At 45.2% G+C, this 71,872-nt stretch overlaps 1 long non-coding RNA gene across 1 annotated transcript; it reads left to right on the plus strand.

The window, feature by feature from the left end:
• The first annotated feature begins 21,189 nt into the window (after positions 1-21,189).
• On the plus strand, positions 21,190-23,967 carry LOC136303454 (uncharacterized). The gene is made up of 3 exons (XR_010724229.1): positions 21,190-21,526; positions 22,303-22,389; positions 22,485-23,967. It is a non-coding gene; the product is annotated as an uncharacterized lncRNA (long non-coding RNA).
• Positions 23,968-71,872: the final 47,905 nt, after the last annotated feature.

Raw genomic sequence — 71,872 nt, forward strand, 5'->3', positions numbered from 1 at the left:
GAAGATGCAGTGAGGTAGACCACTGGAAGGAAAAGGCCAGGCTAAATATTCCTTGCAATAAATAGGCCTCTTTCCCTTGACTTCAAAGGGAAAAAAAAAAAAAAAAGCCTAATTAAATACAATTGAGGGGAAGAGGAAAAAATGAGATCCTTTGATTTGAACACACTTTGGAGCAGAGCATGGAGAGATAGGAGAATGATCTCTGTGAGATGAATAAGTTGCCTCTCCTGCTGCATTTGTTTTGGGGTGGGTGAATCATTTCTTGAGGATTTTTTTTTTAAAAGTTGGATTTGACTTGGTTGATATTCCTTTCAGCATCTAGTTTTTCTATTTTGGCTTGTATTTTTCATACAAGAACCATGTTTTTAGAGCAGATAGCTGGTCCTGCAGTATAGGCAGATCTCATAAGGGCAGGAGGATAAGGAAATACACCAGAAAGGACAATATTGAAGATTTTATCAAGTTTGACCTCCTGGCAGTTGAAGCAAGTTGTCCCTCAAGGTCTTGTGGGAGCTGTTTCAAGTGAAGAGAGCACGAGTCACAAACACAGTGAAGATCTCTGACTAATTCTAACTGGGGTAAAGAATTAGCCCCTTCACCATCACGCCTGGATTTTTACCTGGGGAGAATGTGTATGGAAAAAGATTGTGGCTGTTGTGAAGGGATAATGTCCAAGGCAGCCGAAAATCTGCATTGGCTGATGTGTTGTGTGTCCTCCCTCCTCCCAGTGTTTTCAGTCAGTGTGTCAGAGCCTTTCCTGGCATGTGAGCCATTCCTTGAAGTGTTGAAATGGTTCCTTGGGACTCCCTCACTCTTGGCAAAAAAAGTAGGAGGAGGAAGGACAAATCTCGCTCCCTCCACTTCCAAGGAGTGTATATTGTGTGTTGTATACTCCATTGGGGTGTTTGCCACCTTTCCTGAGGGTGAACTTGTAGGATTTGTTGCAAACTTATTCACAAGAAATGTTGTGTGTACCTATTAGAGTTTTACAGTGAGTTAGGGATTTGGCAAAGGTGAATTGTTGAAGTTGAAAATAATTTTGGGGTGTAACAGATCAACCTCTGCATAACACAGATAAAAATACTTGCAAGAACCTTTCCCTTTTTCATTTATCATTATGCACACTGCTTCACTGGAAAAGGCCTCACAGGATGTGTTTGGAGAGGAGCCTGCTTTTCCATTAAACAACAAGGAATATTTTACTTTTGAAAGAAAGAGACAAAAACATGCCATTTTTTTTAATGGCATGTTCTTAGTTATCAGATTAACAACATTTCTGGAGGGGTATTCAAGCAAGTGTTAAGTGTAAAACATACAAATAAATGTACTCTTACTTTCAGCAATCCTTTAAGAACTAGAGACTTATCTTAAAGCAGGATCACTTTCCTTCTGGGTGGATCACCTTTAGGTATTCCTCCAAACAAGCTGCAGCTGTCCCATATGACACTGGCAGGGGCAGCTGTGGGCCGTGGTGCTTCCCCAGGAGTTTTTGGCGGCTGACTCTTGCTTAGGTAATTTAGTAATTGTGCTGCCACCTTCGGGATCCCCAAAAGGTCTGTCTCCCACGTGCCTGCATGTTGCAAGACTATATTTCTTTCCCATATGTTCCTCTTTTCTGTGCATGATTGGTCTTTGTACAGATAAAGGAGGGGTTTTAGCACTTGTTAATGAATTAATTAAATGGTGGATGTACTGATGTAATCTATACAAAATGATTCTGTTAGATACTTTGGAGACTTCTGTTTTGCTTGTGTGATCTTTACTATTTGAGGGAAACTTTCAAACTCCTGATGGGCCTTGAGTGATTTTTACTTCTTGGACAGACCGTGCTTCTCTTGTCTTTCTACGTGTTGTCCCCTTAATTTTAGCCCCTAGAGGGCTAAACTTTCCAGTTTCATTAAATAAATCATAAATATTTCAGTTTATAAATAATATAGATGTTCATTGTATATTTTTATATAATTTAATTTTGTCCCCTACAGGGTTAAAATTTGGAGGGTGAGTGCTACTCTTCAGGAAAACCTGGTGATGGAACAAATGAGGTGCAGCTGGCATCAATCAAGGTTGCAGTTAGACAGAGTGGAAACACTGCAGTTGGACCAAGTGCCTTCATCAGAGCAGCAAGTTCCAGAGCTCCTTCACTGTGGCACCTTCAGGCTTGGTGGAAGGAGAACCTGAAACAGTGAGTGTAAAGCAACGACACCTGAGCTTGCAGAGTCTGTGGCTGAGTAAAATCTGGTCTAAGTTCTGTTGTTTTACAGAAGAAAAATGTTGTAGCTGATCTGTCAAACACGGTAGACTCAAAGTGAGGGCCTGGAAGTGACTCTGTAAGAAGAAATGGCTTATAAAAGAGGGTAAAAAAGTGTGAGCTGGCTGCTGAAGATTGATAGCAGAGATTTTTTTTTGTCTTGGTTGTCGCACTAGTGATTCCACGTGGTATGTTTGGATGCTTTTCAGTTTAGATTGCTATACAAGTATGAAGTTTGTCTTGCCCTCTCTTTGTTGGGCAGCTTTATGGCCATGATACTCAGTAAATGATGAGCTTTCTTTAGGTTGATTTATACTGTTGGCTGGGGATTATTTGTGGGGTTTTTTTCTGCTTGAGGTCTCAACCATTAACAAACAAACGTGTGCTGGACTTCAGCTTTGTGCATAAACCTCCAAAGTGGAAAAAGGCCTTTGATATTTCCTGCATTTCTGTTATAAAGTAGCTATAAGTGGTACAGTTTTGGGGGTGGGTGACTCACTTCTTGAGGATTTTATTTTTAGAAGTTGGATTTGACTTGGTTGACATTCCTTTCAGCATCTAGATTTTCTATTTGGGCATGTATTTTCCACGTTGACTTTAATGATCATAGTGTCAAAAAGTCAATATGCTGTTGTAGAAGTGAGAAGTTTGCCTGAGTGCTTGATTCCAGGGAGGAGAAATAGAAGAAAATAAGTAAATACTGTTGCAGTTTGTCTATTTAAAAGCTCTATTTAATATATTTTTTACCGTGTTGCTTGCTGAGTTTAATCAGAGTCCGAATAGATTTCAAAGCTTCTCTCCAGTTTTAGGAAGCTTGGAGATGGCAATTTCAAGATTATCTCATCTTGTTGGCGTGGTTTCTTTCTAGGAAGTCTAAATGGTACATCAGAATCTGCTTTGTTTTTCCAGAAGCATCAGTACTTCATGGTATTGTAGAAAAGTTCAAGTCATTACCGTGCCAGCCTGTCACAGTTAATTTTTTGGCAAAATGAATCCATAACAAGAAATGGTTTCAATCGATTTCTTCTGCAGATTCTGCAGTAGCTGTGCAGATCTGTTGATTAGCTCAGCCTGTTGGAAGAGTGGGGTCTGCCCCATTTGTTGTCCTTGGGGACAGTCATGGCTGGGTTATTTCTGTGGGCCTGTCAGCTCACAAGGAAATGCCCTTCAGCTCTTACCCTGACTTAGATCAGCATGAGGAACATCATGACATAATAGTTATTTTTTTAAAAATGTTTTTAATGTATTTGTCAACTTGTACTGCTGCTGCATAAATTCGTTAAGAGTCTTTATGGAATGCTGAGCACGGTTGTGGTCAGTGAGTTTTGCAGATGTGGACTGGTGGAATTGCAGTTTGCCCTGCAGTGTGTTTTAATCTCCTTTGTGAGTGTTTCCCCACCCCTCACCTGGCTGTAAGATGTATAAGTGCCTTAGTGAGCAGTTATTTACCTGTGGCAAGTCTGTTGAACCTAAACTCAGGAAATTGTACACCTCCTGGCCCTATTTACCTTGATCTTATTCCATAAAATCTTCATGCTGATAATCTGTGCAGCTCAGAGGCACTGAAAGATGATCTGCAAAGAGAGGGAATACTTGCTCTGAACTCTATGGAGGCCCTCAGGAGTCATTCTGATTGATGTCTAGGGATTTCACAAGGATTTGACCTGCTTGATCTTGAGCTTGTAATTAATTGTCAGAGCTACTATCAGCTTTCGAAATGGGTTTCTACTAACTGGCCCAAAATAGCGATGTTGGGCTTTGAAACTGTTGCCGTTTATGTGTGAAATCAATTGCACCAAGAGCATGTTGTTTTCATGAGTAACAAAAAGGATCCTGTTCTGTAATGTCATCCCATTTGTTAGAAAATGTAAGCACCTCTCATTTCACAAGGCTTTTTTTTTTTTGTACACGGCAAGGATGCATTAAATTTAGTCACGTGCAGAAAGAAATCTGCAACTGGATACTCATTGTAAAGGCACTAGATATGTGTGATTTCTCTGTATTTTAACACTTATTTGAATACAATAGATGAAGCTGGTCAGATGATGAAAGGGCTCTTGGGCTATTGAAAGTCCTCTTGCCCCCTCATCTCTCCTACTGTCAGTGTATGCCTGCTAGTTAATAATAGCTTGACACTGGTATAGTTTCAAGCTATTTTTTGCCCATTTCTCTCTTGGTTGCAATAAAAAGAACAGGTTCTATTAGGGGAGCCTTTCTTCCTGCAAGTAAATGGATGTTTAGTGAAGAGAAAATGCATGGCAGTGGTGGAAACTTAGCAGAGCTTCCTGTTCCTGCTGCACTGCTCATCATGCCATTTATCCATGGGGAAGGAGGGCAGTATCTCTCTTTAGGATATCATGCCCTGACTCGGGGAGATTTACCTGGTGATCCCACCCCAGAATGGTCCATAGGAAGCCTGGCAGGCTGCCAATTTCTTGCCTAGACCGAGAAATCTAAGGGACTAAAACCAGGAGAATATGTTCTGCCTGTGTTACATGATAGACATGAGCAATGTGTTATCACAAAGATGTGACAGGGACCTCGTTAGGCCCAGCAGATGTTTTAGTCCTGGCTAAAATCATAATCTGAATGTGAGAGCTGGAAACATGCTGGAAGTGTAGTGCACATACTCAGAGGACGGAAGGTAATTTGACAGCTCACTTCAACCCTCTTCAATAATGTTGACTCTTCTGGCATCTGTTTGTTGAGAATGTGGCTTCTCATGTGGAAAACCGAGACTTCTTGCAGTAAAAATAAGGATTTCTTTTCCTGATTTGGTTTTCTTTTTTTTCTGGCTTAGGTTAGAAGAGAGAAATATTTGAATGTAGCATTGATGTGTTTAATTTCTAAGCTTTATTTGGAGACTTTGAAAAGGTGAAAATATGTAAGCAGTATTGAGGGAAGAAAGTGTTCTTGTTTGATGCATTAAACTGTTTTCTTTCTGAGAATCTGTGTTTTTAGAGATACCAGGCAGTACTTTTTCCTTTAGCAGTACCAGAGTCCTGCTGTCTGTCTCAAGAGAAGCCAAAAAAGGTCAGGTAAGAACTGTTTAGGTAAGATAGGTGGCATTTCTGTCAGTTCTCACTAGCTGGTGAAGCAGATGAGGAGCTGCACAAAACTGAAAACAAACAAGTAATGTTGCTCTGTCCCTGTCCCCCAAGTCCAAAAAATCCTCTCAATGCCCTTAAGCGGCCGTCTTTGTGAAGGGAATCTTTTCTCTTGAGTGGAAGTTTAGAAAGTGTTTTGTTGTACTGGTTATGTTAATTCAGGCGATCTTTGTTTCACAAGACAGGAATTGAGAGGGCTGTCCTGCTCTGCATAATTACCTGTCACAGCAAAGAGAATATATTAAGCTGGGAAACTGAGATTGGTGTAAAATTCTGTCTTATCTGCAAGGTATATCAGCAGTGTGTTTGATAGAGCTTGATTGTATCCAAGATTCCGGGGGGCTCCTGGTGTCAGGTGAGAATCCTTCTTTATGGAAAGCACTTGGTCTTTTCCTGTTGATATTGGTGAGCCAAAAATACTATTTTTTGCTGCTTCTTGTAGCAAACCAAGTGTGAAATGTGAGATGTAACAGCGCTGCCTAAGCCTCTCTGGCAGCCTCATGCAGTAGCCTGCTTTTAATATTGGTTGGTAAGATGACAGCACTTTGCTGCCGGTCTGTGAGGTATCCATGTAAGGTGGGTTATCTTTGCTCAGGTGCCTGGAGACTTGTTCTTACAAGAGATACAAACAATGCATTCGAGAATTTGGCACATCTGGGACATTTTATCTTGCTCTTGGAGAAAAAGGTCAAATGCTCCACAGCCTGTTTCTCTTAAATAGCAGAAAATCCCAGCCTGGATTGAAGATTTGACCCCCATTAAAATACATCGCTTCATGTCTAACCTAGCTATGGGGTTTTAGCTGTGTACATAAATACATAACTGCAGATGAATATTTAAGTACTCCTAGTGTAAATAGAAATACGCAGATGCACATGCTAGGCATACTCATGCATGCCTACAGCTGCAGAGAAAATGTACAGCAGGCAAAGGACTTTCTGATACAATGAAATGAATGTCTTTATTAAGATGTTAGTTCCTCATTAAAAATGCTGAGAAGTAGAACTTGTATGAAAGACTGAAGCTGGGATTTCAAATTAATGTGTATGATAGTCAATATGAACTCAATTCTGAAACGTAAGAGTGTCTATGGAGATCTGTTGAACTGTATTCATATATATCACTGTTTTTTCTTGTCCCAAGTTTTTTTTTTTTTTAATTTGGGGTTGCCATTGCAGTTTTGGGAAGGTTAATATTTAGTGCAATTCAGAAGTCCTAAAGAAAACAATTGTTTAATACAAGACATTTCTCCCATTGTTTTAAGAGGAAAAAATGATCTCGTGTCAATGGTATGGACTCTTATCCTCCTGCTTAAGTATTCAATTCTTTTGATTCTTCTAAATTTTCAGCATCACGTGCATATGAAATTGGTCTCTTAAGTGATAGGTATTTTTTGAAGGTTTGCTCAGTTGTGCTTTCAGATTTTTCATTCACCTTCTGGTGGCTTGGCTGGGTCTGCATACACAAGTGCATGAACTGAACTATCATTAGCAAGTTCAGTTTTTCCTTTTCTACTCTTTGTGGCCTCTAAGTTTTTCTTGTCTGCTGTCTTTGCAAACCAGTTTTTCTGCAGGGTCACTTTAAATCACCCGGTGTGACAAATGTGTGCATGAGGGAATGTGTCTTGCTGGTTGTGGCCATCAAAATAGGTTTCACATGATAGAAATTTGATAGTGTATTTACAGTTCTCAAATCTTGCTTTTGTCGGTGTCCTTGAGTTCAGTTTTTTAACAGTCTCAATGAGTTACTGACTAGCTGGCATTCAAAAAATTTGACTTTATCCTCAGGGGCCACTGTAGGCTTTGTTCTGATAAATACTTGTCCAAACATCCCCATTATTTTTTCTTCAAGACAGAAAATGTGACACAGGGTGCTCTGCCTGTTATCTCCCACCTAGACTTGCTTGGTTGTTTTTTTTTTTTTTTTTCCCTTTGAGAGAAACTTTGATCTTTTTATTCATTGACCTGGTAAATCATCAATGTATTCAGGTCCTTTTATTAGTGTGGATTTTTTTTAAAGTTTAAAATAAAAATCAGGGAAATATTCTAATTGTATGATTTCTATGGTTGGTTCTACTCCAGAAGAAAGCTTAATTGTTGAAATATTTCTGAGTTCCTGTGTTCTGATTTTTTGAGTAGTCAGTGCTAAGTCTTGAGCAGAAGCTTGCAGAAGAGCTGCAGGATTGAAGGAGAGCAGAAGTGACACAAAGCAAAGCTCTTTTGGGAGATCTTATGGAGGTTAAGCAAGTGCAGCAGGATTTGAGCAATGCTGCTTAGTCCACTTGTTCATGTGTGGATGCCAGGGTGGAGGAGACTGGAATTGGGAGCCGAGATCGCTTAGAGGTGTGTCTGTGAGGGAAGCCAACTGCAATCTGCTGGTTTCTGGTGACTTTAGAGGTACCTGTCCAGTGTTAGTCCTGTCTCGTACTGGAGCAAACTATTGATCACCTGGCCAAAAACATTTTGCTGCTTTAAAGAACTTCCCCAAACTTTAGGGAATAGTGGGACTGTCATTAAGAAAGAGATGTAATTCCAAGCACTTTTTCTTGGTTTTAAATGCTGACGTCATGGGGTTTTTTCCCTAAGAGTAGGAGAGCTTCATGTAAGTCTTGAAACTGCTGGTGGTTGATAGGCTTCTATTTATTTAATCAGGGCAGTGCATGTTACAGAACTGACAGCAAAGGGATCAGGACTAGAAATATTTTTTACTAGACATCAACATGCTGCTGTGCTGTTGGGAGAAAGTGGAGATTGCTTTGCCAGCACCATCTGGGAGCCTCTGCTTGGCTGTATGGTAGGCAGACCTTTTGTGAATCAGAGAATTGCCTTTGGAATAAAGCCTCTTGGTGGCAGGTTTTTTTAATCTGCTGCACTGACAGAACTGCTCCATCTTGTCCTCTTAATGCAAGCGTGTGTGCCAAATCTGCCTGAAGGGATCTGTATCCAGGAGAGAAGGAAATGGTGGTGCCTCTGAAAGGTGCTTGCCTTCTTTTGCAAGACAAAATAAACTTTTGGTGGCTTTGTGGGGCTGCAGCCGGCACTCTTGGGTTATATATTCTTCTTATATGAATGTAGCACACACTTCAAATTTATTGTTAGAGGAAAGAATAGAAATGTTGGCTACAACTTACAGAGGCAAACAGCATATGCTGTGTGTATAATTGTCATTCTGCCCAAAAGATGTGTTGAAAATGTGCACTTTTTTTGTGTGGCGGGCAAAAAAAAAACCCCAACCAAACATTTGTTAATCTTTGTGCTTTATGGGAACAGGTTACTCAGTTGTCCTTAATAGTTGTGATGGAATGACCGAGCAGATTGTGGGTAAAGATACTTTTGGGTTGAGGTGGTTACACAATTAAATGAATAAAAGGTGATAGTTCTGCATTGCCAATACGTCAAAAGCTTAGAGCTTTGGTAGCAGAATTTTAATTAAATCCATAAGACAGTCTCGGCTGAATTAAGAAAGCCAAAATTATGCATCACCACTACTTCTGTCCATGTAAGTATTATAATAAATGTAAAAAGAAAGTCATCACTATCATTCAGAATGCTAGGAATAGAAATTTGACAATAACCTGGCTGGCGTAAGCATTTATAGTTCTAAAAGAGTGGAAATAAATTTAAATCCTCTTCCAGGTTTAATGACCAGGCAAATATAGGGTAAAGTAAAACTTTGAAAGTTGTTATAAGTTGAGTTTTGTTGCGTCTTTTTAGTTCTTGAAAATCTTTCAAAGAAAGTCAAATCTCAGAGCTCTGAGACCACCTGTAGCTACAAAGCCTTGAATCCTGTTTGCTGACTCCCAAATTCAAATCTCAAATTTGTGTGGACTGCCTGAAGCCACGAATGACACAGTGAGAGCATTCAGGCTCAAATACTGTCTGCTTTTCTCTAGCTCTAGGGGCAGATTAGGCAGCACTTCAAGTCATTTCTCTGGTTTCAGTCCTTCCACTCTTCTAAAATTCACTCTCCATCCAAGTTGGCCACTTTGTTAATGACTATATTGGAGTTCAGGCTGTCTTGTGGCAGTAATGAATGGTAGTATCTTCAGAGCATGGGCAATATGTTTTTTTCCTAATCTTTTAAGTGTTTCAGAAAACATGTTGATTGAAATAAGCTCGTTGCCATCAGTGAGACAAGAGAGAGAGTGGTATGCTTGCAAAAGAAAACAGTGCTCAAATTTTGTACTGTTCAGTAGGTTTTCTCGGCAATTCCCTTCTTCCAAGTGGCCAAGGATCAGAAGAGAGGTCCTGACCTTGTGCAGTTTTGCAATTCATAGATGTCCAGCATGATTTAGGATTTTGGAATTAAATGACTTGAGTTTGCTAAGTTGTAATTGAGCTGTTGGATTTCGTTCACAAAACATAGTCTGGTCAAACAACTGACCCGTATTTTGGTTGGTTATTTGATGTTCTGAAAAATAACCTGCCTTGTGAAATGCAAAATTGAGGTCAAGCCTTTCATGTGCCTCATTCAAAGGAGCTTTTAGCTCAAAATCTCTTGAATTGAGCCATGTCTTGGTACTGTGGGGAGTTTGTCTAGAGCTAAGGATTATGGTTTATTGTCTTTGAAATCTATTTTTCTGTTAAATTCTCAATGAATATTCTCATCTGAAAGTAGATGTAGTGGTGGTATTTACTGTAAATTTCTACTTCTTGCTCAAAAGGTCTGTCTGAACTTCTCTATCTGGTATTGACAAAGTTTGCCTTTTTGTCTGAAAAGATCCTTCATAGCATTTGATTAGGTATTGTCCCTGCCCCATCCCAATATAAGCTTGCAAAAAAAGGAGGTCAGAGAGTGCTCTTAGGGATGTGTTTCTCCTCCCTTGTAGTACTACCGTGAGAACAGTTTTTCATGTTTTGCTTCATTGCAGGGAGGTACTCTTTTGGGTAGGTTGTACAATGTGTAAAACCTTTCACTTCCAGGTATAATAACTATGGTAAGGAAAGAGCAGTGAAAGGCAGCCCTGTTCAGTTCATGTCCCGGTCAGCACTGACAGTTGTGCTTCATGCAGATTCTCACTGGGCTGATGGGCTTTGGTACCAAAGCACTGGGTCTCTCATCCTTACGCTATTGATGGTGTGACTGAACTACTCCCTGCTCTGGCTGTGCAGTTTGCTTTCTTGACAAATATCCCCTGCTCAGGAAAATGGGTACTTCTGGGGGACCTGCTGCTGACAAAATAACTTCAGTTTCTTATCCTTTTGAAGTAAGGTTTCTTGAGAACCTCAAGGAAACAGTCTGTTTAACTTTTTCTCTTTGTAGACAGTAATGTTTAGTGGAGAGAAGTATTTCAGCCAGATGCCCAAGTGGTAGTAGTAGTTTAGGCTGTAAATTCATAAAAGTCACACCAAACCATGTGCTCTGTGTTGGTAACATCAATACCCTTGCTGGTTTCTAAAAAGTATTTGTATTTCTGCATAAAGAAAGAGCTTCTATGAAAGTTGACTCAGCTGCTTTAGAAATCTTGTTTTGCTTCCTTTGGATTCACTGTATGTTTTAGAAGCTCTTAGGAAGGGACATGGTACAATCTGGTCACGCTCATAAATAATTTGTAAATATACTTCAGGCGTAGAAGCTGGAGAATCACTTCCCTCTTTGGAGAGTGCATCTGATTTTGTATCAGGAGGTGGAAATAATCTGATGAGTGTGTTACTTGTGTGAAAAGGAAGTGTGCTGCCCTGTAGTGGAAAGATTGCTGTTTAAACATCTGAAGACCAGCCTTTCAAATGTTTGGAAAGTAAGATAAAGCAATTTTACAGAGATTTATGCACCTTGAGAAAAAGTAGATGTTGAAAAAGCACCATTAATATTCTATTACCTAGTAATCAGCAGTCATGAGGTAGAAAACCAATTTGTGATGCATTTTGTGGTCACAGTTTTTGCAAATGAGCCTTTAGTAGCAGAGCTGGATATAAACCATTTCTGTCAGTGTCTTGGAATTGAGATTTGTGAAGTTTTATCTGTGGTGGGTTTTGTTACTGTTTTCTTACTTCCTCTGGCAACTTTTGTAAATTTGTGATACTCTAAAAGAAAGCACAGTTATCCCTATGTTTTCAAATGGACCAAGAGGCTTTTCGTTCATCTTTGAAAGGGTTACAGTAAAATGAATTTGATTGAATCTTTCAGGGGTTTTTTTGTATGCACAATTCAGCAAAAAAAAGGCTTGGTAATGAATTGCTATTTCTGATCCACAGGCTGTTTTTCTCCAGTCAGACGGTGGTTCAATACCTGCTTTAGATGTTTACAGATCAGTATATTAATGACACTCAGCTGTGCATTTATTCTCACTGGAGCAGTGCCCATTCCTACAGAAATGCCCAGGAGAAACACCCAGCACAGAGCAAGCAAGAGCAAATGTCAGTGGTCAGAAAGGGGGAACGCTTGAGAAACTGCTTAAAGCTTTCTCTCCGGTCCCTTAAAGTGTGGGAGTGCCTTCCTGTCCTTTCCCAAATTCCTTGGTGTTTCAGGCATTATTGAAATCACTGATTTGGGTTTCGTGGTGAGTGATGGATTTAAGCCTCCTGCAAACTAAACCTAAATGTCAGTCTGGGATAAGGCAGAGAACAAAGCAAGTGAATTGTGGGGACAGCCTCAAATTGCTGATGTCCGCCAACAGAACTAGTCAGAGGGAAAATGTTAATTACTTAAAAAATTTAGTAATTCTAAAAGCATAAAGGAGAAGCTGTTTTCAGAAAGGATTAAGCCGGTCTTTGAGATGGGACAATTACTAGGATGCTCAACAAAACCAGCATTTGAAAGAATTGTTTGACGTAGCAATGGCACTTAGGGTAGAATGCAGTTTTCTCTCATTCTGACAGTATACTGGATGTAGGAGGAACAGTGAAATTAAGTGTGGAAAAATTTAAGTTAGTCACCTTAGCAAAAACAGTTTTCTGCACCCAAACAGAGGAATTTGTAATTCTGCATGGAATCCATGAGGGACTTTGATCCCAGTACTTCCCCTTCTTAAAATGGGCGCAGATATCAGGTAATATGGGCGTTTTAAACACTGGCTGGGTAAATCATCACACTCTACACAGAGCAGCTCCTGTGCATCAGCTGCCTCATGGGAAGGGTCCCTGAGCAGCCACTGGCCTTTGTTCCTCACAGTTTGTGCTGTGGAGCTGCTGATGTGCAGATACACTTGTCTGGTTTTCTGTGAAATTCTTACAGATGTGGATCCTAGTGAGTTTGGATTACAAAAATAACTCGTTCCTTAAGCCATGTTGCAACTGATTTTAAACCTAACTGCTACCCTACATTGACATGTTTGTAAGGCAGCTGTATAGAGTACACTGAACAAGCAGAAAGGACATCCAACTCCAGAATTGCTGTTGTTATGCCCAATGGCATCCATGTTCACGTGCATAAACATAGTGTACAGCAGGTAATTTTCCATCTTGCTTTCCTATGGTCTGTAAAAATATTACAGTTTCTGGTTGGGACTGAGACATTTGAAAGCATCCACGTGGTTAGTGGAAATGAACGGCAGCTTTAATGATTAAGCCACTCGGATACTTGCTGGCTGGCACACTTACTAACATTTTATAACCAGTTTTAGTCCACTCCTCTTTATGGGAGTTGGGAGGGAGAGTAAAATTCAGGTGTATATTTTTTAAGGAGAAATAACTGATCAATAGGGCAGTTCAGTCAGGAACTTGAGAGAATTGCTCACCTACAGTTAAATTAGTTCAATGGGATGCGTAAAGCTTCATATGCAGTGAATGTCTTCTACCAACACCAAACCAGGAGTGTTTCAGCTGGAGTATGAAACAGCTCAGTTACAATTATGTGCTGGTAAATTAGTGTCTCATCTTCAAAAACAGAGCTTTTGTTATTTATTTATTGGTAATACTTGGATGCTGTGTCATCCTGAAGTTGTGACACAGTTTGGAAATCGATCCTTAGTGGACCTAGAGGTGGAACAGACTGCATGAGTTGTAGGACATGGCTGTGATTGAACTGAAGGGGGAGCAGTTTTTAGTGTAGCCTAATGACACCTGCAGTTGTTGGGTTTGGTGAAAATACACAGGTATAAATAAGCCCTTTTCTTAAGTAACTGCAAATTGCATAAATCTATATCTCCGAGTCTGCTGTATTATCCTACCACAAGTGATTTGAGGCTTGAAATAACAAGTATTTGTGAAATGGATTTAGAAAAGTTGCCTTATCACCGAATTTATATTTTTTTCTCAAAGCCTTTGACCTTTGGCATTGATATTTTATCACAGGGGAAGGTGTTTCCAGTAGGCAGTGCTGGTGTGGCTGTGCATGCGGGTGTGTGCACACAGCCTGGTGTGGACCCTTGTTTGTTTTGCAGGTGTCCTGTTAGCTTGGCTGTTTCCTTCTCCTTCAGCTGTAGGACAGAATTTTCTCGTTGGCTTGTTCCCTCCTTAAACTGTCTTTCTCCCTCCTCTGAGGTGCTGCTGTGCTGCAGTCTCCTTGTGAGGTTTAACAGGCTGCAATTAGCCCAGACACAGAAGTCGGGGTTGTCTGGGGCAGCATGATTCCAGTGATGAAAAGGCGTAATAATAATTCCCCCTCAGTCCACTTGCACTTAGTGCTGTTTGATCCTGCGACTCAATCAGGAGTGGACAACATAGCTGTATTTTCCTGCTCACTTTGCCTGATTAGTGACTGATCTGATTTCCCCCAGGTTTGTAATTAATTTTCCCACAGAAGTATGCTTAGGTTTATGGCTTAAATAATAAGTGATGGTGACTTGTGCTACTGTCTACATGTTTTAATCCTTTTCCACGTCTAGATGGACTAAACAAATGCATAGTTGTTGCATCTGCCCTGCTGTAATGATTACTGTGGTGAAGACTCTTTTTTTTAATTTTTGTAAGCTGCTGTTTTATTTTGCAAGAAGTTATTGAATTACACCTCCAGAAGGCTACTAAAGTAAGAGGTTTATGGCTTTTATTGTCCTTCTGTTCTATGAACAGTTAATGGACAAGTAGGTAGAAAGTACTGAAAATTTGGGTTCTACTGTAAAAATGGCATCAAACCCAGTCTTTCCTGGATACAATTATTGAGGTGTATAGTCCTATGTAAAAAAATCCCAAGCATTAAAACCTGAAGCAAAATCCCCCAAGTCACAAGTAGATATTGAAGATAGAAGTGAAGGCAATTAATATTTGGGAGAGGCAGTGAATGCAGCACGATGAGCGTGACAAAATGTCCTGGGAGTTGGGTGCGTGTAAGAGCCAAAACTGTGCTATTGATTTATACTCTGAGTTTTCTGGGTGAACTTGGAAAGAAAGGCAGTATTGTTGTTGGGAAATGTAAATTGCTGTATTTCATCTCTCTCTAAGGGAAAACTTGTCTCTTCAGGAATTTCCCATCCAGTATTTACAGCTGCTTCTATCACTTCTGACTAAAGTTACTTTTCCAATTGTCTTCTTAGTCAATCTTTTTTAGAAGGTTGACTTTTTGCTAGAGTAGTTCAAGATGAAATGCTGTTTTGTGTGGTCAAAGATAGTTATGCTTGTTCTAGAAATTGTTTCATTTCCAAGGAAAACTTGTTGTAGGAGAATTTGAGTGAAATGGCTATTTAAAGCTACTTGTCACAAGAGGAATTAGCTAGAGATTAACCTGTTGGAGCAGGACTTTTTTTTCTCTCAACTTCCATTTAGACTTCAATTTTATTATCCCTTGTTTTGGCATGAGTTCGTTTTCTTGTGTGCTTGCAGATAATAGTGACATCTGACTTCTCTCAAGACGCTTAACCTGCTGTGTTAGAAGGAAAGAGAAATCTCTCCTGTTTCCATCAATATTGTATGGCTGATGAAGAAAAAGCAGTGGATATGCTCTATTAGGGGGATGTATTTTTGTTATGCTGTTTCGCTGTTGGACTCATGTCTGTGTTGCAGTGTAGTTGTGAAAGAGATATATATTTATCCTTAAAATAAATAACTTTTAATATGCTGAAGTAAAAGTGAATTCTCATGCTAGGTCGTATCTATTTATCAGGGATAATTTGATTGGTAGAAATGCTGAACACTGATTATGTGGCTCCTCTAACTGCCAGTGGGTTTCTGTACCTTGTCCTATAAAGAAGGTAAAGCTGAGGATGCCCTGGTATATTTGAAATGCTACTGAAACTTAACAGGCTTCAGTCACAGCTTTTAGGAGTTGAAGGGAGGTACTTCTTTCCTAAAATGCCCTGTTCCATTTTACAAGTGGCATAAAGCATGAATGAGGCCAGGTCTGATAAAAAACCACCGTACTTAAAACTCTAGCAAGACCAAGTTCCTTTGCAAGTGAAGTTCTTGGTATGTGGTACCAAGACCTGCATTTACATGCTTAGAAAAAATCCTTTTTTTAAATTTATTTTTCTGTGTTTAGAAACTACCCTTGTTTTGCCACCCTAGTCAACATAGAACGGTGTTTTGTGGGCTAGGTGATTTTGCTATTAAAATCTCATGTTATTGTTTTCAATGTGTTGTATTGAACAAAATAAAGCATCTGGCTTTCAGCAGTAATTTAAATAACAAATAGTTTATATACAAAGAACATTTCTTAAAATGCCTCCCTGAAAGTAGATGTCCCTAAATATTCAGGGAGACCTTACATCCTTTGTGATTAAGTAGTGCTGAAATTATTTCAAAACCTAAATTTTTGAAATGCTGCTGTAATTAATGATTAATAGGGAGCTTAAATCCAGCTAAGTATCTGCCTGAGAAGTGCCAGTGCTGCGTGGTTTTCTGTGTTTGCCTCTCCTAGCAATGCTTTTTGTGTTCATGTCGAAACTGGAGGTAAACAGTTTACAGATAAAATGGAGCCTCCTCCATAAAACTGCGGCACTGGGGAGATGTCAGGATACATCCAGTTTGGAAACAAGCCCTTGACTGTTAACAAGAACAAACAAAGCGTGTGACTCATGCCGTGCAGCTGGCGAGGGGGCTCAGAGACTGTGCAGTGATTCTCCCAGCCTGATAGCTCTGGCAGCTGGGCTGCAGCACATTTTTGGTGTGGATTTCCTGCAGGGCCATGTTTATGTTGGAGGCGGTGCACAAGCTGCTGTGTGGGCATCAAATTATTCTATTGGTTTGAGGATCAATGAGGTTAAATTAGCTCAGTCGTTTACTGCACGTTTTGTTGAGGTTCAAGCTGTCCAGGCTGTTGCAGTTAATAGGAGCAGCCCAGAATGCTGCCGGTTAAATGTGAGTTACTCACCAGGGATCCAGAGTTCATTATTGGAAGGAATAGGACAACTTTACTCCTGAAAAAGTTCAGCTTGTTGGGAATACTCTTCCCTGTGTTGTTTGAGGGGCAGAACTGGAGAGAGTATCATTGATCAGCAGCACAGCAGGATACCTTGATGATAGGTTTAGGGTGGATGTACTGCTCTCTTAATAGCTGTTGTACAGATAGAAGTATTGGTGATAAAATAAACTCCTTTGGGCCTTTGATTTGCATAAAAAATAATGTCCCGTTCACTAATGAACAAATTATTTGGAGCTAGAGGGAAGTGAAGAGCTTGGAATGAGTATCTCTGCTTAAAAGCCAAACCAAGGTAAAGGCAGCCAACTGAAGCGTCTGTCAGGAGAGTTGGGCCCTGTTTGGGAACACCTGGAAGAGACGTTCTTTTTGTCTTAATCTTCTTCCCTTTCTTTTCAGAAATACTACTTTTAGAGCTATCCTGATAATACTTCCTAAGCCTAAGTGCATTGTATAACACATGGCATAAGTGATGAGAACATAGGCCATGGATCTGGTTCGATATTAAGGAGAGATCCTTGAATATACCACATTGGGCAATTCTTTCCATTTCTGGATCCTTGGCTTCTGTTGAATGGCAGTGCTACAATTGAGTGCAATTATGTGGGATATGTCAAATAGAAACTTTGACTCTGTATCACTAAATTAGGAAGCCAGAATAATACTGTGTTTTAGACTCTGTAAGCTTTCCTAAGCATTAATTTGGTTGGCACTGGGTGCTTGCTATGGTTTTTTAACAACAATTTGCCTTCTTTTTTTTGAAGTTCAAAGACTCTCCACGGTTTGTTTGTGGTTTTTTTGTTTGTGTGTTTTAAATTTTTTGTTGTAGCTTCTTTGCTTTCCCATTTCTGTGCCTATTAAAAAATACTGAGAAGCTGCTGGAGAGCTTAGTGATCCATCAGGACAGTTGGTGCGGTCAGTGACAACAAAGCCATCACCTTTGCAGGTCAGACAGTTTGGAGAAGTGAGTTCAGGAAGCAACCTTGAACACAAATTGTCCTCCTTATGGAAATGATGTTAGTGAGGCTGATGGGGCTGACAGGCAAAGTCTGCTGAAGGCTTTTTTTCAGGTGTTGTCCCTTTGTCACTTCTTAATTGATGCTCACGTGGGAGATGCTGTTAGTTATGTCTAACTCTTCAAATGGGTTGGGAAGGTCTTCCTTTACTAAGTCTTTGTGATCTCTTCTCTTACCTGTTTTACCTCATCAGTCCAGAGTGCTTCTGGACCAGAAAGCAGATATCCCATAGAATGGATGTACAAAAGGAGCTGAGCAGAGGTTTTCTGGTGAAATAGGATTTATCTGGAGTGGGGAAATGTGATTTCATAAAAATGGGAGCTTGTTTTGTAGACTTCATTTCAGTGAAACTTTAAAGAGGGCAACCCTGCCACTCTCCCAGTTCCAGACTGTCAAATGTAGGAGGAGGGAAAGGGGAAGAGATCAAATCTTACATGTCATGCTTCTAGTTAATGCTCTGGCTTATTAAACCGGACTCTTGCATATTTCCTGGGGGTACATGAGAAGCAACCTAAAAACTCTGCACTCCTTTGGGAATAGTGGCCTTTCTGTGACTCGTGGAACAACTTCTGATCCTCCTGAATTTCATTCCATGTGAATGAGGGCAAGATAAAATCTCGGGCAAAAACTTATGGAATGTTGGAACAGCTCTGTTAAAAGCTCAGTAATAAAAAGTAATAAAACCTTGGGAGCTTTAGTTACAGCTTTTCAAAAGTTGCTTAACACTGTTATATTTTAATTGATATTGACTTGGAAGGAAATGTTTTCTGAATAAAATTTAGCATATTCTTAATATTTGCAAAAGTCTGTTGGCCTTTGTAGCCACAAAGGCACAATGCTGGATCATGTTCAGCTGCTGTAACAAGCACCCCCAGGTCCCTTTTTGACTGGGCACTGTCCAGCAATTCTGCCCTTTTCCTGTAGTACTCCAGGAGGTTGTGGGGAAAAAAAAAAAAAAAAAAAAGAAAAAGGAAAAATAAAAAGAAAAAAAAAAGAGGAGGAAAAAAAAAATAAAAACAAGCAAACAAAAAAACACTGGCCCATGCAGCAACCCATTGGATGTGTCTGCAGTCCTGGAAGCTTGAGTACCCTTTTTTCTCCTATGAATACACCTTGAGCTTGTTTGGGGCTGGTCTCACTTCCACGTGTCTGCAGTCCTGAAGGTTTGACTACCCTTTTATCTCCTACAAATGGACCTTGAGCTTCTTTTTGGCAGTCTAACTTCCATTTGTCTGCAGTCCTGGAAGCTTGACCACCCTTTTTTCTCTAAAAATTGCACCTGCAGCTTCTTAGAGGGGTGGCACTTTCATGTGTCTGCTGTCAACAAGCTTATGGTCAATTTACAAATGGAAAAATGGTAGTCAAGCTTCCAGGACTGCAGACAGAGAAAAGTGACACCCCCCAAAAAAAGCTCAAGGTGCATTTGTATGAGAAAAAAGGGTAGTCAAGCTTCCAGGACTGCAGACACATGGAGGTGAGACCACCCCAAACAAGCTCAAGGTCCAATTTTTGGAGAAAAAAGGGTAGTCAAGCTTCCAGGACTGCAGACATATGGAAGGGAGACCCCCCCCTAAACAAGTTTAAGGCTTATTGTAGGAAAACATCAAGTAGTCAGGTTTTAGGATTGCAGACACATGGAAGTGAGACCACCCCAAACAAGCTCAAGGTCCAATTTTTGGAGAAAAACAAGGATAGTCCAACCTCCTGAACTGCAGAGACATCAAAGTGAGAACACCCTGGAAGTTTTGCTCCCCGTTTTTCTCCTACAAATGGACCTTGAGCTTCTTGTTGGGGATCTCACTTCAATGTGTCTGCAGTCCTGGAAGCTTGACTACCCATTTTTCTCCTACAAATGGACCTTCAGCCTGTTTGGGGGTGGTCTCACCTCCATGTGTCTGCAGTCCTGGAAGCTTGACTACCCTTTTTTTTTATTATAAATGGACCTTGAGCTTGTTAGGGTTTTATGGGGAATAAAATCTCGAAACAGAAGGTTCATATAAAGTGTCTACTTAAGTAATCACAGTGTTCCATGTTGTAAATGTTTGTATCAATTGTTAATGCTACGTCACACCTGTACCCTTGTTAATGCTCGTAGCTGCTCATGCCCCATTCCGTAGGGGCATAAGTTACTGTTCCACGTTTACTAGGTTAAAGACATATTTAAAGACTTATTCATTTGTATCCGTTATTGTTCCAAGTTTGCATGTGAATAAGTTCATTTGTATACCTTTACCGCTCTCCCTCACCCCCCATTTCGTAGCGGTGTCCATTTTGAAACTGTCTCCTTCCCGTGGGGCTGTGCTTCCGCTGCTCCCCTCACACCCCTGATGGCAACACGCAAACCAGAGAACTCCCTGGGACTGCAGTGCCCACAGGAAGTGGAGTGGACACCTAAAAACCGGGGCAGCAGCTTGAAGCCAGCGCGCCCGTCCCGCCCGTCCGGCAGCGGCTGCGCCCTGGGGAGCTGCTGGGAGCCGCAGGGCGGGCGCCTGCGCCCCTCCCGCCCCGCCGCCGGCCGCTGCCTGTTGGCCGCGCTCCGGCGCCTGATGCGGAGCAGGAGGTCGGGGCGGTCGCGGCGAAACCAGGGGTTGGTGTAGTGGCGCCAGGCGCCGGCATCGCCAGGCCGGCCCGGCACCTAGCGGCAGCCGTAGCGGTTGAGCTGGCGCAGGAAGTTGCGCAACCGCGTGGCCCGGAAGGTGTGCGGGGCCGGCCCCTGGGAGCCGCCCGGGCCGAGCGGCTCCCGCTCCAAGAGGGAGCGCTCGATGAGCAGCCTCCGGGCCTGGCTGTCCCAGTGCACGGAGCGGACGCGGGGGCTGTTCGCCAGGCGCCACAGCTTGGCGGGGAAGGTGCCGGCGCTGAGCCCGGCGGGCAGCGGCAGCTCCGCCACGGCGTCCATCGCCGACTGTGGCCACAACAGCCGGAGGGCAATGGCCGTGGCTCAGCTCGGCTCAGCACAGCTCGGCTCGGCACGGTAGGGCACGGGAAGCCCGTGGCCAGGGCGGGCTCTGGGAGCAGTGGTGGACTCTGTCCCCACGCTGCATCCTGTACCTGAGTCACCGTCGGTGACGGAGGAAAAGGACATTGCTTTGTCTTGCCTGGGGAAAGGATGAAAAGGGGACATGAGAAAGCATTCTTTTGGTCACCTTTTCAGCAGACTAGCTGTTTTTTTCTCGCCATCTCTGCCTGTTTTTTGCAGAGTTGGAACATCTCTCATGATTTGGAGTCAGCAACAGCAGCAGGAAGGGGCAGTGATTTTGTCAGCATTGTCATCAAAACGCTAGTGCTGCCCCATGGATGGATGTTGCTTTAGGCAAGGGATGAAAGGCCTTCACTTGTAGGGAGCTCACGCCGGTGTCTTCCCAAAGGACGTTGCCATTTTCTTTCCTCAGGAATCGCTTCTTCTGTTTTTCTCCCCATCTGGGGAGATTTCCAATGCAAATGCCTCCTGCAGCCAGCTCCTGCCAATGCAGACTGACAAAGGAGATCTTGCAATGGACAGAGACTCCCTCAGCTGGTGTGGAGAGGTGAGGGGGCAAGGTTTGTCCTTTAGTCTTAAAGTCTTGTTGGGGAGCTGATTGTGCTTTGGGGGACTGACAAAAATGATGTGTCCTGAAAGACCACAGAGACTTTGGGGTTGTCATGTTGGGGCAGAAGTTTCTGTCTGAGAACTTTTTGAAATGCTTCATTTATATAAATATATATATAATTTTTTTTAAATTTTTTTTTTCCCCCCTTTGCAGAGAACCTTTTCGTACCTTTTGGGGAACTTCCCTCTGCTGGTCTCCCAGATCTGGCCGTTTCCCAGGGTTCCTTCCCAAAGTGAGGAGTAGCCCATGGCCTCCACTCTCCAGCTGGAACAGAAAGAAGCACAGAGCTTGCTATTGCAGGAGAAGAGCTTCTCTTTTCTGCCGGCTTTCCCTTTGGGGCAGGTTGGTATGTGCTCATTTGATAAAGGGTGGTTTAACATCGGGAGGAGTTGCATTTCAAACTGCTCCAGCCTCGAGCTCTTGTGTGGGTATCCTTGGACAAAAGGCCTCCCTGTGTGAGCTCCCAGTGGGCTGGTTCAGTAAGGAAGTTGATATTTCAGGCTTGTGACTGCTGAAAGCAGTTGGTTTCTGGAGGTGTCCGGAGCTGGGAGCGACGACTTTTCTCGCCTGGCTGCAGAAAAGGTAGTTGGAAAGTGGGGATTGCACTTGCAGAGATGGCAATCAGGGGTGTTTTCCGAGAAATGGGCTGGCAGAGAGGCAGGTCTTGTGCTCAACTGGCTGTGTGTTTGTTTTGGTGGTGAGCAGATGTTGTAATGAATCAGCCGAGACTCTATATCCTTCATGCCGATAAAGCCAATTCTTTATTCACATCACTTATTTTATCCAGTTTTCAGGGACCTCATGTGCAGCACCCATTGACTGGTAGTTTTCTTACTGCCTCATTTATTGGTCAGAAGGTCATTTGTGTGTATGTGCTAAGTTTCAGGTTGTTTACATTTTTCCTTGGTGGGTTCTGATGGAACAGAGCTAATATTTATGCAGATGCACTTGTTTTTCTCCCTAAGAATAGGTTGTTGTGTGAACAAACTTCTCTTTCTCTAAACAGTTTTCAACTGGGAGCTTGCAGGCTATTGCTAGCTGCTTAGCTGAAGTAGCATGGCCTCATCCATATTCCATAAGACCTTTCTTTAATAACATTTTTTACTTGTCTGCAACAGGGAGAGTCACAGACACAGACATCAGCTGAAGCAACAGTGTAATTTACTATCATGCAGGAGTGCAAAGGCAAATCAGAAGAGAAGAAGGTAAGCAATGCACCTTATCACTGGTACAAAAGGTTGCCTCTAGTGGTTAAGAAAGATACATCAGCAGGCACCCTTTTTATTTATCCTTCCTCCAGATCCACTCATCAGGTGGGGAAAGCTGTCCCAGCAAAGCTCGGGAAAGTCACTGCAAGGAACTAGGAAATCCTACACTGCCTCCCCCCTTCTTGGCCACCAGGCTTCTGACTGCACTGTGAGAGTAGCCCAGCTTTGACAGTGGTGAACGAGCAATCTGACAGACCTTCTGGGGCAGGAGATCTGATTTCCTTCTCCTCTTATTTTCTCCCTGAGCCTGTCCAGGGCTCAAGGAGGAAGCAAGGCCAGATGTGGCCTTGTCTGATTTCTTCATGCTGAAAGATAAAGATGTGTTTCACCAATGAATGAATGCATCGATCCTATTGATAGTAACACTTGGTTAAGGAGCAGATCCATTGAACATTTGGTTGGAAGGGTCATCCAGAGGGCAGATTTAGCTCAGGACCTGTTGTTCAGGCCTTAGTCCTTCAGTATGTTGTGGTGCAAATCAATGCCCCGGAAAGCTGGAAACAAACAAATCCCGCTTGAGCACGTTTCAGACCGGGAGCAGGATTAGCCCTGCAAGGCCGGGCTAGGGCTGAGAGCAGAGGGCCAGCAGGCTGCATTTGCCCAGAGGCAGCCGTCCAGACCAAGAAGGCCACTGGTGCCCAGGGCCTGAGGTGCCCGAGGCTGCCTCCCCGCTGTGCAGCTCTGCAGAGCCCGTGGAGCGCAGGGTCCCGGGCAGCCAGGGCGGCCTGGCTGCCTTGGAGCACGAGGGGTGTCCCAGAGAAGCTGCGGCCCTTTGCTTTTTAACTGTTGCTCAGAGTCTTGTCATTAATCCACACTGTCTGACATGTTTTCCTTTCCTCTCACATATTGAAGAGAGCTTTTTGAGAAAAGTGGCTGATGTAGTTTCTGCTGGTGCTGGTGCTTTTGTCTGCAGGTCAGGGCAGGTGGTTTGAACCAAGGACGGAGTCCGCAGTTAGCACTGCAGTTTTGCCAAGTCAAGAAAACCGTTCACAACTGGGTGAGCGATGCTGAGCCGCTTTGCTAATTTTTGGAAAGTTATGACCTTAAAAAACCCAACAAATGTTCCTCCATGAGGGTAGCAGCAGTGTACCAAAGATCCCAGCTTTTTCCACCTCTTTTCTGTGTCTTTGGTGTTTCTAAGTTCCCCATTCCCCAGCAGGAATGAAAGCATGTATGATAATGTGAGTGATTTGAGAGCTGTGTGTTGTGCCCTGCCACATCAGCGTTGATGACAGGCTGGACATGGACAGGTGTGTCGAGTTCAATTCATCCCAGTTCTGTGCCAACAGCAGCCCCAAGATGCCGAGAAGAACAAGGACAGTGGGTGGGTGTGCATGCACAGCCCTGTGGCCTGACTGCTGTGTGGGCAGAAGGTTCTCAACAGCAGTACATCTTCACTCCCCCAAATGGGAAGAATATATCAAATCTATATGAAATGAAAATATTTATGAAAATGCACTCAATGGTACATATTTATTTGTATCATATATGCAATTTATCAAATATAATGCTGCATATTATATATTCTGATATGCCATAATCAATAGAATATATCAAATATATAGTTGATCTTTTCCTAAGCTATTGCCTGTGGGTCCTAGAGGCCATCTCCTAGTGTTACTACATTTGTGCCTTCTGGTACTAGTTCTTATAGCAGCAACTCCCCTGGGAGTTCCTCCAGGGAACTTCACACCAAGGGCTTCCATCACTGTCGTGGCTGTGGGAACTTGTTGCTTGCCAGTTCTCCCCCAGAATCCTTGTGGATTCTGGAGCATGTCAGCACAGGTGTCCGTGGCCCTTCCTTCATCCCCAGCCTGCAGCACTCACAGCCCTGCGGCCTCCCCCTTGCTGCAGCTCGTTTGCAAAGTGCTGCCAAAGGCAGCGGAGCTGGCTCAGGATCCCTGTTGGCTCCTGGGCTCCAGGATGACCTTCAGAGGGACACTTGGAGCGCTTCCTGAAGAGCTGCCCGTGGCATGGCGGGTGGATTTGTCCTCCCTGGGTGGCTCTGGTTGGAGCTGGATGCTCCGTGGAGTCCCGGAGTTTTCTCAGCTGCCTTTGCAGCGAGTTCTCAGCCAAGGTGTGGCTCTGCTGCCATCCCAAATCTGCACCTGCCCTGCCCAGCCTGAGTGCAAGTGGGGCATGTGCTGGGCATGGATGAAGATTTTCACGGCCAAAATCCTCCAGTATTTACAACTGCTCATTGCTCTGGACAGCACAAATCACAAAACACCCATCGCAGTTGACAATTGTAATTTCTTGCAGATTCCTACAGCTGCACTGCTGATCGACAAATGCACAAGAATTGATTTCACATGAAAAATGTCATTTATTACAAATTGCTTCTACTGCGCTGACAATATACAACGATATATTTAATTTAACTATATATCTCAATTTAAGTTAAAAAAGGGATTTATTAGATTTTTACAACAATGCTATGTAAAAATATAGAAATATCCACTTCAGTTAAGAAAACCTTAATTTATTGCCAACATCTACAACAACTCACTAGACACAAAGATCAATTAGGTGTTTAGCAACTTAATTTATTACATATTACTGCAAGCCTAAAGCCCATCTAGGAATACAAAAATATCAGTATTTCTATCTAAACAGTCCTCTAGGAAGATCTCAGTCGATACAATGATGCAACTATACATCTCCATACATGCTGAAATAAAAAGATACACCCAGATACACCCACCTCAAAATACAGAAGTAAATGCACATGTGTAAATATAAAACTAGATATATTTATATTGCTCTTTCTCGTACGTGGGAAGATCGCACATAATCAATATGATTTATAAGCAAGCCTCACTTTCTTGATCAAAAGGCACACATTATATTTAGGCTACTTCTTATTATGCACACTTGTTAACATTTGATTGGTTACAGTAAAAGAAAACTATATACTTGTTATCACTAAGCTTCTCCCTCAAACTTCTCGACCCCCAAGGCTTTGTTATGGTAACACAGCTGCATTCAGGGTCATGCTGACCTCGCAGGCTTCTGTGCAAGTGATTTCGGCAAAGCTCTCTCATGTCTACGTGGCCTTGGTCATGTAGCCATTCCTCAACATATTTACTTCTAGGAATACCAATATACCTATTTAAAGAGCCATATAACTCCAACTGCATAAATAGAAATACCTACACAACTGTATTCATAGGAAATAGATTAAACACACATAGAACAGCGTACTTACACATACATATACTTGCATCCATATATACATACGTTATTACAAAGACGTATGCATATATACAGACACAAAAATACATAGCATACATTTATAAATATAACAACATATAGATAGAAATATTCCCATACAAATAGCACATACCCACATGTATAAATATCCATATAATTATCCCTCTCTATGTTCAAGTCCATATATCTTTAAAAAGAACTCTAAGCAGAGGGATTCCAGCCGCCCCATCTTCAAAGCCTTTCACTCCATCCTTGCTTTCCCCCCTGCAGAGCAGCACCACTGGACAAGGACAGCAGATGGCACTGGCTCAGGGGACAGTGCCTGGGGCCACCGGCAGCTCCCAGCGCTCCAGGGACACCCGGGGCTGGAACTGCTGCTCCGCCCGGCCCGGCCGCCAGCTGGGACCCAGCACAGCAACAGGGGACACAGGGGGCGCAGGGGGAGAAACAAGAGCTGAAACAGGCAGCTGAGTGGGGGAAAGAGGTAAAAATGCAGCCTAGGCCTACACAAACATCAGTCTCTCCATCTGTATCAACTCACAGACCAAGGCAGAGCGTTTGCTTTGTGATGTCAGGGCACGGTTGCCACGTGGACGTGGTGACATCACAAGGTTGCCTTGCTGCACGGAAGGCCTCAGGGGTGTCAGAGCAGCTCTTGAGCTTGCTCAGTGCAGGAGCGTCCTGCAGCTTGAAGCGACTGTCAGTGGGCACGTGCACACTGACAGGAGACTTGCTTTTTGATAGTGTTAGAGAACAGTTGGCAAACTTGCACAGCAGTTGCCACAATGATTGGGCAACTGGCTGCTGTAGTTTGCTCCGTTTATGGAGTTGGATATTCCACCTATTTCCTGACTCACCTGGCACGTAAGTAGAGGTTTTCCCTGGGTGTCACCTAACCTGCCTTTTGTATGTCTTCCTGCTCTTTCTTGGGCATTGAGTTGATTTGGAAACAGAAAGACCTTTTGGATGCCACTTGGGTAAAGCTCGTGTCAACACGTTCAGCTCAAAACGGGCTGTCTGTAGCCACGGCCGTGCGGGCAGCATTTGCAAGGGAACCTGCAGGGGTTGCGTTCCCTCCATGGGAGCGTCTGTGGCAGCAGAGTCTGTCATTTCCTCCATTTGCTGGGTCAAGCAGGACAACTCTGAAAATGTAGACTGGGAGGCCTTCTTGGAAGATCTTCTAAAAATGCTCTGGTTGTCTCCAGTTTTCTCAAAGCATCTGCTTCATTTTCCCTTGCCCACTGCAGGTCACCTGAGCCGGGTATTCAGAGGTGCTGATGCTGAGGTGAGTAAGAAAGGCACATTTGATGTTCCTGGTGTTTAAAATTGTGCAGCAAGCTGTGAGCTTGGCCTGTGGCAGTAGAGTGTAGAGGGCCAGCTGAGTAGGCTGCAAGAAAATCCATTTCCATGTCTACAGCAGGAAGAGCAAAGGCATCACCGGCTATTTCCTAATTTTCCATTCCAGAGCTTTAAAAGAACTAAAAGCCCAGTTTTGCAGAGAGAACGTTGCTTCCTGATAGTAGCCAGGAGGGAATATCTAATTCAGAGCAATTTGCCAAGTCCAGTTGAATCAGCCCATTAGAATTTAGTCTGAGGGACTTAGAATATCCTTGCTCTCCAAGTTGATGATTTGTGCTTAGTAGAGCTGGTTCTAGAGCTGAAGAGAAGGAAGGTTCTAAATGAGCCTGTATCTCACGCTCCTGTCTGTCCACAGATCACTGAAGGAAGAACAGACTCCCCTCCGACTTCCTCTGCTCCTGGACAAGAAGCCAACGAGGAGCCAAATGACCACAAGGCTCCAGCTGTGGTCACACCACAGCCGCAACTTTCCCAGCCAGTAAGTGCCACTTCTGGAGGGTGCTGTCTTTAGTGCAAGGCAGAGCTGCAAGTTTCTGAGCAGCCAGCTCTTGCTGTTGGTGGCTGAGGATGCCGAGTGCTGCAGTCCTGCCAGACCTAGCCATTCCTCTCAGCCAGTGACAGCTGGAAAATGGGCTTTGAGCTGCCATGTTTAGGCCCCAGCTTGCTGGGATTCTGATAGAGACCAGCCTGGAGCAGGAAGGTTCCCTGTCTGCAGAGGAGGGAGCATGTCAAAGGCACTGTGCTCAGCCTTGGTGGATACATAGGGGACGCTGTGGTCTGGGGACACCTGTCCCCCTCCACAGACTCGCCAAGTACCCACAGGCACAAAAAGTATTGATGTGACAACACAAGCTTTTTGGGGCGGTTTGTCCCCACGAGCTTCTTGGCTGGGCTTACCTGGGAGCATTTCAGAGACACACTGGGGACGTGGAGTTTCCGCTTCAAGTCAGGGATTTTGGTGCCTTGGTTGCCAGGTTGTTCTTTTGGTAAAATGGAAGCAGAGGTGGGCAGGGAAGCAGAAAGAAGTGGCTGAATTAATGTGAATTGTGGGCAGAAAGGTGAAAAAGCTGAGCTTGACAGCAGCTCCCAGTCACTGGCTGACAGCACCTTCCTAAGGGCTTGCATTTAAAATGGGATCTGGGGCTAATCTCTGCCAGCCACTTTTCTGACACAAACTCTTTTGTTGTCTCAGATCTCCACAGGCTCTTCTATTGAAGCTGCAGCAGCAGGAGCAGCAGTGTCACCTGAAGGGGCCTGGCCTGCCCCAGCTGAGCAGTGGAGCCTGGGCAGTTCCTTCATCTCCAGCACTGACAAAGCTGCTGCTCAGCAACAGGAGATGGAGTATGAGGAGGATGACTTCCTGGGGTTCATGAGTACGTCTTGTGTCTTTCTTCTCTGAGGGACAGTGTATTGTGAGCATGTGTCAGCATAGCTGGACCCATTGATCCTCCTCATCTCAGTGCCCTTTGTGATTGTACAGCACAAGTCATTGAAGCTGCTTCTTGCCCAGAGCAGCTGCCCGTCCTGTGCCCTCAGATAAGACCTGGTGGGGCTGAGAAGAGAGCCCAGCTGACTCTCTGCCTCCCATCACCTGCTGGCACAAAAGGGCACTGCCGTGCACCTGGGTGTGTCTGCTCTCCAAGCCAATCCTGCTGTGTCCTCAGTGGGGGCACCAGCTTGGAAGGGGCTGGGTGTGGCCGTGCCTTCTTGCCATTGCTTGTCAGTGCTGGTGCCTGGGCTTTGGCAGCTTTGTGGCGGTGGCTGCCCTGGCCCTGAGGGCTGGTGTGAGCGCCGAGGCTGGAGCCTTCCTTAGCTGGGAGAGTGCCGCTGCCGGCCGGCCGCTGCAGCGCGGAGCTGCCCCGAGGCAGCAGCCCCTGCTCTGGGCCGGCTCCTGCACGGCCTGGGCTGGGCTCACAGAGGGTCAGCATCTCCTCTGGGCAGCTGTCCGTGTCCCGCCGGCACCTGAGGAGCACTGCTGTCCTTGCTGCCCTTGCCCGCTGCGGGAAGGTGGGCACGTGTGCGGGGCTGAGAGGGCGAGTGCAATGGCAGGGACTGATCCCTGCTGTCAGGGGGAGGAGAAGCAGTGTGGTTCTTCACGTGGGCCACGGGCAAGGGCGTCTTCCAGCTCAGCCTGCTCATCAAGGGTGAGGGTCCTGCTGCTGAAGGCCCCTTGGGGTTGGTTAGAGCATGAGCTGCTTGGGTTTACAAAGGGAAAGGCATTCCTTTGGGAAACTGCTGCAAGGTGGGGAAGATGCCCTCCTCTCCTGCGAATGCATCTCCCTGTGCTTTGTTTTCTGCCAAGGCATCTCTTCAAAGGACTGTAGAAAATCATTCTCTGTGCTGACCTGCTTGTACTGCAGAGCTGCCTGTCTTGTTGCAATTGTTGTTGTTGTTGTTGTTGTTGTTGTTGTTACCCAGCTGGCCACAAAGGACTCAGAAGGCCAGACTGTAGAGCCCCAGCAGGGCTGCCTTTTGTATCTCTTGGATAGTGGGATGTCTGCTTTCAAGTGAGCATTTTGCATTTTGTTTCCCTCAGGGCAAATGGTGAGCACAGAAAATCCCCGGAGGAAATACACCGAAAAGGAAATTGTTGGCAGAGGGTGAGTCCAACCACAGTTGCTTCTACACAGTCATGGGGCAGCTGATTTGCTGCTGGAATATCTGTCAAGTGTGAAGTCAGGCAAGCTGCAAACATATTCAGACACTGGGGTTAGTCTGCCCCATCTCTCAGTACTGGCCAGAATTTGGAAGTGTGGTCAGAAGGCATTATCAAAGACACTTCTATTTCATTGCCAGAAACAGCAACCTACCCCCTATCATAGCAGTCAGATAACACTTCTCAGGAGCATTTCTTCCCAAGAGTTTGCTGAAGGAAATAGTCTGTGGTGAGGATAAAAACCGCCCAGTTTAGAAACTGAAATCCACGATGAAAGAATCACCTGGCCTTTGGAGCTGAGGCACTAAACCCCAATGCTTCAGAAACAGGCCCAGTGCCCATGCACTGGAGAGGAACATGCATCATCTGCCTTCTGGCAGTGCCCTCCTGCATGCTGCAGGTTGGAGGCATTTCCAGCAGACATCTCCTGTCTGGGCTGGCTTTCACTCCAAGGTCTAAATGGCTTCTCCTTTCTTTGCTGCTGTTTTGTTTCTAGGGCTTTTGGAGAGGTTTGCAGAGCGATCGACACTGCCACGGGCGGAGAGGTAAATGTCAAGAGCCCCTGCAGATTCTGCTGCTCTCCAGGGCTTTCCTGTCTCGTGTCAGCTGCGGCTGCAGCTGTGGCTAGAGCTGTGCTGCAAAGGCACAAGAAGCACAGACTGGTGCCAGCCTGCCAACTGCATTTGGGGCAGTCTTTGTCCTGCTCAGCTGCCAGAAGGAAGGCAAGGAGGACAGCGGTTCCTTTCAGAGAAGGATGCTCTCCCTGGCTCTCAGATGCTCCAACAAAGGAGCATCTCACTGCTCTCTGGGGCTACGGCTTCAGAGTCCTGAATTCTCATTTCTGGCTGCCAGCAAATACATCTGAATGTTCCTGGCAGTTCCTTAGCCACCTGCAGTGCTGCACTTGGGAACTGCACGTAGGGAGAGATCTGCAAGGTGTCCCTAAAAGCCCCAAGCCCTGCCTATAGCCCGAGATGTATCCACAGAGTACCAAGTCACGCATTACTTCTTCTCAAGTACAGACAGACAGAGAGTGTGCTCAGAGCTTTGGGGGGGTGAGAGTTGACACACCATTGCTAACAAGTGGACAAGGCAAAATGTGGTCAGTGGCCACGTGTCCTGGATCTGGCCCCCAAAGGAGCAGAGAAATGGGCTGTAGGAATGTCACTTCCTAATTACTCCTTTGTCTAATTACAAGGCACTTTGGCACGGCTTGGCGGTGTCATTGCAAAATCTCTCTCCCCATGTGTGTTTTGGTCTCATTCCTCCAACTTCTAAAGTTACTGATTTTCAATGTCATTCTAGGTGGCTATCAAGAAAATCTATCTTCGGGGACCGAGCGAGATGGAGGATATTGTTACTGAAATCACGGTCATGAAGAGGAATATGAGTCCCCATCTTGTCCATTATTTAGACGGGTGAGTGGTCATGGTCTCATCCCATGAAGGTTTGTTTACATAGTAAAAGTATGCAAGGTTAAAACCCCACTTTGGACACTAGCAGAAAAGAAAGCTGTTAATTATTGCTTCATTATTATTTCTCTACTCATCTCCAATGGATGGGAAGAGAGTGCAGTTTATCTCCGTGAGTCATCCCTGGCTTTCCAACACATAGTTGAAAAATTGTTCAAAAACCTGCATCAACTCTACCATAAGAAGTCAGTACCCTGTAAGTTGGCTGCCTCCATGTTGTCTCAGGATGGATTTTTTAAGGTTTCTTCAATGCTGATGAAGCATGCTAGGGAGGATTTCCCTTGGATTGTTGCCCCTCTTTTCCAGGGCTGGCCATGCCAGGAACACTAGGTGCTTCTTTCCAGAAATACCACGCGGGACAGGTTTTTCATCTTGGCGTATACTAAACTGCACTTTTTGATTGCTGGCCATCAGAGACATCTCCTTTTGACAGATGTGCTGTTCTCCTTGAGACTGCACAGACTGCAAACAACCCACAGCCCGGAGGGAATGTCTTTAATTCTTTTAATTCTGTCCTTGTCACAAAGCAACCCAGAAACAAGAATCAAGCAAAGGAGCCAACGAATGCATGTTCATCTGCATGGCCTTGTTCCCTTCTTTCAGCTACCTTGTGCATGAAGAACTGTGGCTGGTGATGGAGTACATGGATGGAGGCAGTCTTTACGACACAATCCAAAAGACTCGCCTGACAGAAGATGAGATTGCCATCATCAGTCGGGAGGTCAGTCGGGGATCCCAGCTGTGCTTCCCAGAGCTTGGGCAGGATTGTCTGGGAAAGGGGCTCAGAACAGGAGCGATACCATGAGCCAGGCTTTGTTTCTGTGTGGCTGATATGCTCTGGGCAAGCAAGAGCCTCTCAAATGAACTGCCTGCCAGTGCCCCTGCACTCACTGGACTCTGTTCTTGTCCTCTTGTCTCCTGCTGTTGCATTCTCACTCTGGCTCTTGTATTTGCTCTTCTCCATCTTGCCTCTCTAAACTTTGGTCTGTTGGCACTGCATTCCTTGCCTGTAAAAGCAAAGGTGGTGATGGTGGGAGCATTTGAAAGGAACAGCAAAGAAGAAAGAGAGACTCATTTCTCTGAGTCCTCAGCTGGAAAGGTTAGCAGTGCAGCCAGAGTGCTGTGTGCTTCTGAGCACATCCACTGCAGCAGCAGTCATCCTGGCTGGTTTGCAGGGCAGAGTCTACACCAGCAGTTGCTGTTGCTCTTTGGCAAGCTGACATACCTTTCTTTAGAAAGGTGCTGATCTGCCTGTGTTGGAGTAGCGAGCTGTTCCCCTCAGTGGCACTGTGTTCTGCCATTACTCCTCATTCCCCTGCAGAGGGAATCTTGGAGAGCTGTTTCCTTTCTTGTGTGATGAAATCACATCACTGATATTTGCCCTCCTGTTTCTGGTTTCTCTCTCAGTGCCTGCAAGGACTGCATTTTCTCCACGCCAACCATGTGATGCACAGAGATTTGAAAAGCCTCAACATCCTTCTCAAAACGGATGGCTCTGTCAAGCTGGGTCAGTATATTCTTGGGCAGGTGCAGCGTTCCAGGGATATGTGGGCTGTGGGGCTGCTTTTGAGTGAGTGCCAGCCCCCCAAAATGGCGCTGGTGGCAGTGCAGGGAGCCTGTTGTGAGCTGACCACGCGGTGGCAACGTGCACAGACCTATGGCAAGGCTCGAGCAGTCCACAGTGGCATTGCTCTGTGCGTGTCCCTTCCAGAGGGAGGGAGCTACATGTCTAAAGTTTGAAAAGCCCCTGCTGGAGGCAGTGTAAAAAATGTGGGGATTTCTGAAGCAGCCAGCACCATATTTCCTTGGCTAAAGTCCTGAGGAAACAGAGCAGGGACAGTTGTCCAGGAGATTCAAGAGCACATTCTCAAACTTCTACCGGGAAATTCTTTTGCGTGCTTTCCTAATTGCACAGGATTCAAATAAAAACGGTCTTTTGCTCTCTCCCCAGCTGATTTTGGCCTCTCTGCTCAACTCACCCCTGAGCAGAGTAGACGGAGATCGGTGGTCGGGACTCTTCAGTGGATGGCACCTGAAATGAACGGTGAACCCTATGGGCCCAAAGTGGACATATGGTCTTTGGGAATCGTGGTCATTGAAATGGTGGAAGGAGAAGCTCCTGACTGGGAGGAAAATTCTGCCATGGTAAGGTGTAAATACTCTCTGATCCCGCTGTCTTTCTCCCCCATCCCACTTTGTGTGTGCCACTGGACAAAATGCCATTGCCATCCGCTGGAACTACTTCCACCACAGTCCCTTTCTGAAAATGTCCCGACAGCACATCAGCATTTGCTGGGGTTTTGGTTGCATCCGTGGGGGAACTCAAGCCTTAGCCCAGGCAAACAATCTCCCTTCTCAGGCAACACTGGGCTTTGGCTTAGAAGTCGTTCCAGCTCTTTTGGCTTTGTAGACAGCCCTAATAGCAGCAAACAAGCATCTTAGAAGTGGTGTTATCTTTCCTGAAATGAAGGAAAGTAACCCAAACCCGAGGATGTTTATAAAACAGTGGTTTGGAGAGAAGAAGTGCACCCCCATTCTTCTCACAAGGAAATTTGCCTGAAACCTTAACAAGAGGGTGTGAAGGCCACAGAGTCTCTTGTGCTTCTTGTGCGGTGCTGCTGAAACACTCAGTGACCGTCTTTCTTTCCTAACCCAAGCCGTCACCTCCATGTCACCAAGATGAAGCCTGGCCATGTGGAGAGCCGGCCAAACCCACCCCTTTGTTTCCAGGCACTTTCTAGGATGGCCATGCCATTAATGCATTGACTTGAGTGTCCAAATGAGCAGAGGGCTACCACATGGATGGCGTTTCTCCCTCTTCTGCTTTGACCACCAAAATTTTCCTTTTGCTGCCTAAGGGAAGCTGAAATTTGCAGTCTGATGAGAGACGGAGGTGCAGGTGTTTCCTGTGTGCCCAAAGAGGCATTTTCGTCCCAAGACATTTGTGCATGCATCTTCATGTGTCTGTGTGGAAGATGAGATTCCAAATGTTTGTTTCCTTACCTGAGGAATAACTGAGGGATTTCCTTTCTTTGCTTGCAATTCCCATTGTTTTCAAGAACCAAGGAAAAAGCTTGATGACTTTGGTTTGATGGCAGCTGTGCTTAAGGGACCAACAAGAGCTGCAGAGATGCTTTTCATGTAATTATCTTTGGAAATAGTAGAGTGAGTTAGTAGAGCAAAGTCCCTCTTCCAAATAGCCTGTCAAGCTGCTCAGGTGAATCCTCAGAGAAGGAAACCTGCTTTTGCTGCTATTGTTTCCACTAACAAGGCCAGTCAATGAAATCAGCTGCCAAGGCAAGAGCTGCTGGATGCTGGGAAAGCTGTGGCTGCATTGGGCTTTGGGTGTTTTGTTGGTCCAGGAAAGTCATCTCTGCCTCTGTGCCACGGCAGAAAGTGCCACTGCAGAGTGCACCTGAAACAATGGGATCTGGGAGAGCAGTTCCAGATGTGAAAGAAGCGGGTGAGAAACTCGTGTTTCCTTTTTCTCCAGGCTCAACTCCTGAAAGCCACCAAAGGGATCCCAAAGCTGCAGCAGCCCAAGCTCCGCTCCCCTTTTCTGCGTGACTTCCTGAGCTGCTGCCTGCAGAGAGACGAGGCGTGGCGCTGGTCTGCCAAGGAGCTGCTGCAGGTAAAATGCCAAGGGGCTGCAGGGGAAACAGTGTCCCAGGAACGGGCTCCTCCTGCACTGAAGTGCAAGGCATCAGGGGAGCCTCCTCCTCCTCACCTCCACTCTTGGTGCTGTTCAAATGAGAACAGTCAGGAATCCTAGACTGGGCTGGGCTGGCAAGGGCCTGTAAGGGTCATCTGCTCCAAGTGCCCTGCAATATGACCAGGGACCTCTTTCAAGAGATCAGGATGCTCAGACCGGAGATATTTCCAGGCCTGGGGCACTTAGCAGCTCTTGCAGCAAGCTGTGCCAATGTGGCCCCACTGTTGCTCCTTAGACGTACTCTGATTCAATCTCCTTTTCCTTTGAAAAATATTGCCCTGCCTTTGAGGCTCTTAGCTTGCAAAGTAATGGTTCATTCTTGTTTTGTTTTTTTTTCTTTCTGCAGCATCCATTTGTAACATCAGCCAAGCATGTGTCCAGCCTGGTGCCACTGATCACTTCAGTGAAAGAGTGGAAGGAGGAGACAGGAATCAGACAACTGTTTTCTCCAACACCAGTATAGAGAAGGATTGTAGAATAGGACTGTAGAGTAGGATTGCAGCTAGGACAGTGGAGTAGGATAGTAGCATAGGATTGGAAATAAAGTTTGTGAAACCTCAACTCCTTTCAAAGATTCCCCTCCTTCTGAGCCTCTGACAAAGCTCAACATTTTCTTCTGAAGTGTCAGTTTTTTCTTAGAGGTGGAGAGTGACATTGATGGCTTCTTTGGTACAGTTGGAAAGTGGGGAAGGCTCTCCCGAGGGGAAGCGTGGCCGTGCTGGGCACAGCACAGACCGGTGGCATCGGCCGTCCGGAGCGTGCACAGGAGCAGAGAAAGGCAAACCACAGGCGAGGGCTGCAGGCCTGGCTGAGGATTGCCACCCTTGTGCCAGCTGCCCTGTAACTCCTGGCCAAGGTGAGCAGTGTGTGCAGCGCTCTGGGCACAGGGGAGGGAGCCGGGCTGCTCCGCAGGCTCCGGCACAGGGCAGCCTCCTTCAGGCACGGCGCTTCTGCCGGGGGAAGCGAGGCCAGCGGCAGGCAGGGACAGCTTGTCAGCTCACATCTGCAGGAGCCGGGGCCTCACACGGCTCTGGGAGGAAGCGCCTGCAGTGCTGGAGTTGTGCACTGAGCCAGAGCAAAAGGGTGAAATGCAGAGTGTTCTGCAGAAATATTCCGGGGCGCCAGGCCAGCCTGCTTTGAGCTCTCTGGCACACAGCAAGCACTGTGCAATGCAGCCCTGAGCTGCTGGGAGATAGAGAGGTGTTAGAGAGGAGCCAACTGTCAGATGAAATTTAATGGGGTGACAACGTCATCAAAGCCAAAGAGAACTGTTTCTTAGGATGGATTCACCTGAGCTGGGTGTGTATCTCCCTCTCCCAAGAGCCAAACACACACACAACACACACACAGAAAATGCTGCTTTTTATTGCCTTTCCCAGCCCAGGGCGAACCGTGTCCCCTTTCCCTTTGGCTGGGAAAGAGGAAACTTGTATTCTGTCCCCACCGCCTCCTTTTCTGTCCCCTCCCCTCTTCTCCTACTTCCCTTTTGGTTTGGTCTTCACGCTGGCCCCTCTCCCAGCTCACAGCAACACCCAACAAATCAACTAGAACAAACCCAAACCCTAAATAACAACCCCAAGAACCAACAGCTTTCGTTCTTTCTTCTCATAACCCTGCAGCTGCAGCAAAATATTACCTCCTATCTCACAGAGGGAATCGGGCAGGAGCCTGTGGCTCGTGCTTGAGCAGTGAACTGATTTGGAAGGGAGCAGAAGGGTTTCAGCAGGCAGTTTGTGTTTTTCTTCTGAATTGCTGAAGGAAAGACACAATGTGGCTTCAGTCAGCAAAAACATTTTCAAGGTGAATTAAAGAAATGCTTGTGAACAATGCCCAGAGAAGGCAGGTTTTGAGAAAATATTGAACTGTAACAAATTGTGAATTCCCTTTGCATTAACAGACTGTTGAGCCCTCTATTCCTCCAGAGCAGTGATTGATGTGTGCAAGTGACTACCTTAGCCTTGAGAATAGTCTTCCCAAGAATGTAGCTGGAATGCATTCAAGGGGAAAAGAGTGGTTGTAGGAGGCTCTTGAGCATCAGAGGAGAATTGCAGGAATGGGATGTTCCCCAAATGACCAGCCGAGACTCTCAAGAGAGCCCTACTCTCCTGTCAGTAAATTCTGAGAAGTGATTTAAATATGTCAACTAATTTGAGGGAATGTTTAGCCTGTGAGTTTCAGCAAAGTAATGAGTAGGTCTTATTTCCATGGTTACAAATGAGTAGGTGGGATTTCTGGCTGAGCACGTGTTAGGAAAGTGATTCCCCACGCACCCAGCACTGAAATAAAGTCATCTATTGACAGGTGAAAATGAAACCTTTTCCAGCTGTTCCCCTCGGGTTTGCCTTTCTGGGGGCCAAAGCTCTGTGCTGCAGGTGGCCCGGGTGTGTGCAGAGCAATGCAGCCTCCACAAAGCCCTTGGTTTCCCCACAAGTCGTCATGATTTGTTGCCAGGTGTGCCCAGCTGTGGCAGGAGAAAGAGCCCGCAGTGCAGTGGGCGCCGTGCCCTGCCCGGCCAGGGCTCTCTGGCACAGAGGAGCAGCAGCAGCACCTTTCAACCCACTCCTGCCCTGGCCTCACCTGGGACACAGAAGCCTCTGGAAATCAGCACCACCTGGCCCCTTCCCAGCTTGGAGCAGCTCCTGCTGGTGGGCACATCCTGCACTTCTACTGCTTCCAAACAGGAATCAAGGCACAGGGGGAGACGGACATACAGAGAAGCCCTGGGCTAGTGCAATAAATGGGCAAATGCATGGGGGAATGTGTTAGGAATCATTTCAGCTGTCATGCCAATCCTGCCTTCTTTTCTCCCTTCACATTTCCTGTTCTTTTCCCTCTCACGTTTCCACCCCTTCCCCCTCTCGAGTCTCACAGTTTTCCTGTCATGTTTGCCTCCCAAGTTTTACTCATTTTCCCCACCCTTTTCAGCTCCCTTTCCTCACGCTTTGCCTCTCACATTTCCCCAACTTCCCGCTTTTTCCTGCTTTTTTGTTCTTTCACGATTCTCACAATTTTCCCCTCACTTATCCTGCCCTTTTCCCCCCTCATGCTTTTCTCCTTTCCTCAGTCATTTTTCTCCAAGTTGTCTCCTCATGTTTCTCACTTTTGCCCTCATGTTTCCCAGGCTTTCCCTCTTACATTTCTCCCACTTTTCCCCTCACGTTTATCATTCTTTCCCCCTCATGTTGCTTCTACTTTTCCTCTAGCATTTTCTGCCCTTTTTTCACTCCTGTTTTCTGCCACTTTTCCCATCCAACTTCCCACCCTTTTTCCCCCTCTAATGTTTTCTGCCTTTTTCTGCCCTCTGGTTTCTCCCTCTTTTCCCCTCAGGATTCTCACAATGTTCCCCTCACATTTGCTGCTCGTTTCTCTCTCTCTGCCAGTAATTTTCTCACTCTCTTCCCCTCACATTTCCCTCCATTTTTTCCTCTATGTTTTTCAGCCTTCCCTGATCATGTTTCTTAGAATTTTCCCGTCATATGTCCTGCCTTTTCCTCCTCTCACCTTCCTCTCCTACTTTCACTCACGTCTTCACCATTTTCCCCTCCGTTTTCCCAGCCTTTCCCACTCAGGTTTCCTTCCCTTTTCTTCCCTCACACTTCCCTCCTTTTTCCTCTCCCATTTCTCACACTTGTCACCTCATGTTTTCTGCCTTTTTTCCCCTCACATTTCTTAACCCACTGCTTCCTGTCAGTGACTCTTCCTCTTCAGTAGTTGATGAGCTTCTTTTCTTCTTTCCTGCAATCCCCTCCTCCAAAGAATGGGTGCCAGAGCAGCGCTCCAAGAAGCCCCTGCCCGTGTGTCTGCTGAACAGAATGGCTGTGCTCGACTTGAACAATCTCGTGAAGAACAACCTAAACTGCAGTGGACTTTCAATTCCCTCTAGTCTTCATAGTGTTCTAAAGAAATAGGTACCCTGAGGGATACACGTCGCAGGTGCGCAGCCGCTGCACCATCCGCCTCAAGCAGATCCCATCTCCGTTTTCATCACCTCACAGTGACTGTGACTCCTGCCTGGACGAAACCACTTGTGATGCTGCTTGATGCTAATTGAAGTCCATGTGGACATTCCCAGCACTTTTTTCCTGCACTTTCTGCCCACCAAGCAGAAATGGAGCTTTTTAGATGCTTCTTACAGTGACACCTGAAAGTGGAGTGCTGCCGTCAGCACGTTCCCAGCCTTTTTTCCCTGGGAATATTTCTTTCCCAGAGCCAGCCTCACACCCTGTGTGCCCCGTAGGAAGAGTGCTTTCCCTACAAAGCTGAAGGGATTTTCAGGGAGTCCCACCCAGCAGAAAATGCCTGAGAGGGGCTGTGGATGGTGTCCAGCAGCTCCTCATGGCCCAGCAACCTTCCCCAAACACCGAGCGCTTCCAGGAAACGGGAAAGAAACACACATCCCATGGGCCTGGGAAGAGGGTCTGGATGAATCTCTGCTCCTCACACACATCTTCAGGGGAAGGAGGAAAAATGAACGGGCTCCAAACAGGATAAATGGCTCCCTGCTGGGCTTGGCTGAGGGTTTATCCTACAGCCACAGCATCCCAGTCCCAATGGATGCAGGGCCTGGCTCAATCCCAGTTTGGGGCTGGAAGAAAAGCACCAAAAATCAGCTCTCCTGAGGCAGAAGCCTGTGGTGGAGCTGTGAGAAAACCTTTGTGCTGTTGCAATGTTTTCCTCATTGCTTTTGTGCGCTCTGCAAACAGATTTGGCAAGCAGGCATTGTTACCCTGGGATCCTCCTCCAGGATTTATTGGGGGTGTTTAATACCTGCCACAACCACCCTGCATTTCCCTGAGCTGGCACTAAATGCTGGCCCTGAAGTGACAATTTATGGTTGGGTCTGTTGTCTCAGGATAAACCACAAAGCCAATAGTGGTTGTAAAAGTGCCACTCCCAAAGCGTCCCACTCCCAAAGAGTCCCGTTCCCAAACTGTCCCAAACTGTCCCATTCCCAGTGTCCCATTCCCAGTGTCCCATTCCCAGTGTCCCATTCCCAAAGTGTCCCATTCCTAGTGTCCCATTCCCAAAGAGTCTCATTCCCAGTGTCCCATTCTCAAAGAGTCCCATTCCCATAGAGTCTCATTCCCACAGTATCCCCACTCCCAAAATGTCCCAATGTGTCCCATTCCCAGTGTTCCACTCCCAAAGAATCCCACTCCCAGTGTCCCACTCCCAGTGTCCCATTCCCAGTGTTCCACTCCCAGTGTCCCACTCCCAAAGTATCCCATTCCCAAAGTGTCCCACTCCCAGTGTCCCATTCCCAGTGTCCCCTTCCCAGTGTCCCACTCCCAGGGCCTGGTGAAGCTCCTGCTGGTCGTTCCCATCACCTCCCAGCTGAGGGACAAGGAAGAAAACCCAGGGATAAAATGTCTGCAACTCCTGTTCTGATAACAGCTGGGAAGGTGCTTTAGCCCCCAGGCACTGCTGCCTCCAATCCAGGTTATCTTTGGGTTGGAATCATGGAATTTGGGATGGAAGGACCTTCAAGCCCCACCCTGCCACGGGCAGGGACACCTCCCACTGTCCCAGGGGCTCCAAGCTGGCCTTGGACACTCCCAGGGATCCAGGGGCAGCCACAGCTGCTCTGGGAATTCCAGCCCAGCCCTCCCCACCCTCCCAGGGAGGAATTCCTTCCCAAGATCCCATCTAAATCTCTCCTCCTGTAGTTTAAAGCCATTCCCCCTTGTCCTGGCGCTCCAGGTCCTTGTCCAAGGTCCCTCTGCAGCTCTTTCAGGCTCCCTTGTGGTCTTGGAAGGCCCCAATGAAATCTCCCCAGGTCTTTCTCTTCTCCAGGCTGGACAGCCCCAACCCCCAGTCTGAGCAAAGTCTCCTGCCGCCAGCTGCAGAAAAACGCAAAAATATCCAACAACTTCTCCAATTCTGCATTTTTAGTTAATGAAACAGATTGACGAGGGAAAACCCAAATTGCTTTATCAGCAAGGCTGAGCTGAACCAGCCCCTCCTAAACTCCTGCCCCTTCCTTGCTTTGGAAACACAGCAAATGGAAAGATGGAAACAGATGGAAACACAGCAAAAACAAAAGAAGGAAGGATTAATTTGGTTTGATTTTTGGTATTGACCTTCTACCCCCTCACATTTCTTTTAGCACACTGTCACGATCCGCTCACACAAGCGGGGTTCGTGATGGTTCGTTTTAGGGATCTCAGAGCGCAAAAGACACAGCGGGGGACAAAGTTTACTCAATCACAAATGCACCTTTATTTAGTGCCAACAAATGCGATAGTGGGGAGAGAAAAGAGAATAGTAAGAAAGACAGAAAAAGAGGGCAAGGGGATTATAGCTACCAGCATGGAGGGTCGAGTCCTCACGGATTTTGAAGATGCCTATAGACGCGATCTTCTCCAGTGGGATGATCACAAAAGTGAGCGGGGGTCTCCAGGGTTTTTATAGTCCTCTCCGAAGCGACAGGCAGTTGGCCAAACAGGTGGGGGAAATCATTGCAGTGTGTTCATTTAGAGAACTCAGAACAAGTCGGTCGTCAGCAGGTACAGCGTCAACCAGTACGAGTCTGTCAGCAGGCACGGTCACTTCACCGTGACTTGCCCATTGTTTCTGCTCAGGTTCTGATGTTCTGATATGGGTGCTGGGTTTTTCCATCGAACACACCTGCAGGCAGCACTTGGCCAACATCCCAACAACCTCAGCCAGGCCAGAACTCTTGTATTGAGATTTTAAAGTCCCTTTTAGGGGTTTCAGTCTCTGTCCTTGACGATGGTCGTGAGGCAGATGAGGGATCTTCAGACCGTCTCTTACACCACCCCGTGACTCATGATTGTCGTCAAGAGAGCTCCTTCAGCAGGGTTCCGTAGTCTTGCGAAGTCTTCAGGACTCGTCCATGTCAGTAGCATATCCCCGAAAAAAAAAGAGACAGTAGAGAGTGTGTGTGAAAGAAAGAGGGAGAAAGAGGAAAAAATAGAAAAAGGAAATAGAAACAAAACAAAATGAATCAATATTGATTATAACAATTTCTTCAAAATAAACAAAACAAATCATAAAATTCCTTAAAGTTATAACAATTTTCAAACAAAAGCTTAATTTTGATTACAATATAACATAATTAAAACAAACAACAATAATCAAAACAAGCAACCAACAATTTCAAATTAATCTGCTATTGGAGGTCTAATTTTCGCTGTTTGGGTAGTACGTCTCGTGTCAATAACTTTGGGAGTGTCTCTTGCAAAAGGGGTCTTGACTAAACTGTGTGCTTCCATTATAGATGCCAAGTGTGTCAACTTCTTCATCATTTTCCAATTTAGGATGTATAAAATGACTGATAAGACAAAACCAATCAAAACCAAAATCAAAAGAACAACAATGGGATGACACACTTTGTTCAGGATACCTGTGGCAGTAGGTGACCACCCAAAAAGGGTATCCCACCACCTGTGTTCAGCATCTTTTCTTACCCTTTCCATGACATGATGTATTTCTCTCACATTGTGATGAATAGTTACCAGGGTTTTCTCTCTGTTTTTCTTGATCTTTTCCAAAATCTCATTTAAGTCCTGATGAAGCAACAATTGCTTCACTAAAGTAAAATTCATCCCAATAAGGGGAGGCAATAATTTGTGCATCACTGTATAATCAGATTGTAAAAGGTGATAAGAGGTAACTGGGGCTATGTACAAAAAATCACATCCTGTAATTGTAGTAAAGTTACAAACACAATAATTTGAGTGATTCTTAAGATTCACTACTATTTCTTCTACAAACACTACATCACAAGCAGTTTTAAAGCATGCACACCCATTGCCTATATATATTAGCACTGTTTCAGAAGTCTGGTTAGGGTGAATTTCAAAGTGGCAGATATTTTGTTCTGTGTTCAAACAAATGTCTTGAGCTATGATTGCATTAACAATATCAAGTGTACCAAAACATTACATATGGTTATTACAAAAGCTGTAACTGTGTTGGTATTGGGGTTATAGGTAAAGTTGACCAATTTCTACCAGGATTGGAATTCCTTTTCAAAATCATTTGCATTGTCCCAAATTATTTTCCGAATTTCAGTAGGAAAAGTGCCTTCTTCTTCCCTTATGATTGAGGCAACAACTGTCTGCATCCAAAGCTGTGTCTGGATGCAGCTAAGAGCCAAAAAACCACTGTTTTGTGTAGCACCAAGAGCATCAATTATCATTTTGTGATCATTCACATTCACCTTTTCCCAATTTGGTAATATGTTTGATAGCAACCACTGATGTGTCCCCAAAGCCAATAAGGATAACTGCAATGGTTTCTGTAATTTGGTCAAATCCCTAGTTTTGGCAGCCAATTTTTTCATTAATACTTCTAAAAATTCCCAATTTAAAATATTTATCATGGTTTATATGGCCTTCATGTCCCTCGGAGTTCTCCTGTGAAAAGTAAGCACAACAGAATCTGCCACCAGAAGGCAGAAAGTTAGAATGATGGAAATTCTCCAGTGTGCATTTATTCGATACTCTTTCCCTAGAGCATCAAAGGTTACCCATGGGTATTCGTTCAGAGGGAGTTTTAGCACTAGTGGTACCTCTCCCACTGTGGGGAAGTCCACCAAAACACGTTGTCCAGGGTAATGTGCTGGATTCTTGGAATCACTTGGTCCCCGTAGTGAGGGGAATATGCTTAGAGCTGTTGGGCCAAAAGGAAAAGCATCAGTAAACCAAGGAATTGCTGACTGTTTGGGAGAAAAGGGAGGGGTAATGACTGAGGCAGGTTTGTCTTGGATGCTATCCAAGTTTTCTGCTTCTTGTACTGCCAGTTTTTTTTCACAGCTCTTTCAGTTATTGAGAAGATGTTACAATAATATTCAATCTGAGCACACCACTTTCTTAGTTAGGCTGTCTGGGCCACCCCGTCAGCTGGGGGAGTCCCAGTAGTGACTGACTTAAAAACTTGGAAAGGCCCTCTCCAAACAACTGGTTGTTGTTGTACAATCTTCTCTACTTCTATGAGAACTAGGCTAACCACAAACAAGCCTTTTTCCCAGATAATATACCTCTTTTCAGCATCTCTGAAACCACGGGAATAAAAACCAACAGGCCATGTTGGACCACCAGGACCCCACTGCCATATGTGTACTGACAACCGTGAGGAAGCAAATCCCCATTCTACCTGAAAAGGATCTGTTGGGTGGATCGGGCCTAGGGCCTGATGAGCTGTGGCTCCAAAAATCAACAGTTGTAATGCTTTTTCCTGAGAAGGGCTCCAGTCCCATTTTACTCCCTTTCTCAACAAATCATAAAGAGGTTTGGCAAAAATTGAAAAATCTGCAATGTGTTTTTCCCCAAAATACCAATAGTCCTAGAGCTTGTTGGAGTTCTTTTCTAGATTCAGGCATCTTGATTTGATCTAAAGAAGTTAGGGTGTCTGGTGGGATGCATGTCATACCTCCTTTCCACCAGATTTCTAACAATTTTACTTCTTGAGAAGGTTTTTGTATTTTCTCCGAGGGGATCTGCAAACCAAGGCTTTCTAAGTGGGAAGTTATTTTCTGTTGAACACCCCCCACTTGCTGTGTTTTATTGTTTAAAACTTGTGCTAGGGAGTGCTGTGGCTTGTTGCCCAAGGTTTGTGGAAGAGGAGGTGCGCTGGGTTGTTGGTTGGATGATTCCAACACAATAGGTTTGGGACAGGGCCAATTAGAAATTATTTTAGCCAATTTATCATAAGGCAATTTATCCATTATTTCTCGCGGCACTCCCCTTTTCAGTCCTAGTGACCACAGCTGCTGCTGGTTGGAAAATTGTTTTCCCTTTTCTGATTTTTCATTAGGAGGGGCAATGTGCCTGACTCCTCTGGGTTTTTTTGGTTTGACTTCTGAGTACTTCACTGGTCCATATTTTCTACTGTAACTTATTAACTCTTCTGCTACCCCACTCCATGTCCAAACTTTATGACTGCTGTTATATTGTGTGTTAGGAGTAGTAAAAGGTGAGGAGTCAGTGGAGTCAGTGGAACCAGTTCGATCTCTTGTATATCCAAGAAATCTTTCAAGTCTATCTACCGGAGAGATAGATGCTATTGTTTTTTGAAGAATTGCTGTTGGTTTAAGAAACTCTGGCAAACCTCGAATTAAAGGGGTCATAATCTCAGGTTTGACAGGCTGTTGCATTGGTGACTCATAGCCAGAGATTAATTTCCTTTCATGTATCATTTGCAAGCATGCAGCTTTGTGTATATTTTCTAGGAGTTGGTCTGAGGTGCCGACTATTGCCAGAGGGTCGCCCCTCTCAAGGGGGTTTAACCCCCTGCCCAGTGAGCTGCACACTGTGTCAGGGACCATGGAGCACGCCCATTTCCTGCTGTTAAGAAAACTCCATGTCCCCAATAGCCACTTGCTTCTTGTTCACTTAATTTAATTTGGTCGCCCCCTGTGAGGGAAACTAAAAACATACTCCGTCTCTAATTCACTAGGGAGGTGGGAGTATTCTTTCTTTAATTTAGCTAATTCAGTGGCTGTGTATGGTATTTCTTTGGTGGTTATGTGGGGATCATGATCCTCTTCATTTATATAATTATATTCTGTTTTAATGAGAGGTCTCAAGTTGGAGCAACAGTGTTCCCCACAATTTTGCACGTGTACTAATTCTTTCTGAGGGTATATTTGTTTCATGTTGTATATCTCCTTTCCTTCTATTTCTGTGGGTCAATCTGCAGATTTTAAGTTTTTGCTTCGCTCTTCCGCAAGGGAAATCTGCAGCAAATAATTCTGATTTCTTTCCTCTTCTAATTGTTTTTGCAAAGCTTCCACCAAATTTTTTCAGGGATTCTATTACTGCTTTTTCTTCACTTACCCGTTCAAAACGGGTTTCTATGGCTGCCGAAAGGCAGGCCTCCAAAACTGAGCAAAGAATGGTTTTATTTCTGCCCAGTTTGTATCTAGCATCATGTTGCAAAGAATATATTCTATCTACAATGTTTTCAAAGTTAAACCAATTATTCTGTGCCCACCTTTCTCCATCCGGAGAAGGTCTAGCACTATGTTTTGCGAGCAAAGCATAAAATGCATTCTTATCTTTTTCACTCATTTTGTGAAGGGACCAAAACCACTCTCAGGGAGGTACGCTTCAAGTTACACCAAAGGCACAGCTAAAACTGTGTTTCCCTTCGCTTCCCTGGAATGGGCGAGGAGACCAAAACTGCCCGGGAGGTTCACCTTAGTTACAAATGGTTGTCTCCTCAACTACACCAAGCAGCCCAAAACACACAAAAAAACCTAACTACAGTCCCATCTTTTGCACAATGAGATCCTTTTGTGAAATCCTGATGACAGGGAGTGCTATACGCCTGGGTGTATACAGTTTGCGGGAATTTTCCCTCGCCCCCCTTTGCTTTCTAACAGCGCTCACCGAAGTGGCGTGCTAGGTGCGGCTGAGACGAGGGTCCTTCCCCTGTTACAAACTATATAAAACCCGCAACCCCTCTGTCCATCAAGATCCTGTCCGTGACGCCAATTTATTGTCACGATCCGCTCACACAAGCGGGGTTCGTGATGGTTCGTTTTAAGGATCTCAGAGCGCAAAAGACACAGCGGGGGACAAACTCAGTTTACTCAATCACAAATGCACCTTTATTTAGTGCCAACAAATGCGATAGTGGGGAGAGAAAAGAGAATAGTAAGAAAGACAGAAAAAGAGGGGAAGGGGATTATAGCTACCAGCATGGAGGGTCAAGTCCTCGAGGCTTTTGAAGATGCCTATAGAGGTGATCTTCTCCAGTGGGGAGATCTCAAAAGTGAGCGGGGGTCTCCAGGGTTTTTATAGTCCTCTCCGAAGCGACAGGCAGTTGGCCAAACAGGTGGGGGAAATCATTGCAGTGTGTTCATTTAGAGAACTCAGAACAAGTCGGTCGTCAGCAGGTACAGTGTCAACCAGTACAAGTCAGCAGGCACAGTCCACCGTGACTTGCCCATTGTTTCTGCTCAGGTTCTGATGTTCTGATATGGGTGCTGGGTTTTTCCATCGAACACACCTGCAGGCAGCACTTGGCCAACATCCCAACAACCTCAGCCAGGCCAGAACTCTTGTATTGAGATTTTAAAGTCCCTTTTAGGGGTTTCAGTCTCTGCCCTTGACGATGGTCGTGAGGCAGATGAGGGATCTTCAGACCGTCTCTTACACACACATCCCATTTCTGTTGCCTTCTCCAGCTCACTGAAACCTTCTGTGACTGCAGTGATGGCCCCTCCTGAGCCAGGCTTCTCTTGCCCTGGGGCAGAATTGTTTGCTGTTCTGTCCATGATGAGCAATGAGATCATTGCTGTCAAAAAACCCTGGGTGAATTCAGCCCAGGTGCTGTTACTCTTCCCCTGGCACTGCCAGGCATTTCCTCTCCCAGCCACATGAAATATTAACATCCCTCCCCTCCCTTTTCAGAGTCTTGTGAAGAAATGGCAATTTATCCCTAAATCAAATTAACTCTGCTGCCCCTCAAACCCTGCAACCACCACAACAAACATGGAAAGCTAATCATTAGACTTCAGAAGGCTGGGAAAAGGAATTGATTACAAAGAAATCTCTGACCTTTGGAGCTGTTCAGATCAGTGTAACTCCCCCAGCAGCACCTTCTGAATGCACCAGGAAGGTGGATCTCGGATGTCTCCTTGTGCCACTGGAATACAGGAGTTTTCCAGGTTGATAACAATTCCCTCAGGGAAGAGACTTGTGGATCCCGAGGCTGGAGCAGAGCCAGAGGATTTGCCAGGGGAAGAAAAAGGGCTCAGTGGTGATGGGAGCGTTTCCCATGATTGTGCTGTAAATACCCTCAGCACTCACTCCCCTCCCATTGTTCTCCTCTGGAATCAAGGGCAGGCAGGATCAGGGGAAGAAAGGAAAGTAAAATGTCAATACAGGTTGGAGCTTTCTGCAGGGAAACTCTGCAATGGCTAACACACACAGAAAGGGGAAAGTTCTCCCTGAAATACTCAAATTAAAAATCCTTCCAGAGGGAAAGGTGGGTGATATCAGGGATTCAGGCACAACATCACTTCAATCATGGGTTACACTATATATATATAGATGTATTTATTTATAATTTATGTAGATGTGGCACTGTGGTGTTGGTAAACACATCACCAATCTAAAGAGATCTATGCTTAATAAATAATTATAGCAGCAGGCTCTTAACTGGCAGCAAATTATTTCATCTGGGATAATTTCATTCATTTCATCCATACAAATAATTCAGCATATTCTAGAACCTGGAAGAATAAAATTCCACAATTCTGAAGGGATTTTTGTTTTTGAAAAAACCCAAATTACCTAACCCATCCTGGACATGGTTTTATATCCTAAGCCAAACCCAAATATTATAACCCAAATCCCTCCCTGGGAGGGTGGTGAGGGCTAGGATGGAATTCCCAGAGCAGCTGTGGCTGCCCCTGGGTTCCTGGAAGTGTCCCAGGCCAGGCTGGAGCAGCCTGGGACAGTGGGAGGTGTCCCTGCCCATGGCAGGGCTTGGGAATGAGAGATTTAAGGTCCCTTCCAACCCATCCAGTGTGGAATTCCATGGTTCTGGGAACATTTGAAGGTACCGAATCCTCATTTGCCTCCACCCACCATGCCACCGATGCCACATAGAGCAAATAGACTGCCCTCATCACACAGCGCGCCCGTATTAAAAACCCAAATTGCCCATAAATTTTAAAAATAATTACAAACTGACCAGAAAAGAAAAAAAAACAACTTTAGTCTCACAGACAAAGAAAAGCAAGAACAAGTGACACAAGCAAAAAAAGCTCTTCCGTAACAACCAACTGCCGGCAAAAAAAACACACTACGCCCTTTTCACTGACGGTTCCCGTCGCATTGTAAAAATGAACCGCAAGTAGAAAGCAGCCGTATAAAACCCCACACAACAAGTTGCAAAAGCCACTGAAAGGAAAAAAAAAAATCGTGTCAGCTTGCTAAACTCAAAGCTGTCCAATTAACCCTTGACATTGCTAAAAACAAAGAGTAGCCAAAGCTCTACCTCCACACTAATTCGTAAATAGTAGCCAATGCTCCGTAGAGTTGGCTAAAAAAGTAGAAAAAGGCCAATTAGCAATGTAAAAAAAAAACAATCTAAGCTGCTGATGAACAAAAAACCATTGCCACTCGCGTAAAAAAATTACCTGTAAAAATCTGCCACGTAAATCCCCATGTTCCCAAGAATCGAGCTAATAAAAACCACCAAAATAATAAGCAAGTCAATCAAGCTGCCAAAATAAAAGTATCAAAAATAAATTTAAATTAGCAAGACAGAAAAAAGTTGTTCCTAGCTCAATAAGCCCATAATGCCTCGAATCATCCAAGCAGAAATGCCACCTCTAAGTGAGCCCAAAACCAAGAAGTAAATTTAACCATAGACAGCATTTCTCAAGTTATCCATAACTATAAAACACGTGCTGCAATCAAGCAAGCCAAGCAAGTAAAGCCCTTAGAGTATAGAAAGCAGTAGTCCAAATATAAATATAAAAAACCCTAACAAATTAACTACATCAGCCTTCTCCAAACCCGCCAGGGCAGGCGCTATGTACTAACCATAGTAAAAGCCATCACTAAATAGTTAAAAACCTACCCTGTGCCTCATGCTACTGTCCAAAACACCATCCTGAGCCTAAAAAAACAAGTCCTGTGAAAACACAGCACCCCTGAAAAAATCAAATCAAACAATAAAACCCATTTCAAAAATTGTCTTATAAGCACCTAAGCTAAAAAACATAGCATTAAGTAAGTATGCCATATTCCTTATCATGCACCAGCGGTCGAAAAAATTAAACAGTGCAATAACCTGCTTAAAGCTACCTTAAAAGCACTAAGTAAAAAAACTTTCAAAACCTAAAGTATTAATTTAGCAAAAGCCACATAGCTAGTAAACACTCAAAGTTCCACCAACCGAGCAAATCCTGCCCAATCTAAGCCCGTGCAAACAACAACAAAAATAAAGTTCCAATAGTACACATGAAAAGTATACTGAAAAAACCTGTTTAAATTAATCCTGCCTCCAGCAAAAACAATCTCATCCGTGAAATTGTCTTCGCTCAGAAACCAAGTTGCGCCTGGTAAATAATGCAAAAAAATAAAAAAAAACCCCCAATGCATACCTCAAAAAAACCTTGTCTTAAAGTAAACTATCCATGACAATGTGACTGTATCCATATTTGCATGTATATATATATATAAATATATATATATATTTTACAGTTTAAACTCAATATAATATGTTAGTAGGAAAAAAAATTCAAAGTAGATAATGTTGAGAGTTAGGTTTGTTCCTTCTTTCTCTAAAGAATTTTTTCCCCATAAGTTACCAAAGCAACCAAATGTTAAATACTTCAAAATACTTAGCTGAAACAAAAACAGAAACAAAATAACAAAAAACCCCCACGCAAGTAAAAAACAAAGCTTAAAGCAGCTAGAAGCTGTCCTTTTTTTTTTTTTTCCCCGAGGTTCAAAAAAAAGAGAAAAAAAACCGGCTAAACTGTTGCTAACTGGAAAAGTTTCACTGTAGCCAAAAAAAATCCAGTCCTCAAAAATCTACTCTGGCCAGTTCAGCCGGAATCCGGAGCCTTCTCTGCCACCCGCAGGAGTTAAGCCAGCCCTGCCCCGCCTTCGGCTTCTTCAGCGCTGCTCCTCTTGCTGCAGAGTGACCCTGCAGCCCCGCGCTGCCGGGACACCCTGCCATCCCAGCTACCAGCCCGAAACTTTCCACTCTTTCAGCTTGCTGCTCTAAAAATCCTGCAAGAACACCAAAACCAAACTGCCCTAAGTTTTGTAAAACAAAGCCCTCAAAGTTCTTAATACTGTTTTTCTTTTGTTATTAACACTGTAGTTATTTGAAGGGGGTTTGTTTGTTTACTTTGTAATACATACTAATAAAAAACTGCTATTCCTATTTCCCAAATCTTTGCCTAAAAACCTCTAATTGTAAATTTATAATTTAGCAAAAAAAAGTTTACACTCTCCATTCCAAAAACACCTCCAACTTTTACCTAGCAAATACCTGTCTTCCCAAACCAAAACAAGTTGCCATGCTCATCCATAAGGATAAAGTGGCTAATCCAGCTTTTGCCAACTCAGCTGAGTGGAAGGGGGAAGAGGAGGAGAGGATCAGCAGTGACCCAAAAAGAGAAATTAAAGAGGAATTGGTCATTTTGGATCGAGCAGCCTTTTGGAGATCTTAGCTGCCCAAGGGTTTGCCTGCACTGAGCTGGGTTTGAAGTGAAAGTCTGACTTTGGTTGAAGACAATTATCAGCTGAGAGAAGGGAGGCCGTGCCAGCTTCTGCGGCAGGCCCCGTGCCCTTCCCGCTGCGGCTGCGTCGGCAGCCCTGGGGGCTCCTTCTGCCGCCCTGAGCCCGCAGAGCAGGGCAGCGGTTGCCGATGGCTCGAGCCATCAAATCATTCAAGGTCCTGTTGGGCTCTCTTAGACACTTGGGCCGAGGGATTCCTTCCGACCTGGGCCACTTTGGGTGGAGCGGGGGCAGGGCCGGGGCAGGTGGCAGGGTGTGCATGGGCCCTTTGTGACACGGTGCAGCAGCGTGGTCACCGTGGCAGGGAACAGCACAGGGTGTCCGAGGAGCCTTTGTGACACGCGGTGACATAGGTGCTGGCAACAACGCAGCCACGCCACAGTGCTCGGAGCACGCCACGGGACAGGACGCGCCAGAGAGGTGCTGTGAAGAGTTCCCACACAGCCCGCTCGTTTGTGCCCGACCCGGAGCCTTTCCGAAGCGCTGCTCCTGCAGCTGACCTCGCGGCCAGACTGCGGGACTTGGTGACTCGGAGCTTTCCCGAGGCATCTCCCAACCCTGCGGTCGGTGCCCTCGCGGCCAGACCACAGGATCTGGTGACCTGAAGCACCACAAGGAGTCTCCTGTCGTCGTGGCAGGAGCCCTCAAGACCAGTGTGCAGGACTTGCTGTCCTGCAGCCTTCCTGAGGCTTCTTTGTCGCAGGTGCCTTCAAGGCACAACTGCACGACTTGTTGCCTCAGGGTTTTCCCTGGTTTCCTCAGAGGCATCTGTCTGAAGGTGCCCTCGAGGCCAGACACTGACATGGCGGGCAGATTTCGCGACCTCTTCACAGTTTGCTGGGGGAGAAGAAATACAAGCCCTGGAGATGCTCCAGCACAACCCCCTCAAGAGCTGGAGCAGTTCCAGCCACAGCAGGATGGTGAGTGGCAGAGCCGGGCCACAAGGCCGATGGCTGCGGACAGCTTGGCCCCATCCCATCCCCGTTCCCATTCCGCCCACTGACAGGATGGAAGAGGGGCCGAGGCTGCCCCTGCAGCAGCTGTGCTCCATCCCCTGGGGCATCCCGGGGCTGTCCCTGCCTGGGGAGAGCAGGGCTGGCTTCTCTGGCCTCTCCTGCAACCCCTCAGCTCTGGCTACGCTCGCTCTTTGCCAGATGCAACCATGGAGCAGACACAGGAGAAGAAGCCCACCCGTGGCCGCTTCCGCAGATCACTGAAGGTACGTGCAGCCATCCCCGCCTGGGCTGGGCCTGCTGTCACTGCTCGGCCGAGCTCCGCGCTTGGAGCACTCCATGGAACGTGTCTCTCTTCCCTGTCCTTTGCTCTCCTGCAGATGTTCCAGAGGCTCGTGCCCATTCGGCGTAGGACGACCAGAAGCGGTGCAACAGCTGAGCCTGACCGCAGGCTGACTGAGCTCCAGGCAGAGCCCAATGTCAGCCCAGATTTGGCTCAGCGCTTGGATGCTGCAATCAATGATGCAGCAAATACGGACATGGCAGTGACTGAGTGCGTGGCCTTCAGAAACACCAACACAAAAGAGACCCTGAGCCTTGGAGGCCAGGAGAGTGTGGCGGGAGGGGAAGCACTTCTTGGGGAAAGCTGCTCCCTTGGGCAGCGCTCCAGGTCTTCCCCATGCCTCCTCCAGGTGCCAGCCATGGTGAAGGACCTTCACCAGAGACTGGCGGCCTGTGTCACTTTGGATGCCAGGATGCGCTTGGACTTTCTGAAGCTGGCTGAAGAGCAACCTGCTGACGTTGTGCTGACCCTCCTGCGCTGTGCCCCAACGTGTGACAGGTATGGGGCCCACCTGCCTTGAGAGCTCAGGGCTCAGCAGCCTTTAGGGCCCATTGCCCTGCAGAGCCTGTCCAATGGGCTCTGCCAGACAGGCGGAGCGGTCCAGGACCCTTGGGCCCCTCTGTTCCACCAGCCTGCTGCCATGCTCCCTCCCTGCCCCTCAGGGCACCAGGGCTCTGTCACCTGGGCCTCCACAGCTGCACAGGGCATGCTACTGTGACTGAGACAGCCCTGACACAGAGCTCCAATCCCACAGAGCTGCTGCAAGCATGTGGAGAGCCATAGGCTCGTCAGCTGTGACAGCGGAGAAGGTGCTGCCAGCACTCATCCGCGTGATGGAGGATTGGCCTCTGCATACAACGACCACCTCCGATGGCGACGACGAGGACGTTTTTGCCCTGGCGGTGAGCTTCTGGAACCGGCCTCTGCTCGCTCCCCGGTCGCCTCTCCATCAGCTCTCCGTCCTCTCCCTGCCTCAGGCACTGGCTTAGGGCAGGCTCAGGGGGCTCCAGGCCCGTCGCTCCCCCTGCGTCTCCCCTCGGGCCCTGCCACACGGACATCTTAGCACTGAGCTCTGTCTCGGGCTGCTTCTTTTGCAGGCAACTCTGGGGCTGTGGCTGACTGTCCAGGTGCCCAAATGCCACAGGGCAGTGCTCCTTCATTCAGCCCGTCTGTTTGTTGCTCTCCTCTTCCACATTGTCATCACCACACAAGAGATGCCAGTGGAAGTTGCTGACTTCTGGAGAGCGTGCCAGGAGGAACACGGCCTTCCCAGCAACCCCAACAGGTGCCAGTCCTCCTGTCTTTTCAATGTCCTTGTGGCCGGCGCCAGCGCTCGCCGTGTGACCTGGGTTTTGCTCTGCACACAGGTTTGCAGTGCAGGCCATGAAGGCTCTGTTCAGCCAAATGTGGTGGAACACAGAGATGATGGCTATGGAGCGCAAGCGTGGCTGGGACACGCTGCTCTGTGCTGACACCCAGCACTATGCCGTGGGTCTGCTGGCCAGGTGAGAACCCCTTCTCTCCCACATTTGTCCCCTGTGCCCCACACAGTCCCTGTGCTCATGGCCTCGAGGGCCTCGTCACCGAGGGACGGCCAAGCCGACTGGAAAAGGCTGGCAGAGGAGGGTGCCCAGAAGGGGCCGCCTCCCAAAGCGCCCACATCCCCCTCCAGAGATACTGGGGAAAGACCGGACCTGTGAGTTAGACCTCCTGGGAGAAGACTGTCCCCCCCACCTCAGGCTCTTGCTGCCTTTTTCCCCCTGACAGGGAGATGCGCCGTCACTTGGGCCACAGCTGTTCCCGCATTGGCTTCTACCTACTCCAGCCACTAAGCAGGGAGGAGCCACGCTGGGATCTGCCCTCCCTGGCATTCCTGGTGGAGGTGAGCCAGCGCTGCCTCGCTCAGCTGCCTCTCAGCCCTCTGCCCTCTCGTAGCTGCAGCTGCCTGGGCCGGTGCCCGAGCCCTGTGCTGCTGCTGCTGCTGCTGCCTGGGCCCGGCCCTGTGCGCTTCTGGGCTCCTGCTGTTCGCGTCACCTGTCACTGCCCTGTGCCTTTCAGGTCATCAAGTACCTGGACCTGAGGGAATGCGCAGGCCGTGTCCTGGAGGAGATGTCAAGGCACCTGCGGGGCACGTGCAGGCAGAGACGTCACCTGGCGCTCAAAGGCCTTGTGCTGCTCAGCGAGGAGCCCTCGATGGTGAGAAGGGGGCAGCGGCTGAAGCTGCGCTGGGGAAAGCAGCCCCTTGGGCTGGCTGGGCTTCAGGAGCTGAGGCAGCTGCTCCCAGCTCTCCTGCCTCCTGCTCCAGCTGCTCGAGTGCTTCGGGACAGGCCTTTGGCCTCTGGGCCCAGCAGCGGCAGGGTGGGCTAGCAGAGCCAGGGCGGTGTTGGCGCTGCAGCTCTTGGTGGCTTCCCAGCACAGCCTTGTGTTCCATACAGGCCGGAGGTGTACGCAGCCTGCTTCCAAGCCTCGTGGAGCGGCTTGGTGATGCCGACAGAGAGGTGGTCGCCATGTCCCTCTCTGCGCTCACCAATGTGTGCCAGCGGAAAGACTCCGTGATCGGCAGGACCACTGCCCTGAAGCTAGCCGACCTCCTCCTGTCGCTCTTTGGAAACGTAAGGCTCTGCGTGCCACGGGCATTAGCTGCTGCCCAGAAACTTTGTGCCCTGGGGATTTTTAGGCTTTTGCCCGGCTGGGCTGGAGAAATTGGTGCTGAGGCCTCTTCCGCTTCCTTTCCTTCAGGACAACAGCCACGTGCAGCTGCTCTCCATTCAGCTTTTCCAAAAGGTGATGGGCTTGGTAGCGGATGAGGGCAAAGAGCCACTGAACACAGTTGTGAGCCAGAGCCTGCTCCCACTCTACTTGCACTGCCACGAGGTGAACGAGCGCGTGGCCAAGGTGAGGCGTTGTGTGATGCCGGTGCATCCCTGACAGGGGGCTCGGCTGCCTCCTGCCCGGGCACCTCTCCCGGCTCGCAGCCTCCTGCTGGCCCTGGCGCAGGGACGCAGGGCCCGTGCCCTGGGCTGGGCTGCGCTGCCAGCTCCCGTCTCTGCTGCTCCCCAGGCCTCTCGGGAAGCGCTGCATTGTGCGGCCGGCTTCCTGAAGAGGAGCGACCTCGAGCACATGCTGAAGACGGAGAAGCTGTTCAAGTTTGCCGAGTGCGTGGTAAGGACGGCCTCTGGAGAAGCCCCCTGACGGCGGGGCTCGGCGTGCGGGGCTGGCAGCCGTGGCCCCTGCCCAGCGCCGCACGCAGGGGCTCCGGCCTGCGCCCCACACGCCGCTCCCTTCCGTGGGGCCGCGCGGGCTCTTCTCCAGGCTCCTGTGCCCCGAGTCGGGCGCCGACGGAGCGCCGGCCCAGCGGGGCCGCGGGGCGGGGCGGCACCGCGGCTCCCCGGGCAGCACCCGGCCCTCCGCCCCCTCCGGAGCCCGGCGCCCGCTGGCCGGGCCTCGGGGCTGTGCGGGCAGCGCAGGCCGGGGCTGGGCGCCGGGAGCGCCCGGCCGAGGGGCTGAGCCCGCGCCAACCCTTCCCTCCCTCCTGCCGTTCTCTCCAGCTGGCAGACGACAAGAGCCGAGCGGCCGAACACCTGCGCCTGGCCCTGCCCTACCTGGAGCACCCACAGGAGCCCCTGCGAGAGGCGGCCATCAAGCTCATCGGTGAGCCACGAGCCCGGGCTCCCTCCCAGCCCCAGCCCCAGCCCCAGCCCCCGTCCCGGCAGCGGCATCCGCGCCCGGCGCCGTGGAGCCGCGCCTGCCCTCGGGGCTGCTGCCGCCCTCTGCGACCGTGCCCTTGGGCGGCAGGATGCGGCAAGGGCCCGGGCCGAGCCCTGCCGGGGCAGGAGGCCGTGTGGCCACAGGGCTGGCAGCGCCGCTGGCAGGGCGCCGTGCCGCTGGGGCCCTGACAGGCTCTGTGTTCCCAGGGATCGCCGGGGTGCGCCTGAGGAGGCAGAAGGAAGAGCTCCAGGCCCTCAGTGAGGGTGAGTGAGGGCAGCGGGTTCTCAGCGGGGCTGCCGGGGGGAGCCGCAATGCTCGCGCAGGGGGCTGCAATCCCTGTCCTGCCTGCGGAGGGCCTGGCTCCCTGTGCGGACAAGGGCTGGCGTGCGCAGAACACGGAGAGATTTCGGGGACGCGGGCGGGGCGATTCGTGTTTAGCACCTTGCGGCGAATCCCGTTGGCCCCTCTCTCCTCTCTTGTGGTGGACACGGCAGGAGCTGGCTCGGATGGCCCTTGGCAGGAGGGTCTCCTTGGACTCCCGCACATCCGGGCTCTGACCGGGGCTCTGTGCCTGTCTCTTCCAGCTCTTCAGGCCCTGAGAGACGACGACAGCCCCTCCCAGATAAGCCTCTTTGTCCAGCTGATGTTCGAGGAGCGAATTGCAGAACTGCAGTCATCTGCTGGCTCAGAAGAACCGGTGGCCTTAGAAGACCTTCAGGGGCCACAGAAGATGAGACCGCCTGGAGACGGAGGAGCCGGAGCTCCAGGCACAGCTGATGATTGACGCAGCTGATGCCTGTGGGAAGCTCCCGTGCTTGTTTGTTATCCATAAATGGAAAGCATTTAGCTTGTTTTAACAACTTCCTAAAAAAAAACAAGATTCAATTGCAACATTTATTATCTAAAAGTGTTCTGGTCAAAATAAAAATGAAACTCAAAATTATGAACCCTTTTTATGAAAATAGCTGATACTTATTAAGCAATAAACTCTTGCTCTCTCCTGTTTTTATTTCCTCAAAAAAGCAGCATAAACTAAAACAATGTAATCTCATGTGTTCAGGCTCCATATTTGTTGTTTTGAGAAAAGGCTTTATAACAGCTTCATTGAGGGCTCTTTAAGAAACTAAATCTTTCTAGTTTAATAGAGTGACAAGGTGTATATGAGGGCATCAAATGAAAAGGAAAATGAGCTGTCACAATAAAGTACTACTGAAAGCCTTAGCACAAACTGCATGACAAGCTAAAAGAAAAAGAATTATTTTGTTCCTTTTGCTTTAACCAAAGTCCTAACACATAGGACCTGCAAACCGCTGCCATTTTAGAGCCAATCTGTATTTTAAGTGGATGTAACTAGCCCTAGCAAACGTAGCAAAAAGTGAAATGTTCTCAAATTGGTCTTAGCATGTGCACTAATCCATCCACACCACATCAGGTGTATCTTGTAGTTGATAATATTTTACATGCTTACAATAATTACTGTAATTCAGAACCTTGACACCCATTTTCCTAAGATAAATCAACGTAAGAAAAATTATTCAACCTCCCTTTTCTTCTAAGGGTAAATGCAAAGCAGTTTGAAGCTCACTGTAGGTTTAAATTTTAATCCAAGGGCTGATGGCCTGCAATATGATTACAGTCCTTCCAATGTCAAAAGTTAACAGAGGAGTGGAGTCTATTTCAAATGACTGGCTCTAAACATCTCATAATTACATTAGATAAATTACACTTTACACATAATTGCAACAAGTTTTTGCCTTATTAGGCACCGGTCTGAAATACTTGGCAGTTACACAGTGAAACACTATTCCTCTTGATGCATTTGGATGAGGTCCTTACCCTTCTACCATCACAGTCAGGGATCTGCCACTGGCATAAAATTCCAGATGGATAATGCCAGCAATCCTAACTACTTCACAAAACAACAGGTAAGGAGGGAAATAGATTAATATGCTGTTCTTATCCCCTTTCAACTGACAGAAGTTTTGCATGCTTAAAAAAAAACAAACCGGTTTGTCCATGACATCATTCGGCTTGAATACTAATGCTTTTCCTTAATGCAACTACATGTACACGGATGTACAACTTCTCTTTACACAGAAGCAACGCCCAACTTCACATGTTTTTCTTTACTCTGTTTCCCCTGATTATAATTCTAAGATCCTTTCTGATTTTTACGCCATTTCCCTGTCTTAATTCTTCAGTGTTGTTAAATGAAGTGCCCCTCTCCATTCTGTGAAGATAGAGTGATTTACAGCAGCTGAAAATCAGGGGATTGTCCAGTAATTACAGCTTTTCTCAGTAAAGTAGTAGTATTGGATTCATTAACAGTGTTTGGATTCATTAACAATTAAAGTTTATTTCACTGAACAACAAGTACAAAGCTGGGTCAAGCTCCCTTGTTAGGCTTTGACACTTCCTTCAGGAAGATTACAATTCAACCCAGGGTTTCATTTTCTGTTTGGCTGCTTGTAAAATAGAAGGCATCTTGAAAATGATACTTCCATTTAGGGCTCTTACTGTGGACCTTACAGGCACTGTAAATGTGGAGTGGCTTTGTCTTAAACAGCCTAATCCTGCCCATTCCACAGAACAGACATTTGGAGTACAGAGACGATGGGAGCATGAAAACGCAGCATTAACAACTTCTTCATTGCAAAGAGTAAGCGCAATCCAAGTCTTGCTGTTTCCTTGGTAAGACCATAAGAAATGAGGCAGGGAAAGTGAATGTTTTGGGCTTGCAAGTCATTTTCCTTGAGCTGGGACATCTGCTGATTGCAAGGGGTTTCAGTTTGGAACTGAAGGCATGCTTTTTACACCGCTGCCATTAGACAGATTCTATCTGACACCCTACTTCAAAATTAAAACAGCAGGCAAGTGGGTAAATAGGAGCAAAAATGGAAATTTTCAGTACTTGCTCACCCCTTATTTTCAGATATTCTCCAAAATAGGGAGCAGCACCAGTGAAAAGCACGTTTGCATCAACAGGGCCTGGATGGACTATCCCAGGTGATACAACCACTAACCCACAGATGACGTGAGAGGTTTCACAGCACAGTGTTTAAAATTCAAGCAGCAGAAGCCCTTCCACCAGAATTTCACCCTGCTTTGGGAACAGATCTTCTGTCTGTATCATTAATTTCTTTGTTTTCCAACTGAGTTGCTGTGCAGCAAGTATTGCAGCATCACTAAAGAAACAGAGCTGGAGCACAGAGCAGCTCAGCTGAGTGAACTTGCAGCTCAAACCATCAGAACCACCAAGAAAAAAAAAGGCTGGGCCAGCTTTCTCAGCAGCCTGCTTGTGGCACTCAGACCTGAAATTACTCACTGCAAGTGTTCTCTCTAGGGTCTGACAGGACTTACATATATTGGAATATATATAACAAAATGATAATGCAGCTTCAAAGAGTGACTCACAGAAAACCGGTGCTGGAGCACTCAGAATTCATAAGGGACTTTAACCACAGTCACAACCCTCAGTTATTTGGTTGGCCTCCTTTATTCCTTTATTCTTGGGCTTTTCTTCCAGCTTTCTATCAACTGTGATATAAAACCATACTAATTAATCCAAATAAGCACATGTGCTATGTATTTCTTTCAAGATGAGATAACTACATACTCATCATTCCTGAAAACAAGCCCACAATAACCAAAACCGGTCAAAGCAACACTGTTGTTATAAATTATAGCCCACAGCCATGGGTGTTCCTTGATGGAAGAAGAAGAAATATCAACCCAACCTCCTGGTCTGCTATGAGAACATTTGTTATAAATCATGTTTTTCCAGTGTTCTATTTCAACTGCATAGATCAGTATCCAATAGAGAGCTCCTTAAGTCACAGACAAACCCACAAAAACTGCTTAAGACCAACATTCCACAAAAACATGACAAAAAAATTCAAAGCAACCTTATAGTAGAGAAAATGCGGATTTAATAGGAGCTTAACATTAAGAATCCCATCCTCAAAATAATGCAAATTGATTTAAAGTGGATTTAGGTTTTTAAATGTTAAGAGCATAAAATTGAAGAATTAATTGAATTTACTGTCGGTTCAACATTGCTAATGTAAATGATAGATAACTGTATCGGGTCATTCTTGACTAAATTAAGCGCTATCTACCATTATTACATGACTAAAGGCTTTAAAAAATTCTGTTGTTAAATGCAATCAACTTTAAATTAAACTATGTGCATTCAGTCAGTGTCTTAAGCAATGATGAGGCAGAGATACCTTAAGGTGGTAGTAGGGATTTAGACCTCCACAGCTTCTGATGTAAAATTTAAATAAGTTAGAATTTGAAAAAGCAAATTAACCTGTACTGCATTTTGCCCACAAAGTTCTTCCTTCCATTTTGATTTACCACTGGTCTCCACTCATTAGATCAAAGCTCACAAAGTATTTTTGAGACCAACCAGCACTTTCAGCCCAATTTAAAAGTCACTGAAGGCAATGAAAATTACTTCTGTCGGCTTCAGTAAGGCCTTCCACAATCTCAGTACTCAGTAGCTACAAGGAGTAGGACGGAGAGGGTCTGACCAACTTTGTTGAGGATATCACTTGGCAATCAAACATCATTGGAAAAAATCAGAGATTACTATTTATATTGCTTCAGCACAGCCACTGCTGTTCTGAGATTACCTGCTGCACCATGGAAAAAGCAAAAAAAAGGATGTGAAAATACATATACCGACACCTGACTTATACACATCAGTATTCATCAATTAAAAGAGCCTGTGATGACTTCTCCAAACTGTCACTGGGGAATGACAAGCAACAGTCATTTCAGCCAAACTGGTACTCACATATCCTCTTGGCTGTGGGAATTCTGGGTCACACCCACTTCTTTTACCATTTTTTCCTGCAATGTAACTGAAAGTGACATTGACATTTGTCCCTTGGAAAAGTTACTGTTATCCTCCTTGTTGTCAGGATTATTCTACTGCCTGATGTTTTGTTTATTTTCTAAGCAATTGCCAAGAATACTGTCTGTGCCTGTCATCTGTCTACACGTTGACTGGTATCCACGCATCACACTGGAAGATCAGAATCCTTAAAAGAAACTTTCCTTCTCAACTCTTCGAAAGACATTCCCAACACCACCGGTAGAATCTGAAGATGCCAGCTATTAGGAGACAGAATTGACCACAATTTAGTCAAAGTGCACCATCACACCTCCTACTAAGAAGGTTTTAAGAACTGGAAAGTCTGTTCTTGTGGGAAATCCGCGGTGGGAGAAATGTGGCACTCAATATGAGTGATCGGCAAATCTCGTTTATTGTTAATTCACACAATGCTTTTATAATAACACTAATAAGCTCATGCATATTTCAAAAGTTAAGCTCAGGATTGGTGCTCAGACTAAAAGTCAGCTACGCCTCTTTCTACATTTCTTTGTGGTTACATAGTTTGAGTAAGTTTTTTGTTTTACCGTGCTTCTCCCTCATATCTTTCAGCTACAAGGTCTTGTTATCGTATCCCAGCTGTGCTCAAGGACATGCGAACCTTACCACCTTGCTGGTTCTCATGAGAGTGCCTGCATGCTCAGCAAAGCTCTCTCATGTCTACGTGACCTTTTGCAGCTAGCCAGTTATCAATCACACTCTCCACATGTTCTATTCCTACTGTCCAAGTCCTTGACCACGTAATTCCCATCTCCTGCGCTGGCCACTGACAGCTTTTCTACACAAAGTACATTAAGCAATCATCAACTCATTCAAGTTTGACTGCTGAAAAGTGCCATTAAATATTAGCAAACATTAGACACAATTAGTTTTGTCTGAGGGCAGGTAATGTTCCTAATCACATTTCCCTCACTCCCACATTTTAGGGATGAAAGTAGATCTTCTGACAGACCTGAGCTTGCTTCCATCATAAATCAAACGGGGTAAATTCCTGCAGCAATGGGTTCAGAGATCTCTTCCCTGCTTTGGAGGAAGGAGGAGGCTGGACAAGCATGGATGGGGTTGCTGAGGATGCAAAGAGACTCTCCACAAACACTGTATGCACATGTCAGACCCCTGAATAGCTCCGCTCCTGTGAAATTCCCAAGCTCAAGGCATGATTCACTAATAAATTGTATGGATTATGCAGCATTTGCTTGAGGACAGATGTATCACTGCCTTCTGCAGGAGAAACTGTCAGACACTCTCTGTGCTCATCAGTTTACAATTTTCACACCTTCTAGTGGCTGATCTGGAAAACACATCAGCCATTACCACGATGGATATAAACAACTAATATCCAAAATTCTTGTGAGGCAGCCCCTTCAGTACAGCTTGATAGCACAGGACATAGGTAGCCTAGGATAAATGCCAAACAGAGCAGAGAATTTCACCCCTGAACTGACATTTAAGAGTACATTTCAATGGCTTATGCAGTGCAGACTTTCTGATGTTCTTTCTCCATCATTTTGTTAAGATTACACGTCCAAACTTTCAAAGCACAGCATCCAAAATACAGAAATGCTCTCCCTAGACTGAATTTCTCCCCAGAGTTAATGTTAGGATCAGATCAGCTGCAAAGCTACTGGTATTCAGATGTAAAACTTTTCAATTGAAGTAGACTATTGTCTTGGACAAAATCAATTAAGTGCAATAAATTTCATACATAGACCCCAAGGCTGGCAAGTGTCCCCTAATGTCACACTGAAGAAACCTGAGCCAAACAAATACCACCCTCCTCAGTCCTTTTCACGTACTCTTTTTGCTCATCAGTTGCACGAGAAAAGAAAATGCCCGTTTTTCCTGCTTGCTGGAGAATAGAGATACACATACCTTCAGTTAGACGTGGTTTTGGTAACACAAGTGATCTATAAAGTGTTCCTTTCGGGGTACAACAAAGAAAATAACACCTTCCAACAGTTTCCAACATAACCTTAACCAGCTGAGGAGACAATTCAGAGAGAAGAGCATTTAAATTACTGTACACGCTCAAATAGAACATTTTTGTTCCTCAGCACATTGCTAAGGTACAGACTGCTGCACCTTGTGACAACACCATGGAGATGGGCCGCTAAAAAACTACCCTTTATTTTTTACCTTCTATTAGTAAGGGTGTACGACTTTTCATATGCTCCCAGATAGATGCAAGATAACAGAAACCCACTCCATAAAATATTTCAAAACACACTCAAGAAATTTACATTCCAGAAGCTTGGATTCTTGATGCCTATTCCTGCTACCTCATGTAAAGACCTTTTAAGGAAAGCACACAGTAAGCAGTATTTCTGATTCTGTTTTGAAGAACTCCACCATTAAAAGGAATTATTTATCTGCTTTTTTCTACAACTTCCTAAGAAAGTATCATTTATATTACACACTTATATTATTTAGACTAAAAAGGACTGATTTCAGCATCAAGACTTTGTAGTGATCTCAGTTTCATCTTTCTATTCAATCCCTTTAAACTCACATTAAAAGAATATTTAAATGCATAGACAGAATATTTCAAATGCAAAAAAAACTATGGCAAACACATGGATACAAATGTACAACTAAAACTTAGCCTGCCAGGCCTACATGCAATATTTTTCTCTCTCTCTTAGGTTAACTGTGCAATTTAACAAACACAAAAAATGGCACAAAAATTATGGATATTGAATGTGAATGCTCTTGTAAATTAGGTGACACAGCAAACAAATCAAAATGAAAATACACTAAGAAAAAGAAAAATTGGAAATATTAACATAAAGCAGGCTTCACAAATGTATTCAGGAAATCCTAACAGTTGCTTAGGAAAAATGGGAAATTAGCAGCTGCATTTTTAAGGAACTACGTAGTATTTCAATAATGTATATATATATATATATATATATATCTCAAAGATACAGAAACAAGAATGGGGGGAACAAATTTTGAAAACACCTTAATGTACTTTGATAATGTTGAAAGGCAGAAGTCATTTAAACAACAGGAAACCCACAAACCCAATAGCCAACATGAAAGAAACAATACTAACACTTAAGATATTGATAACAAATATTAGTTTTCATTAGGAATGCAAGTGTACCATCAGGCCCATAGTTCCATTTAACCCCATCAGAAGGGGTTAATTAACATTAATTTTTGGTAAATTTCTGCATAAGAGTGTAGCTAGTAAATGCTGAACCTCTCTGAGCAGAGGTGAGCAGGCAGAAGCAATACAGCATTACTCAGATCACGAAGGCCATCGTGACCCCAAAGAGCTGTGACAAACCTGCAGCAAGCAGAGGGTATGGCTCTCAGATATGGACACCAGGAGGATTAATGGTCAATTTAGTCGAAGACACAGGGCTCAGAGGGCTTTGCTCCCCAGACTGTCCTTTAAGCCCTACAGAATCTCCAGATTTATGGATTTATGCAGGGAGTCACAGAAAATACAACTCCCTTCTTTTAGAAGGTATATGGAAATGCAAAATACAACTCCCTTCTTGAAAAAGTGTATGTAAATATATGGAAAACCTACACATGGACCCACCAGCACAATCCAGTCATTTCAATGTTGGCCTGAATGTACCACCAACATGTAATTTTAGAATACATTCAAGTTACACTAGAAATGAGCATTAAAAACCACAGAAAATCCTGCCATATTTCTGGCATTCCTTGAACGTTAGGAGACTACATTATTTTCCAACTTATTATCAACTCTATGAAAATAGAGAGTGACATTCCTTCTAGCTGGAAGAAAACATGTTTATATTTAGTTTACTCAGAACTGCAACACTGAAAGAACATTTATTCTCCCAAATGTGAAATAGCCTCCTACCTTGAATGATCTGTTCAGCGTGTTGCTTTTCAAATCAGCAAAATGATCTTTTTTGTTTTTTGACAGATCACTAAATAAGCTGGAGAAGGCAGTGCATCAGCAGCACAGGACAGTTATTGCCTCCGACACCTGGCTGCAGCGGAGGAATTCCTTTGCAATGGAATGGAGAGTAACTAACCCATGCCTCTGCTGACTCCAGCTGTCAGTCAGCACTGCCAGCTGGATGCATCACACACCTCAGAGATGGAACCAGAGCCCCACACTGGACAGACAGCAACATTACGGGACTGGATTTGGGCAGCCAGAGGAACACGAGTGGCATGATACAAATCATATCAATCAGAAAACTGGAACTGCTGTTGAAAAAGCACTAACTGAGGCTACAAAATGCAGGATTTTTGCAGAGCAACACTGGTTTCACACAGCTGACTTGCAAAGCCATCCTACTGCCTGACTGCAGACCTAGTGAGCCGCTGCACATGTGTTATTGTTACATGGTCTCTGCACTGAGATAAGTTTACAAGGGCCTTCAGCACTGAATTAATTTAGATTCTACAAATAAGTCAATGCTTTTTTAGTTCCAACACTTCACTACAGAAAGTTTTCCAGCATTTCACTAACTAAAACAAAGAACTAAATGTATTCTAAATGTATTTACAAGGTATTTTTAAAGCGTATTTAAGTCTAAATGACACAGAAAGCAAGCATTCCCCAACAGCTAACATGTTCTTGTAACTGTGTAACTGTGACTCTTCCGTCTTTGTATCAGTCGGTTATTTCCCAAAACAGAGCAAACAAATCAGGCCAGCAGACTCCTGGGCTAACAATGCCCATCAAGATGGATCTACAAGATGGACAAATGCAGCATCACACCAACATTACCATGCTGCCCCTTGGACTACTTGATCCCTGTCAGGACAGCAGTCACAAATCATTCCTAAATCTCCACACCCATTCTTCTTGCACCTTGACTGCCCATGCTTTTCCTCTGTTCCTTGGGGTATTCCTTCAGTCCATTATCCCAGACAACCGAGAGCCACCCCATTTGACAGAAACAGGGGATGCTTCTGCCATGTTTTCAATGGACTTCAGGAGAAAAATTATTGGCGACTTTATTAACATGTTGTTACATTCCACTGCCCCCAGGCTCCCAAGCTGGTTTATCAATTCAGGCATCATTCAGCCTGAATAAAATTGGGAGCCAATGTCATTTATAAAACAGTTAAAGACAGAAGTAGACATCCACATCAGAAGAATCCCAGCACTCCAGTTAGTTACCTCAAATCAGTTATAAATACTTGCCAGAGATATCTCCTGTTACAGAGAAGGAAAAGACTTCCCAGGAGAGCTAATGGAACTGCAATTTGCAGCAGCAAGGGACACAGTTGCATTCAGAGCAGGTCCTCACAAGTGCTTTGCACAATACCAGAGCTGGATGCAGAGCCCAGATGCCACTACTGCAATTTTCAATATTTGACCCGAGTTACACTATGCAGATGACATTTCTGGCAGATTCCAGCTGAAGACAGATTAACTAAACTAGAGCAAAGGTATCATACTACTGTATTTGCATCTAATGCATGACTGACATGGCTTGTGGCATCAGGTTTATCAAGAAAATGACTTTGAGTGCTTTTTTCATCGTAGAAAACGTGATTAACAGTTCATCATAAACTAGAAAAGTCTCAGTTGCTCCAACACATGCAGAATACTGTCTCTTCCTTTACTGTAGCATCCATGTCACTCCCACTGGCCCCTTTGTACAATCATCACAAGCCACATCACTGGCTCCAAGCAACAGGCACTGCAGAGCTGCAGCAAAATGCTTGAACAATAAAAACATCAAAGTCAGATCAAGTTAAAAGGGTGCCAGTTGCAGGATGATAGCCACCATTCAATAAGAAATTGTTCCATAGGCATTAAGAAGCCTAGAATGGCTCACAGGGGGAATTAGTAGAACAAGAGGAAAATGAGATATCAAGTTACAGGTCTGATTTACTGGGCTTTTCAGTAGGGTTCATAAGAAAATTGCTTAATGCAGAGAAGGTCACAGAGTAGCTTAACTTACTATAAAGGAAAAACCTGACAGAACATTTCCCTTTCAAAGGCAAGTGAAGCACAAGCCCGGGTATAACACTGTAATCACATGAACTGTTGGATGCAGAAATCTTTTTGTAGCTGCAGTTTCCGTATTTTCCCCCCTACATTTGGATCCTTGCTGTTTTTCACCCCCAAAAGTATGGACTAAGACATTGTCATAGGAATGAAGTTTTGAAAAGTTATTGCAAAACCTAAACACTTAGAAAAGACCCATGGGAAAGCCCATGCATATCACATATCCAGCACCAGCTTTCACAAAATATATGTCAATACAATAGTAACAAATGTATTATCAGATAAGACCCCAAAGAATTTTTGACTTTAACGTTTACATGCTAGATTTTGGGGGTTTTTAGGCATAGGAAGGCATGCATTAATTGTGTTTTGGTATTTTCACACATCAGTATTTGATGTCAAACACTCTTTCATCATATAAGCCTTGAACCAAATATAGATTAGAAGGACGATAGGTTCTATTTAGACAGTGTATGAAAGTGTAATTAAAGGAAAATTGCTGCAGACAGGAAACAGCTCTTGGTCCCAGTAAAAACAAGTCACCTATACTTAAGTCTAAAATCACTGATACAATCCAAGTACAGGTGATTTCCCTAAAATTCAAAAAACCCTGTTATCAGAAATGCAAAATGAACTTCTGGCACTCAGAAGAATTCTCTCACCCTCAGTCTAATGCATCAAAACAGAGACCAGAGGCCAGCACAGCAGGAAAGAGCATCTGTCCAATTGGTCACCACATCCAAGTGACTCAATGTCACACCGAGCAGGACCAACAGAGATCCTGAAAATCCTGAGAAACTGGTTTTATGGAAAAGAAAAATCAAATTCTGTCAAATCTTGTTCTGCTAAGGTTTATATGCTGGAAATTATGCCTCATTATGCCTCAGAAAATAAATTCCTATCACATGGATGTCATTTCACATCATTTAAGTGAGAAACATGTACTAAGTATATTAATACCCACATTACCTTTAATTTCATCACTTTTGCACTCATAAGCAAGCACAGACCCAGTGTCTCCTTCAGCCAACCACATTTTCTTCTGGGCTGCAGAAGCAAAGCTGTCCCTGTCACAGGAAGGGCTCAGGGCATCCTGACACACCAGGGTTGTTTTAAGCCTGTTTTATAGACAACTGAAACTTGGATGGGTCATGTGAGTATGAAAACATCTGCTGACACTGACACGGGAGACCATTCCTGAGGCCACACAAGTTTTCTTCAATGTTTTAAGCAGGAATGAGAAGTATTACAAAATCTTTGGAAATACCTTCCCAGTATTTGTAGGCTATCGCTTATTATGCTGAAATCACAGGTTTTTAAACTGCTTCCAGTTTTCAGCTACAAAACCCTGCTTTTTGATTCAATAAAAGAAGTTATTTCATCTTAATTTGGCCCTTTTACACTCTTTAGTTTTTATCTCAACCACTCCTATTTTATTTTGAAACTCCATAATTGTGAATACAAACAGCTCTAATCTATTGAATGAGTCATCATGTTATTTTTAAGTTCATTCTGTGGTTTTTGGGTTCTCTATGACATTTTCCTGTAGGCTACGGAACACTGAATATTCCAGCACCAGATAAGTATAGCAGTAATTGAATATTAGTCCAGATGCTTGTGGGCAGGGTACTTATGAAAAAATATCTGTGGGCAAAAAATGAAAAATCTTTTTGCACTGCGCAAAGCCAGTCAACACACTGGTTACTAAAAGGAAAGGATTTTCAGTGCAGTTATTAAAATTTGATTTCCTTCACCTTCAACACTCTACTACTGTGTATATTCTCCAGTTTTCCAAACCAGTGCAATTAGAGAACGGTTCACAGACACATTAAGATGGACATGGAAAAACTGAGTAGATCTCTAAATCCTACAGAGATAGTCCTCAGTCCTTTAATAAGTTTGAGTCAAGAAAACCTGGCGCTCTGGTGGAGCCTGTGACAGTAACAAAGCTCCTCAAGCTTATTTCAAAATATGATTTTACAAGTAAGAACTACACATTAGATTGAAAATTTGGCACTCTGCTTGAAGATCTAATTCTACATTCAAAAGCATTTAGTAATAAACTAAGTATTACTCTTCCCTTTCAAAACATTGATGACTAATTCATGCTCACAGTTTGGATTCAGCCAGCAGGGAAATGAACACAGCTAAATGCAATCTTTCAAATTAACAGGCTCTCTCTATAAACCATACAATTATTCTTTAAACAGAACTACTGTTTTATTACTACTGGGATCTTAGGTTCATTATGTTCTCATAATACTCGCAAACATATCTATTAATCTGCAGAATTACAACAGCCAAGAATTAATTTCAAACAAATGCAATAAGTTGCTTATTCATTCTTGATTTCAGCAACAATTTTCACTACAGATATATTTCAAAGAAATTTCCAGTGCATAATAAAAATTCTGTCTTATTCCTAACATCACAAGCGTGGCTGCTAACACAAATACCAAATGTAACGAAAATTAAGTGCACCAAGATTTTCTTCTCAGTCCCAAACTCCACAAAATTCAATATTTCCACTGAAATGAAAACCTTTTTTCTTTTCATCTACAAGAAAAAAAAAAAAAGTCTTAAAATTCTTTAAGCTTAGAGGTTCAAATTTTCATCAATTACTTCTGATATTTCTAGGTAATAATTTCCCCACCTGCACATACACCAGTGCACCCTTGAAAGCAAGAGCCATGATTATAAATTCTGTTAGGTATGACAACAAATGCAATTCTGGGATACAAACAAAGAACTTAGACAGTCCAATTCTCATCTGGGAAAAGATGTCTTTTTGGGATGGGAGTGTTTTTTTCCCAATCCTAAATTCAGTTTAGCTAAGTCAAACTTGAAAAATGCCCCAGGGAAAAGTGAAAAGCATGGCAACACCCAAGACCCTCCACATGTGAACTACCAAATAGTTTGTGTCCAAGTTCTATGAAAACACATTATTCTCCAACTTCCTCCTCAAAATACCAGGAAGACACTAGCTTTTGCTCCAACTGCTGCTTCCCTTGCCTCTCTCCCCACCTCTACTAAAATGTATTTCTATAGTTATGACACGTTAAAATACATATTTACACTGGCACAGGAGTTGAAGCACAACATCACTGACATGGGAGGTGCTGGTGTGTAAGAGACGGTATGAAGATCCCTCATCTGCCTCACGACCATCGTCAAGGACAGAGACTGAAACCCCTAAAAGGGACTCTAAAATCTCAACACAGGAGTTCTGGCCTGGCTGAGGTTGGTGGGATGTTGGCCAAGTGCTGCCTGCAGGTGTGTTCGATGGAAAAACCCAGCACGCACTTCTATCGGAACATCAGAACCTGAGCAGAAACAATGGGCAAGTCACGGTGAAGTGACCGCGCCTGCTGACTCGTACTGGTTGACACTGTACCTGCTGACGACTGACATGTTCTGAGTTCTCAAAATGAACACGCTGTGATGATTTCCCCCACCTGTTTGGCCAACTGCCTGTCGCTTCAAAGAGGACTATAAGGACCCCTGAATTAAGCACAGACTTTGAGATCTCCCCACAGAAGAAGACGGGTCTATTGGCTGGACCATGAGGATTTCGTCTCTCCGTTGGTAGCTATAACCCACTCCCTCTTTCTTTTCTCGCTATCTTTTACTTCCCTTCAAACTCCCTCTATCGCATTTGTTGGCACTAAATAAAGCTGCATTTTGGATTGAGCAAACTGAGTTGTCCCCCGCTGTGTCTTTTGCGCCTTGAGATCCCTAAAACGAACCATCAGGTTCCCCGCATATATTTGCGGACCCTGACACGGTGCCATACCCTTTTGGTCCACAGAGCTACAAAGTGCTTTCAACATGTGAAAGGGAAGTTGGGGACAAGAGAACTACTTTTTACACTGAGAGTACGCAAATGAAACTCAGGTTATTTGTGCCCTAGATCCAATTTGCTTTTGCCAGCCTTGATAGTGCACTTAGGTGAACAAATACTTATGGTCAAGTATTATTAACAAATAAATAAAGCAAAAGAAAACTTTGAAGAAACAGAAAATTAGGCTAGAAAGGCAATATAAACTATCCCCCAGAGAGAGCAAAGGCAGGCAAGCCCCATAACACTTAGGTTCAGTGCACGCACATATCCCAGAACTCAGAACACCAAACCATGCACTGTCTTTAGTGGACAAGAACCAAAATTGCATGTCGTAAGTGTGAAGAAAAGGTGACCAGTAAACTGGAAAACAACCACACCCTAATAGCTGTTGGAACTGTTTCCATCATCCTAAACCCTCCGGACAAATCATTTCTGTCTCTGCATTCTTTCTGCTTTACTTTATGGGCTGAGAAAAGCCCTTGGCATTTTATATGATGGCTTGTTCCAGAGGCTGAATCAATTCCTGTTCTTGGTGATGTTTCCCTGATGTGAACTGTGGTTGGGAGTTAACCAAGATCTCGTAATGAGAATCTTTTTATAGTGTAATCTACTTGCCTAGTTATTATTTCAGCCTGGCAGTTTGCATCGAGGAGAAAATACAAGGAAATAGGATACATTGAAACAATGAACCAAATAATGGGGTGGGGGAAAGAAATCAGGGCTGAAAAATGAACATGGAATTACTGACTGCAAAGGATCAAGCGGGCATTATTTTTCTTCTCCTCCTTCCCCTCCTTTTTTGGTTCTTGATTTAAGAAAAAAAAATGAAGTAAATATTAGGTGCTGTGTCTGTAAAACAGGGATAAGTCAATCATTCAGTTAATCCTTACTATCACTTGCAAATAGTTTAATGATTTGATGAAACAGTAATAGAGTTTTTAGAGCATCTTCCACAACACAAACTTGATAAGCAGCTCATAAATATTCAAAAATCCTACATTTACACTGAAAGCTAGAAAACTATATCAAAAATTCATTTAGTGTGAGTCCAGAGGACCAGAACCAG

The sequence above is a fragment of the Chamaea fasciata genome, unplaced genomic scaffold (assembly GCF_029207755.1).
Source record: "Chamaea fasciata isolate MVZ Bird 193981 ecotype frontalis unplaced genomic scaffold, bChaFas1.0.hap1 SCAF_34, whole genome shotgun sequence".
NCBI lineage: Eukaryota > Metazoa > Chordata > Aves > Passeriformes > Sylviidae > Chamaea > Chamaea fasciata.